This window comes from Harpia harpyja, chromosome Z (genome assembly GCF_026419915.1).
Source record: "Harpia harpyja isolate bHarHar1 chromosome Z, bHarHar1 primary haplotype, whole genome shotgun sequence".
Classification (NCBI taxonomy): Eukaryota; Metazoa; Chordata; class Aves; order Accipitriformes; family Accipitridae; genus Harpia; species Harpia harpyja.
The window spans coordinates 60,758,623-60,830,711 of NC_068969.1; the positions used below are offsets into that span (position 1 = coordinate 60,758,623).

Genomic DNA, 72,089 nt, shown 5'->3' on the forward strand with positions numbered 1-72,089 from the left:
TTCTCCCCTGGCTTCTGGAAGGGCAGAGTATGGCAGAGAGATGCCTTATATGCATAGAGTTGTGGCTTTTTTGCAAGACATGCTACAAGCCACACTGTTGAAGTGGCAGTGCAAGTAACAGCTTGGCGTCCCTGCTGCCATTACACACCATGTCCCTCTGAGTCACAGTAACACAGCTACTGCCTGACTCATGGACCCACAACCACCTTCCCACAACAGCTGAGGGAAAGAAGGAGGAGAGAGGGGCATATATTTCCTTCCATGCTGAAAACACACCCAGAGACACAGTGATGCTCCTGCTGCACGAGAAGAGAAGAGCTCCAGAAGTAAAGATGGCTGGTGTTGCGATAAGGCAGAGAGCCTCTTGGGGCCCTCCCAGGTACAGGGGAGCACACACAATAGGAAGATGAAGGCTTTCGACCCTGAAGCATTCACACGCAGGTTGCAGTGGCTGACATTTCCTTTAAATGTAAGAGAACTCCCAAGAGGTAGGTGCTGTGCAGGGAGTGGTGGGAAGGGAGCTGGATGCGGCTTTTGCAAACCAACCTCATTGCTCTTGGGGAGCTGGCTCCAACGCTCTTTGACTACACATTTACGGGTACACAGAGGGCAATAAATCCAGACAGAAAGCAGATTCAGTGACCCTGTCTCCCTCACAGAGCTGGTTTCTTCTGACCTACAGGCATCAAAGAGAAAGGAGAACAGTTTAAAGGTACTAAGCACCCCCAAACAAGAAAAGTTTCCTGATTAAAAAGTCCAGGATTATGGAAAGGCTAAGAAAAGGCAGGATGAGTTTTTGAGTCTTGCAGGTTATTTTAATGTAATTTTTATTACCTTCTGAACCTAATGAAATTTTATTACATTCTGACATTCCTGGGCTGACTTGTCTTGAGTTGTGAAAAGTCCTTTGCCACCCCAGAGGCACACAAACTGGCATGAACCAATGATCTTAGCTCTTAAGGGAACAGGTCAACAAGATAGACCTGCTGTAGCAATGGCAAGAGAGGGCAGCTCTCAGCAGAAATCAGCAGGCTGCCTGACACCAACAGTGACTGGAGCCAGTCTCCCCATGGTAAGTGTCCTGAGCTCACCTGGGAAACACGCTCAACCCCAGAAGACAGCTATTTTTAAATAGGCAGTCTTGTGCAGACCACCTTCATGGTTCTTATTCTCCAAGTCCAACCAACATATGCAGCTTGGCACCATCACTGAATGGCAATGAGGAGGCAAGGCAGTTTAATGGAGGGTACTGGAAGATGAGGCTTTGTATTTCAGATGAGCTGACTGAAACTCCCCCCACACCTGCACATCCAGAAAGGATGTGCAGTCATAAGGAGGGCTTGGTCAAGTGTCCTCTGAGGCTGTGTCCTTCCCTGTGGTGGGACAGGCCCATTTCTCCAAAAGGTAAACTCAGCTGACACTGATTTTCTGGCTTTAAAACAGATTCTCTTTGGATGGCTATGCTTTTACTGCAGTCAAAGGGCACACAGTGGACACAGCAGCCTAAAGTTTAGTTAAGATATTTTAGGACATAGAGTGGCATTACAGAAAGAAAAGTAAGAAGTGGCTAATCAAGGACCTTGCAATAGTCCCTCAACTTTTCAGACTTTGATAGACCTTTAACACCTGACTTGGAAAACCAGGCAATACAGGCAATGAAGAGATTCTTCTTCATCAAAAAGTATTTCTTGTTCCCAAACAAACTGTGATGGAGACATAAAAGTTTGCTTCAAAATAGAAAAATAAAAGTGTTCAGACAGTCTTTTATTGGAAAAGCCTATAAAAACTGATTTTAAAAAAAAGGTAAATGGAAGAGAGATGAAGAGACTTTCGGGTACCCATTTCTGTATTACAGCAGTGACTCCTAATAGAAGCTGGGCAAATTCTTTAAGTTTTAAGATAAACTCCTTCCAAGATAGTCCATCCCAATGAATCCTATACTTAAAGGATAATGGTTATTTAACTCAAAGAAAGAGCTCTTAAAAATAAAAAAAATCTATTATCATCTACTTGGAAAAAAATTGCAGCTAAAAAAAAAAGAAGAAATTCTGCAACCTCTGAAGTTTGGATTTACAACATAAGGTAGTTCTCTAAAATTGTTCCCTAAAATGCAAGTTTATAGCTTGAGGATCAGAAATACAAAAAAATCAGAGGTAAATCCTTTTTAGCCATGAAAAGGTCATTTTCAAAATCTTTAACCATATGTCAATGTGTGCATAAAATACCGGAGTATGAGTTAGTGTGTCCAAAAGAACTACCTAAGAATTAGCACTTTAAAAATTTGAGACAGTGGTCTCGGTAAGATTGCCAAGTAACTGACATAGGGGATTTTGAATTAAACCCCAAATTTCCAGTATATAACAGAATGATGTTAAATATATGGCCCAAATCCAGTCATTTTGGAAAAATAGCTGGATGCTGAAATGACAAGACACATTTCAGGGAGAGACCATTCAGATTCTGAGGTGTGAAGATTCACACTGATGCACTGAATTTTAAGTAACTTAGTTAAAAGTACTCTTGTTCAACTTGTACAGATTAGAGACACAATTCATGTTAGAATTGCCTGAGAAAAACAGAAGACAAACAGAAATGTATTTGAAAGAATCACGGGGTAATTAAATTAACCCAAATCACTAAGGACCACTTCTTTAGCTCTGCAAATAGGCAGAGCTACATGTGTTTCCAAAGCACATGATTATCCTGCAGAAGATTGGTGATAGCTTCGCTTTTCTTAAAGTCACTTTCTAGGGAGGATAAGGGATATGTTATGGGCACAGTAAGGAAAAGTTTATTCGAAGTGAAATCTCACACATAAAATTAGTTACAGTAAAAAAGTCACAAAAATAGAAGAAACGGGGAACTACCTGTCAATCAGTAAACACAGCAAAATTTTTCCTTTTTCATTGCTTTTGGGGTTCAGATTCAAAATTCCGGTGATTTCAGGAAGTAGAGATTAAAACTGACCTTTGTGCCTCCTTCCTACTACTGTGCCTAAGGTAGCTGCATATTTCATGAAAAGCCACCACACACAATCTCTCTCCATTGTTGCTCCAGCTCCCAGATGCCAATTGTTAGTCAGATTACTTGATTCTCAAAGGAAAAGAAAGATCCTTGTCCTTTTTCCAACACAAACCACAGTGGAAGTGGGCTGAACTCATAGACCCTTGAACTATATACATGGGTTATGCTGAATTGTATTCTGGAAATGAACTTCACAAAAATCACTCAAAAATTTCTTATCGTTTCTGTTCTGAACTATATTTTATATCAAACCCATTTTTTGTAAATATAAATCATTACCTTGTAAAGGTCCATTTGTAGATTGCATCTATAGTAGCAACATTTGGTACAGAAAAACAGTTCTTTTATGAAAATATCAATCTGCATAAGAACCTGAGCTTTCAGATCTGGTAAAAGAGGTAGTTCTTCAAGAAAATATTTCTTCGGAGGAGTGTTTTATGTCCCTTTTTCATCAGAAATGCATTAAAACAAAAACCCATAAAAGAAAAAAAAAAGTAACCTATTAGACAAGTAGAATGCAGCTCCAGAGCCAATTTGATTCAGTCTCCTTACAGTGCCTAGGAGTAAAAATTGCTTACAGTTTGCTTATGTTCACTCCATCCTCTACAGGGAATAAGGGAGACATTTCATTTCATCCCAGAGAAAACACACACTTCTTGATTACAGCAGCCATACTTTATAATAGTCTCTAGTTCTCAACACTATAATTTTTCCTCATAGAAAACAGCAACTAAAAAACCAAGAAAAATTCATCAATTCATCGAGGCATGCAAAATGTAAACATATCCTCAAGATAAATAAAAGTGGGACAATACATTGGGCATTAATAATTTATTTCTTTCTGAATATTTCTAGTTATTTTAGTCTATAGATAAAAACAAGAGCTAGAATATTTTTCTCTTCTAGAACACAAAATAATATTGCAGAGAGATGACAGAAGAGCAATGCCTAAACCACTTACATAAAACCTTACACACAAATATTCATTGCTGTTAAGGTGACATTGAAATACCAGCCCCATGTCAGTCCAAATAATATAGCAGGAAACGGCACTAAATACAGAAATCTGACTGGAACTCCACCATGGAAGACCAAGCTCCTTTCCATACCATGCAGGTATTACATACACAACAAGCACAAAACAAATAGGAAAGGTAAATCTTTAAATCTTTTTTGCATCCTTTGCACCAATTTAAATGACATCATGATGAGCAAAGCAGAGCAGAATAAGCTCTTATCCATGCATATAGACTAGTGGCTCTTTTGGGCTGATCAGCTGAGGACTTTTAAAAACCCAGGAAAGTATTTCAAAGCTTCTGTTTAGCAAACTCAGCACACGTCAATTTGTCAAGGCATATCATGCTACTGCACAAAATGCAACACTGCCTAGTAAGATCACATCTCTGAGTTTCTCCACTGTCAAATCATTTCCTAAAACATGTGTGCTCTTCTCAAATGGAATAATTTAGCTTGGTCATGTTTATTAACTTTGCATATTTTATTAAGCCCCTTAAAACTCACCTCTTCTGTAGTTTAGATAACAATAATGATCTTCCAAGGTTCATTTCAGGTGGCCGTGATCTTGTAGATAGAGCACATTGCAGACAGACAGCCTGTGTAACACAGTCATTTGGCCAGTAAAGTGTGCAAAACAGAGATTTTTAAAATTTGAAAACTCTGGCAATAGAGTTTTGCATTAATGGTATTCATTTCAACACCTAACTGGCATCAGAACTTCATTTGTTTTCAGAAATGTACTTACATGCTTTACAAATGTTCTCTGTAAGGTTTGAGCAAGTGCTTAATAAAACAGCGGAATCCCATTTCTTTTTTTTTGTGTGTGTGTGTGAAAGAGGAATTTTATACCTATAACAACTTTTCCTCCGCATTGACACCAGCAGCAATATAATCCTTAATCCTTTCTGTGAGCACCAAGAAGGCAGGATTGTAGAACATCCCTACGCTGCGGACTTTGCAGCTCATGCCGTAGTTAAGTAATGCAAGAACTGCAAAGGCAGAGTAAGGTTGGCCAGAACCCTCTGTAAAACATCAGAGAGAGGTGAGCTTTGGTGTGCAGGTAAAACCTGACTGCTGCCCTCAGTATCCCTGAGAAGAACTGTCCTCTTCTTTAATATTTTGCATAGACTGTTCTTCCCAGTTATTAGCCTTCAGTGGCTCACATGAATTCTGAATGCAGAACTGCTTACAGATCTCTTTTCTCCAGAGAACTCTTCCATGTAAACTTTGTCTTCCTGTCTACAAACTCTTGATCAACTTTAAGGAATACATTTAATTTATTTCTCAAAGTTTCTCTCATAAACTCCCCCTTTTCACTGATATCATAAGATTTCATAATATGCTGAGATCTCATATTTTTTCTGCTTATCCCTCCAGTGAATGGTTCACTTTGCAGTTGACAATGCAGTTATGAAGGCCCCGCTCAGTGACTCACTATTTACCCAACCAGCCAAATTATTTAGTTTAAATTATCATACTTTCTGGCCCAGGTGATTCTCATGATCTTCCAGGAGATCTCGTGAGCCACCATGAGCCCTGCTCCCCAAAGCAGCAATGATGTCCTCTGATGAATCATTTCACATGCTTCTGCCGAGCCACTGTGACCACAAACTGTGACTTCTTGAACACAGATATTTAAACAAACCTTCTGCCTTCCCATGACACTAAGAACAGACATACTAAAAAGTCCCAAGACTTTTCTGAGAGAGAGGGTATGTTGCAGGCTTTTTATCAATTGCAAGCTAATGAAGGCAGCAGGACCACTTTCAGATACTGACTTGAGCAAGTTCAAGAGACGTGACCGGAAAAGTCCACAGTTCACCCAAATAATTAAGCACAGTGATGCAAATGCAAGTGCTGTGTCATGGAGCTGCCAAGCTCCAGACAACCAGAAAGCTCCAGTGGTGCAGCATTGTTCAAGAGTCTGTGTGCATGCCGTTGCACAGTTGCCAGATACTATTTCTCTAACCACCCATTCCTGATGCCTGTTGGGGTCAAGATACCAAGTCAGAAAGACCCCAGATGGACTTATGTCCTTAAAAGTCAGCAGCTAAACAAAAATGATTCTGCCTTTCAGGATCTGTGACTACAATCCACAGAGCTGTAAGTCCTTCACATAACTGAATTTACAGCAGCTTCCAGTTAGCCAGCAGATTTTGAAACATCTTTGTGCGATGTGCCCCTTCTTCTGCCTCATTATAACACAACCTGTCCCTTAGCCTGTCTGGCACGACAGTTGCAGGTCATAACTGGGACATCTACGAGGCCTTCAGAGGAAGACTGGACAAGAAAAGCAGAAGCAACAGCCTTCTTTGCTTAGTATACTCAGACAGAAGATTAAAAGTTCCTCCTGAGGCTGGACCTGCAAGTTTCTTTGGCACATAAGGCTGCAGAAAAACTAACTGCCAAAAATAAGAGCAGACAGTGGTCAGCCTCCTGTAACCATAGGGCACCCAGTAAGCATACTGAAGACGCAACACTTGTCTCCAAAATGTGCGGGAGAAAATGTTGTCTGGAACAATAGATAATGGCTATTTTTGGAGGGATCCTTCTGCCTCTGGTGCTTGGAGGACATGGGCTATGCCACCAATACACACAGCACACCCTCAACAGGGAGCCTGTCTGTTTCTAAGTGAGACTACCAGTCCCCTGGAGTCCCATGCAGCTGGCACTGTCCCTGGAAGGTTTGCTTTTGCTAGACAATTCTTTGGAGGAACTTCACTCAAGGTTGCTTCTCCTCATCATTTTCCACATGAGGAGACCAGTGCCATGGACAAGGCAGTGGATGTTGTATACCTTGACTTTATACTGCCTTTGACACAATCTCCCATAGTCTCCTGTCCTGGGTTTGGTTGGGATAGAGTTAATTTTCGCAGGAAGCTGGGAGGGGGCACAGCCAGGACAGCTGACCTGAACTAGCCAAAAGGCTATTCCATACCATGTGACATCATGCTCAGTATATAACTGGGGAGCGGGCCGGGGGTGTGTTCTCTCTGTGGGGGGAGTGGCAGAGCATCAGGTTCTGGGTGGTGAGCAGTTGCACTGTGCATCACTCGTTTTGTATATTCTTTTATTAGTACTGTTGTTGTTGTAACTTCTCTCGTTGTGTTGTCCCAGTAAACTGTCCTTATCTCAACCCACGAGGTTCTATTTTTTTTTTTTCTTCTTTCTCCTTTCTGATTGTCCTCCCCATCCCACTGGATGGGTTGGGGAGGAGTGAGCGAGCAGCCTTGTGGTGCTTTATTGCCTGCTGGGCTTAAACCTCCACATCTCCTTACCACCAAACTGGTGAGATATGGACTGGATAAGTGGACAATGCAGTGGGTTGAAACTGGCTGGACAGCTGGTGATTGGTAACCAGTGGCATCCCTCAGGGATCAAGACTGGTACAAAGATGGTTTAATGTCTTCATCAATGACCAGGATGATAAGATGGTGTCTTCTCTCAGCAGATTTGTGGATGACACCAAATTGGGAGGAGTGGTCAGTTCATTGGAGGGAAAGGCTACTCTTCAGAGGGATCTGGAGAAATGGGCTACAGGAACCTGGTGAAGTGCAACAGGAGAAAATTCAGTCTTGCTTCTGGGATAGAATAACCCCATGCAACAATACAGGCTGGGGCTGACTGTCAGAGAAGCAGTTCTGCAGAAGAAGATCTCAAGGTCCTCGTGGACAGCAAGTCAAACATGAATCAGCAGTGTGTCCTTGCAGCAAAGAGGGCCAACTGCATCCAGGGCTGTATTGGTACATGCGTAGCTGGCACGTCCGGTAGAGTGATCCTTCCCCTCTATTCGGCACTTGCAAAACTGCATCTGGAGTACTGTGTCTAGTTCTGGTTCCCCAGTACAAAATGGACATTGACAGACTGGAGCAAGTCCACTGGAGGCCACCAGGATGGTCAGCAGTCAGAGCACATGATGTACAAAGAGAGGCTCTGGAAGAAGGAACAGTTCATCTTGGAGAAGAGAAGGGAAGTGGGACATCTTTTTGTTCACTACAAGTACCTGATCAGAGGATATAGAGAGGATAAAACCAGACCCTTCCCAGACATGCACAGTGACAGGACAAGAAACAATGAACACAAGTTAGAACGTGGGAAGTTCTGATTAAGTAGTAGGAAATATTTTTGCCATGAAGGTGGTTAAATACTGACGCAGGTTGCCCAGAGATGTTGTTAGATCATCCTTGGAGGTGGTCCAGACTTAACTGGGCATGGCCCTGAGCAATCTAATCCAATTAGACCTGCTTTGAGCCGGAGGCTGGACTAGAAGGTCTCTGGAGATCCCTTCCAACCTAAACTATTCTATGACATTGTAGCTCTAATAAAGGTGTTACAAAGTAAAAAAATACAGAAGGGGATGAAACTGCTGGATTTAGGCACAGAACTCAGTTTTTAATTGCAGTTTTTGAAAAAAAAAATCAGAACAGTCTGCTGCTCCAAATACATCTTCAATTCAGTTTACAGCTTGTACATTAGTCTGTCTAACAGAGGATACAAAGCAAAGCAAAGCAAATCTTTCACACCAGTTAGGCGTTCATATTAGAAGTATAAATGATCTCTCAGACTGTCAGGGGAACTCACATTAGACTGAAGGAGTGCAAATACATTTCTGGATAAAAAATTAAGGAGGTATTACTACCCACATGCAGTTTCTAATGCATTCAAAATGGTAAACTAAAGCATGTCCTAAAGAGCATGGCTCCTGGGTACGAAGTTGTCGTGGTTTAACCCCAGCCAGCAGCTAAGCACCACGCAGACGCTCACTCACTCCCCCCCCACCCAGTGGGATGCGGGAGAAAATTGGGAAAAAAAGTAAAACTTGTGGGTTGAGATAAGAACGGTTTAATAGAACAGAAAAGAAGAAACTAATAATGATAATGATAACACTCATAAAATGACAACAGCAATAATAAAAGGATTGGAATGTACAAATGATGCACAGTGCAATTGCTCACCACCCACCAATTAACACCCAGCTAGTCCCTGAGTGGCGATTCCCTGCCCCCCCTTCCCAGTTCCTGTACTAAATGGGACGTCCCATGGTATGGAATACCCCGTTGGCCACTTTGGGTCAGGTGCCCTGGCTGTGTCCTGTGCCAACTTCTTGTGCCCCTCCAGCTTTCTCTCTGGCTGGGCATCAGAAGCTGAAAAATCCTTGACTTTAGTCTAAACACTACTTAGCAACAACTGAAAACATCAGTGTTATCAACATTCTTCGCATACTGAACTCAAAACATAGCACTGTACCAGCTACTAGGAAGACAGTTAACTCTATCCCAGCTGAAACCAGGACAGTATCCACCCCTTATTCTATACCATTGACATCATGCTTACTTCCCATACCTTTAGTTACATCCTGGTCAATCATCATCACCTTTTCCATCCCTTTGAGACATATGAACAATGATATTATATATATATGTATACACACATAGAGATATCATTCCTTTAGTTTATGGGTTATGTTCATAAAATGTTCGTTGAGTTCATTTAGTTCCCGACTCTGGGCTCCATCTGTCATACCAGTCTTTCTGGGCAGGAGGGATGGAGCAAAGTCCTCTCAGTCGGTAGAGCAGAATTGGGCTTCAGTGCGGTGTGACAAGCAGGTGACATTTGACACAGCAGGAGGATGGTGTGCACCATTGGATTGTTGCATGCTGGAGTCAGTTCTGGTTCCATCACTACTGCGCTTCACTCAGTTTTATCATAGTTCATTCTAGCTTGATCTAAGTGATTCTTACTATAGTACTATGGATATAGCATATAGACTCATAGAATCATAGAATCATTTAGGTTGGAAAAGACCTTCCAGATCATTGAGTCCAACCATCATCCATGCCCACCAAACCATGTCCTGAAGTACCCCGTCTACTTGCTTTTTGAATACCTCCAGGGATGGTGACTCAACCACTTCCCTGGGCAGCCCATTCCAATGTCTGACAACCCTCTCAGTAAAAAAATTTTTCTAATATCTAACCTAAATCTCCCTTGCCTCAACTTGAGGCCATTTCCTCTCATCCTATCTCCAGCCACCTGACAGAAGAGACCAGGACCCACCTCACTACAACCTCCTTTCAGGTAGTTGTAGAGAGCTATAAGGTCTCCCCTCAGCCTCCTTTTCTCCAGACTAAACAACCCCAGTTCCCTCAGCCGCTCCTCATAAGACTTGTGCTCCAGGCCCCTCACCAACTTGGTTGCCCTTCTCTGAACACACTCCAGCAACTCATGTAACAGTTATATCAATGATAACATACAGTAGCAGGGTTATATAGCAACTAATATCATACAGTTTACTTCTGGCTATTCTCACCTAAAATCAAATCCCCTTGAGGCACACATCGGACTTCCCCATCTTTATATTTCAGCCATCACCCTCCATACCACAGGGGCTTTAACCACTTGGCTTGCTTAATTGCAGCACAGGTTTCACATTCATGGATAACCTGTGCGATAGTGTCCATGGTCAAGTCCACCCCTTGATCACGAGCCCATCTATATGTTGCATCTCTTCCCTGATGGCTTGAAGTATCATGGGCCCACTGAGCCATAAATAGCTCACCCTTATGTTGCCAGTCCACGTCCACTTGAGACACTTCAATCTTGGCAGCCTGATCCACCTGTTGGTTATTTTGATGTTCTTCAGTGGCCCGACTCTTGGGTATGTGAGCATCTACATGACGTACTTTTACCACCAGATTCTCTAGCCGGGACGCAATATCTTGCCACAGTGCGGCAGCCCAAATGGGTTTACCTCTGCGCTGCCACTTGCTCTGCTTCCATTGCTGTAACCACCCCCACAGGGCATTTGCCACCATCCACGAGTCAGTACAGAGATAAAGCACTGGCCGCTTTTTCAGCAATATCTGACGCTAACTGGATGGCTTTCACCTCTGTAAACTGACTCGATTCACCTTCTCCTTCAGCAGTTTCTGCGACTTGTTGTGTAGGACTCCATATAGCAGCCTTCCACCTCCGATGCTTTCCCACAATGCAACAGGATCCGTCAGTGAACAGGGCATATTGCCTCTCATTTTCTGGCAGTTTATTATACAGCAGGGCTTCTTCAGCACATGTCACCTCCTCCTCTGGCAGCATTCCAAAATCTTCACCTTCTGGCCAGTCCGTGATCACTTCCAAAATTCCTGGGTGGCTGGGGTTTCCTATGTGAGCCCATTGTGTGATCAGTGCAATCCACTTACTCCATGTGGCATCAGCTGCATGATGTGTAGAGGAGACCCTCCCTTTGAACATCCAGCCCAGCACTGGCAGATGGGGTGCTAAGAGGAACTGTGTTTCAGTACCAACCACTTCTGAGGCAGCTCGAACTCCTTCATATGCTGCCAATATCTCTTTTTCAGTTGGAGTATAGCAAGCCTCGGATCCTTGATATCCTCGACTCCTCGATATCCTCGACTCCAGAACCCCAGGGGTCAGTCTCGGGTCTCCCCAGGTGCTTTCTGCCAGAGGCTCCAGGTAGGGCCATTCTCCCCAGCTGCAGTGTAGAGCACATTTTTAACATCTTGTCCTGCCCAGACTGGTCCAAGGGCTACTGCATGAACAATCTCCCATTTAATTTGTTCAAAGGCTTGTTGTTGCTCAGGGCCCCATTTAAAATCATTATACTTCTGGGTCACTTGATAGAGAGGGCTTACAATCAGACTGTAATTTGGAATATACATTCTCCAAAAGCCCAAAACACCTAAGAAAGCCTGTGTTTCCTTTTTATTAGTCGGTGGGGACATAGCTGCTATTTTGTTGATCACATCCACAGGGATCTGACGATGTCCATCTTGCCATTTTATTCCTAAAAATTGGATCTCCTGTGCAGGTCCCTTGACCTTACTTTCTTTTATGGCAAAACTGGCTTTCAGAAGGATTTGGATTATTTTCTTCCCTTTCTCAAAGACTTCTTCTGCCGTGTTGCCCCATACAAAGATGTCATCAATGTATTGCAGGTGTTCCGGAGCTTCACCTTTTTCCAGTGCAGTCTGGATTAGTCCATGGCAAATGGTGGGGCTGTGTTTCCACCCCTGGGGCAATCGATTCCAAGTGTACTGGACAACCCTCCAAGTAAAGGCAAATTGTGGATGACACTCTGCTGCCAGAAGGATTGAGAAAAACGCATTAGCAATGTCAATTGTAGCATACCACTTGACTGCCTTTGACTCTAGTTTGTATTGAAGTTCTAGCATATCTGGAACGGCAGCACTCAGTGGTGGCGTAACTTCATTCAGGCCACAATAGTCAACTGTTAGTCTCCACTCTCCGTTAGACTTTCGCGCTGGCCACATGGGACTATTAAAGGGTGAGCGAGTTTTATTGATCACTCCTTGGCTCTCCAGTTGGCGAATCAACTTGTGGATGGGAATCAGAGAGTCTCGGTTGGTACGATATTGCCACCGGTGCACCATCGTGGTAGCAATTGGCACTTGTTGTTCTTCAACCCTCAGCAACCCCACAATCGAAGGGTCTTGAGAGAGACCAGGCAGGGTAGACAGCTGTTCAGTGCCCTCCGTCTCCAAGGCAGCTATACCAAAAGCCCATCAATACCCCTTTGGGTCCTTAAAATACCCTCTCCTGAGATAGTCTATGCCAAAGATACACGGAGCCTCTGGACCAGTCACAATGCGGTGTTTCTGCCATTCATTCCCAGTTAGGCTTACTTCAGCTTCCAATACAGTTAACTCTTGGGATCCCCCTGTCACACCAGAAATACAAATGGGTTCTGCCCCTTTATAACTTGATGGCATTAGAGTGCACTGTGTGCCGGTGTCTACTAGAGCCTTATACTCCTGTGGGTCTAATGTGCCAGGCCATCGAATCCACACAGTCCAATAGACCCGGTTATCCCTTTCCCCCACCTGGCTGGAGGCAGGGCCCCTCTAATTCTGGTCAGAGTATCCAGTATTCACTTCTTGTAAAATTGGCTCAGAAGTCCCTTCAAGAGGATCAGAAATAAGATCAGCCCTTCTACTCTGTTTGGAAACTGGAGCGGCATTTTCCCTGGTAGAATCCCCTTTCGTGGTGGTTTTTCCTCGCAGCTCACGTACCCGTGCATTTAGGACCGAGGTAGGTTTTCCATCCCATTCCCTCATGTCCTCTCCATGATCACATAGGTAAAACCACAGGGCACCTCACGGTGTGTACCTTCTATATTCTCTCTCTTGGGCACAGGAGCGCTCACTCCTAATAGCTGAGACATTGGTCCTTAGAGGTGGGGAAAAGGATATATCCTCTTTGAATTGCTGGAAATCCTCAGACAGCTTCTCCACAGCTGAAATGCAGGCTTGTAGGGAGGAGGAGAGATTTTCTTCGTATTGACGGAGTTGGCGAGCCACTTCATCCACTGTCGGTGCCTCTTCGTCTTTCCAGGTCATTATTGCCAGTGAGTTGGCAGAGGACAATGGTGCGCTCCGTACAAACTTTCACCACTTGGGTCGTGTGCATTGGACTTCATCTGGATCTTTGGGTAATTGTGGGTTGTCCGGGTCATAATGAATCGTCTCTAGCACAGCTAATTCCCTCAGATATTGGATACCTTTTTCCATGGTTGTCCACTTGCTTGATTGACATATAACATCTTCCTTAAAGGGGTACCTTTCCTTCACACTTGACAGGAGTCGCCTCCAGAGGCTGATGGCTTGTGTCCCTTTTCCAATTGCCTTGTCAATGCCACCTTCCCTGGCAAGCGATCCCAGCTGCTTGGCTTCCCTACCTTCTAATTCCAAGCTATTAGCCCCATTGTCCCAGCATCGGAGGAGCCAGGTGATAATATGCTCACCTATACGGCGGCCGAAACCTTTTCGCATATCCCGCAGCTCACTCAAGGATAGGGACCGGGTTATTACCTCTGGTTCTGCTTCTTCCTCCTGTTCCTGTGATGACTCTGGTTCACCTTCATCCTTCGCTAAGCGAACTGATTTTTTTCTATATTTCTTTTTCTGTATGGGGGCAACCGATACTGGTGCAGGTTGGTCCGCTGGTTCAGTTGCAGTATTGCTCGCTGGGTTTTGGATAACCGCAGCGTCTGTCGCCAAGATTTGGGTAGCAGCAGTGCTCATCACTGGTGCTGGAGGGACCGCAGTGCCTGTTGCCAAGGTTTGGGTAGCTGCTGTGCTCGTTGCTGCAGCTGGAGAGGCTGCAGTGCCTGTTGCTGACGTTTGGGTAGCCACAGTGCTCGTTGCCAGGGCTGGAGGTGTTGCGGTGCCCGTCACCAAGGTCTGGGTGGCCGCGATGCTTGTTGCCAGGGCTGGAGGGGCCACAGCGCCCATTGCCGAGGTTTGGGTGACCGCAGTGCTCATCGTTTTGTTGTTAGGTCCAGTGACCTTCTCTTCCCCTTGAGGGTACTGAGTGGTGTCGAACAGGGCTTGATAGGCATGGGCCAGGCCCCAGCACATTGCAGTGATTTGTATCTCTCTGGAGCTGCCAGGGAGACAGCATACCTTTTCCAAATATTTTACTAGTTCTTCCGGATTCTGCACTTGTTCAGGGGTGAATTTCCAAAACACTGGAGGTGCCCACTTTTCTAGGTACTTGCCCATACTACCCCACACACCCTGCCACTCATAATTATCTAGCCTCGGGGCAGATCTCTGGGTGATCTTCTTAAATAGTTGTTTAACCTTAAACAAGAGCTGAACCACATTCAGGAGCATGCTAATTCCTAGCAGTAGAGCTAAGACCATGCTGGTCTCAACATCCCAAGTGTATTCAAATTTTTCAAAATTCTCAAACACCATTGTAACTGGACTGAAGGAGAAAGGAGAGGGGAGGAGAGGTATCCCACCCATAGACTGGTTTTCCAAGGAGGAAAGGTAAATGCTGTAATTATTAATAGTTTCCCACAGATGGCTCCTGGAGTATAAACGTGACAATGTTGAGTGCAAATACTGGATTATCCCACAACCGATGACTTTATCATACCATAAACCAGTGTTATACAATACATCAAAGCGAAAACCTTAATCCACCTCCCACAGATGATAAGCAGCAGAAGAGGGACTACATACAGCAAGCGAGGTGATACATAACAGAACTTTAAAAACCAGAGCAACAACTCTAAGAACACATAAATCAACATAATGACCAGCGACTATTAGACCAATATAATGAATGCTTATAACAAATTTGTTTTAACAAGCTCTGGTCAGGTTTGTTGTTATCTCAACCCTTTATGCCCCACGTTGGGCACCAAAAAGGACTGTCGTGGTTTAACCCCAGCCAGCAGCTAAGCACCACACAGCCGCTCACTCACTCCCCCCCCACCCAGTGGGATGAGGGAGAAAATCGGGAAAAGAAAACTTGTGGGTTGAGATAAGAACGGTTTAACAGAACAGAAAAGAAGAAACTAATAATGATAATGATAACACTCATAAAATGACAACAGCAATAATAAAAGGATTGGAATGTACAAATGATGCGCAGGTCAGTTGCTCACCACCCGCCGATTGTCACCCAGCTAGTCCCCGAGCCGCGATTCCCCTGCCCCTACTCGCCAGTTCCTATACTAGATGTGACATCACATGGTATGGAATACCCCATTGGCCACTTTGGGTCAGGTGCCCTGGCTGTGTCCTGTGCCAACTTCTTGTGCCCCTCCAGCTTTCTCTCTGGCTGGGCATCAGAAGCTGAAAAATCCTTGACTTTAGACTAAACATTACTTAGCAACAACTGAAAACATCAGTGTTATCAACATTCTTCAGGTACTGAACTCAAAACATAGCACCGTACCAGCTACTAGGAAGACAGTTAACTCTATCCCAGCTGAAACCAGGACAGAAGTAAACACATACAAACACTACAGCACCATAGTAGTCCATCCACACAGACTGGGACTCATCTGTCTGCACCTGCCCTTACGCATTCATGGGAAACTCCTCCTAGATGAAGGAACAGGCTTTGATGAGAAAGTTATTAACAGAAAGCTTTTGACCTTCAGAATTAATCACTCAGGAGTCCTACCAAAGTCTTGCTCTCGCTCCACCAAGGTAAGGAACATGTGGAGTAGGTCTGCATACTAAGGCAGTCCTGGCCAAATGAAGTACCAGGGTGCTCCCACTTACTTCACTGAGTATCCCCTTTGTGCAGAACTCTGTGCACAGGCTCTGACATGAGATAACCAGTATTTGAAACTCCGTGCTACTTGGCAGTGCTTTTACCATGGAGCCTCAAAGAGGCAATCAGTTCTGGAGACTTTCTGCTGCCCTTGCAAAGGCCACCTTGCAGGTGACCAGGCAGCCCTGGTGCTCACTTAGATGATGCCACACTAACACCCCTCTCTCCACCCAGCTGTCTGAGAGAAGACATAGTTCAAGAGATGATCCCTACACTGTTTTCCCTGGGCTACAACCGTGAATCCATCGCTTTGTATGTCCAGGACTCAGCAGCTGCTGAGCCTTTCTGTGGCTCTGTGGAGGCACAGGTCTGATGCTATTTGTAACCATACAGAGTATGCTGCCTGTCAACCCTTCCCACCTAACATCCCCTTGATCATCTGAAGCATTCATGTTGTACTGGGCAACAGGTGTCAAACTTTATTGCCAGGTGTTCACTTCTGAGAGCAGTTCATCCACAGTTAAAAGCCAAGGTGCAATGCGTTGACCAGCCCTGCATTGACCGGCCTCTGCTGCCACCCGACACGGTTCTCCCATGAATCGCAATGGTAACAAAGTTTGACCAAGGAGGGAGCACTGAAACCTACAGCATTTGCCTGTCTGCCATGACCAGACCTGCTTGAATGAGCACAGGTTCATCCTGCACAGCGGTGCTCCTCTTTCTTTCTGTTGCTTGGCAAGAAAATTTAAAAGTCGTGAATTTTAGCAGTGGCACTGCCATAAACCTCTACTAAAAATCACAATATCTGCAAATAATATCTGCAGCCCTGGTTAATCTTAACCTAGGCCTCATTCATTAAAATGACATAATACAAATTTTTGTTCCTCCTGAATGGTCATTTAAGATTTATATGATTCTGTCTGCTTGTGTGCCCATCTTAATAAACAGGGAGGTCCTCCTCCTCCACTCATAAATTATCCATCAGATGTTTTAACTATTCAGTAACTCTAATACGTGAACGATAAAATAATAATGCTTTGAATAATAATGATAACCATGCATGCATAATAAAAATCTTTCCTGAAGATTTTGAGAGTATTCCCCGCCATAAATACAAACTTTTTCATATTGTGATTTTCAGTAACCAAACTTATGAATAAAATAATCTTTTATTTAGGTGTCAGAACACAGAGGTGGAAGGAGTGATGGAGGTGAAAGAGACTGATTCCATCAACCACATCCACTTTTGCCAGATTTGCTCTACTCTGTTTTGGAACTGAGGAAGAGCAATTGTACACACGTAATGCAGAAGAATTACACAGGATACACTTACTATTAATACAAAGCTACAGTCTATATCAATAGAAATTATACTCCTTAAACCTTGTATTTGGGGTCTAATTCAGCCCACAGCTACAGCTGTAACTTCAGTGAAGTTCTGGTGATGTGTCCTGAGGCAGAGATTGGCTCAAATCTTCCAGTTGTCTTTTATTTCCACTTCATGACTCAAGGATAAATGATAATGTTTTGTTTCATGTTATGACTTCCATTCATGTTAGAAATTATTTCAAGGTTATTGATTTTTTGTTTTCTTACAAGAAATAAAATTATATTTCACCTTTGTTTTTATATGCTAAAGATTTTGTGATTTGATTCCAATAATTTAGGGGTGGGGTTTGGATACACCTATATCAGTATATATAATGACATTTTTAATACTACGTCCATCTCTTTAAAGTACCTGACAGCCTTCTTTTTCCTTTTTGCAGAGCTCAGATTCAAAATTTCCCCATGTACTGTTCTTAAAACATTTTTATGCTTCAAGAGAATGCATCAGACAGGAAAGTTAAAAGAAAATCTGCAATGCATTTGTTATTTGCCCTCTTCTTAAAAATTCTTCACAGACTTCTGATTTTTGCCCTTGTTTCTTTTGTTCTCATATGGAATAATTTATTAACAGAGTTGTTGTCATTGTAACATATGCATACCTGCTCTGAAAAAAGATGTTACAGTTTCTGTTGAGAAAAATTAGGTGTCAGAAACCTTTCAGATTTTCATATTTATAGGCAACTATGTTCACATTATTTCCAAAGCTTTTTTGGAATCTTTTTAAGGAAGAAGAATCTGGGAGAAAATAATTCTTTTAGGGCTAATTCAATAGTGGCATAGCAGAACTGTCAATATGAGAAAGATGACACAATGTGGACCTTTGCATGAAATTTTTCTTTGCAATACAGGGGAAAATTTATTAATGGACAGAAAGTAGACAATTTGCAGTAGGTTCAAGCAGCATTACCTATTCTTGCAGTATTGTGCGAGGAGTCAGCAGCTTAGCCTTCTCTGGAAACAGTTTCAGACCCTTTCCAGTGCAGTGGCATTACTCTGATCTGTGATACAGTGACCCTCTGAGCAAAATCTCTGACTGCACTTGGCAGATAGTTCTTGCCATTCATCCATGGACAATCCTTACTGGATCCTGTTTCACAGAACACAGTCGTCTTTTACTGTTTTCTTCTGAGGGTTTGGCGGGGGGGGGGGGGGGGTGTCTCACCACTGTTAAGATTTTTAACCCATTTTTTCAGCACAGATATGTATGCATGACATTTCATTATTACCTGGGCGACATGCCTGATGCTATTCAGCACATCCACAAGCACATAAAGAGGGCAAGTCCTGCCAGGGTGCCCACACTAACATGGTTCAAAGCAAGGGCACACTCCTGCCCTGCAGGTGTGCTTTGGGATAGGAAGCTAGAGGATGCTTCATTGCCCCACTGCCAAGTAACAGTGGAGGAGGCAGTGCTCTTTGCAGGCATGGAGGCACAGACAGACAGGAACACATGTGTTACCAAATAAACACAGGCAGAGACATTGTCAAATGCCATGGAGCTGAGTGATGCCCCAGTCTTGCTCTCAGCCTGCCAGTGCCAGGGACAAACTCTAAATGTGACATCAGGTTGGACTAGCAAGAAGGCAAGTCTTCTAGGCAAATCAGGCAAATCCATGGAATAAAATCCAGCTTCTAACTTCAGGGATTCCCCAGGCTCAGGAAGACCCTGTGCTGGGAGCTGGGGACTATGGTAAGAAAGCTCACTGCATATTTGCCTTTCTCCTAGGTATTCACCAGTGGCCCACTGATAGGTTGGAGGCACTTTCAGTACCTTTCAGTGTTGTGTTCCTCTGAGTCTATGTTTTAGGTTTTAGACAGTAAAAACTCCCATTTCCATCCTAAGATGAGCAGTGTGGGACAGAGAACAAAATTTGGTTGCACTGGAGCAAGGAATCTGAAATCTGTTTCCATCCCAATGCACAGTGCAGTCCCAGAACACCAGCACCTGATTGCATGAAATGTTTTGGTTTTCGCTGAACTGGATGAACTGCAAATATGAGACACCTCTTTACTTGGATTCTTCCCAGAGCTTTTGATTCTTATCTTGCACCGGGTCCTCATGAAAGCTAGCCTGAGAGTTCCACAAGGGACAGAACCAGCTGGAGCAGTACAGAGCACAAAGGCACAAGACTTCCCTCTTAGGCTGCCCATGGAGCTCAAGAAGACCAATACCATCCCACTTGCTTGCATCTGGAGATGCTAAAGCAGCCAGAAAGAAATATTTTCTCAGTCAGGGAAAAGGGAAAAACAATGCAACCACTCATTTGTACATTCAGTACGAACATTATTTCTAACTGAAGAATAAACATATGGACCATAAGAGAGGTCCCGAGTACCCTTCCATGAGCTGTGACCGGAAGCATGTGAAGACAGCAAGCATAATATGATATTCTGCTAGCAGCTTCCCAAGTCAGAGATGGTGAGCTGTTGTATAATCTTCAGTGAACCTTTCTCCCATGACTTTAGCCAGCTGTTTTATGAGACTGTATAAAACTTGCAGTATGCACATCACCCTGTGACAAAGACTTCCCTGGGTGTGAGCTCCTTGGAGAGAGATATTTTCCAGTTTGATCTGAGCCACTACAAGTTAGTGTCTTTGCAAGCCCTCTAGTCCTTGGACCAGAAGAAAGAATGAGTTTCCTCTTCACTTTCCTGCATGCCATTTACCATTTCATAGACCTTTGGGTACTTTCCAGGTTTTCAACTCTGAAGAAGCCAGGATAGTAGAAACTATTCCTTATTTCATCCATACCACCACCTTCTGAACCTTTTCATCTTTGACCGTAACCCCTGTAACATTTGGGCAATCAACAATGGCATGAAATTTAACAAAAATAAATGCAGGATGCCGCACCTGGGACAGAGTAATGCTGGACACGAGTATAAAATGGGAGAGGAGTGACTGGAGAGCAGCCCTGCAGAAAGGGATCTGGGGGTGCTGGTTGGCAGCTGGCTCAGTATGAGTCAGCAGTGTGCCCTGGCAGCCAGGAGGGCAAACCGCATCCTGGGGTGCCTCATAGCATAGCCAGCCGGTCAAAAGTGGTGATTGTCCCACTGTATTTAGTGATGGTGTGGACTCACCTTGAGTCACTGTGTGCAGTTCTGGGCCCCACAATTTAAGAAGAATGTGAAGGCACCTGAATGTGTGCAGAGGAGGGTAACAAAAATGGTGGAAGGGCTGGAAGGCATGTCCTGTGAGGATCAGCTGAGGACTCTGGGTTTGTCTAACTTGGAAAAAAGGAGGCTGAGGGGTGACTTCATTGCTCTCTGCAGCTTCCTAAGGAGGGGAAGTGGAGAGGGAGGTGCTGATCTCTTCTCCCTGGGATCCAGTGACAGGATGCATGGGAACGGTTCAAAGACGTGTCAGAGATGGTTCAGACTTGACATTAGGAAACACTTCTTTACCGAGAGGGTGGTCAAACACTGGAACAGGCTTCCTAGAGAGGTGGTCAATGCCCCATGCCTGTCAGTGTTTAAGAGGCTTTTGGACAATGCCCTTAATAACATGCCTTAACTTTTGGGCAGCCTGGATGTGGTCAGGCATTTGGACCAGATGATCATTGTAGGTCTCAGAATCGTGTGCCCTTGTCCTTGTGGGGGACTTTAACTTTCCAGACATCTGCTGGAAATATACAACACAGCAGTGAGTAAACAATCTAGGAGGTTCCTGGAGTGTGTGGAAGATAAGATAACTTCTTGACACAGCTGGTGGGTGAGCCAACCAGGGGAGGAGCCTTGCTAGACCTGTTGTTTACGAACAGGGAAGGACTGGTGGGAGGTGTGATGGTTGGAGGCCGTCTTGGGCTTAGTGACCATGAAATGGTAGAATTTTCAATTCTTGGTGAGGCAAAGAAGGTGGTCAGCAAAACCACCACTATGGACTTCTGGAGGGCTAACTTTGGCCTCTTCAAGGCACTGGTTGAGAGAGTCCCTTGGGAGATGGTCCTGAAGGGCAAAGGGGTCCAGGAGGGATGGACATTCTTTAAAAAGGAAATCTTAATGGCTCAGGACCAGGCTATTCCCATGTGCCACAAGTCGAACCGCCGAGGAAAACGACCGGCCTGGCTGAATGGGGAGCTTTTGCTAGGACTTAAGAAAAAAAGGAGTTTATAATCTCTGGAGGAAAGGGCAGGCAACTTGGGAGGAGTACAGGGATCTTGTTAGATCATACAGAGAGAAAATTAGAAAGGCGAAAGCTCAGCTAGAACTAAATCTGGCCACTATCGTAAGGGACAACAAAAAATGTTTTTACAAATATGTTAACAGTAAAAAGAATCCCAAGGAGAATATCTATCCTTTAATGGATACAGAAGGGAACGTAGCTACCAGTGATGAGGAAAAGGCCGAGGTACTTAATGCCTTCTTTGCCTCAGTCTTTAATAGTGAGTCCAGTCATCCTCAGGGTACTCCACCTCATGAGCTGGAAGGTAAGGATGAAGAGCATAACATACCCCCCTTAATCCAGGAGGAATTAGTTAGGGACCTGTTACGCCATCTGGACACTCACAAATCTATGGGACCTGATGGGATCCATCCAAGAGTACTGAGGGAACTGGCAGAGGTCCTTGCCAAGCCACTCTCTATCATCTATCAGCGTTCCTGGTCAACAGGGGAGTCCCAGAGGACTGGAGGCTTGCCAATGTGACTCCCATTTATAAGAAGGGTCAGAGGGAGGATCCGGGGAACTACAGGCCTGTCAGCCTGACCTCGGTACCGGGAAAGATTATGGAACGGTTTGTCTTGAGAGCACTCGCACAGCAGCTCCAGGATAAGAGGGGGATCAGGCCCAGTCAGCATGGGTTTACGAAAGGCAGGTCCTGCTTGACCAACCTGATCTCCTTCTATGACCAGGTAACCCGCCTAGTGGATGAGGGAAAGGCTGTCGATGTTATTTTCCTAGACTTCAGCAAGGCCTTTGACACTGTCTCTCATGGCATACTCCTTGAGAAGCTGGCGTCTCGTGGCCTGGATAAGTGCACTATTCACTGGGTGAAAAACTGGCTGGATGGCCAAGCCCAGAGGGTAGTGGTGAATGGGGTGAAATCCAGTTGGCGGCGGGTCACGAGTGGTGTTCCCCAGGGCTCGGTGTTGGGCCCTGCTCTGTTTAATATCTTTATTGATGATTTGGATGAGGGGATTGAGTGCACCCTCAGCAAGTTTGCAGACGACACCAAGTTGGGAGGCAGGGTCGATCTGCTTGACGGTAGGCAAGCTCTACAAAGAGATCTGGACAGGCTGGATCGATGGGCTAGGGCCAATTGTATGAAGTTTAACACGGCCAAGTGCCGGGTCCTGCACTTCGGTCACGGCAACCCCATGCAGCGCTACAGGCTTGGGGAAGAGTGGCTGGAAAGCTGCCCGGCAGAGAAAGACCTGGGCGTGCTGGTTGACAGCCGGCTGAATATGAGCCAGCAGTGTGCCCAGGTGGCCAAGAAGGCTAATCGCATCCTAGCCTGTATCAGGAACAGTGTGGCCAGCAGGAACAGGGAGGTGGTTGTTCCCCTGTACTCGGCACTGGTGAGGCCGCACCTCGAGTACTGTGTTCAGTTTTGGGCCCCTCACTACAGGAAAGACGTTGAGCTGCTTGAGCGTGTCCAGAGAAGGGCAACCAAGTTGGTGAGGGGCCTGGAGCACAAGTCTTATGAGGAGCGGCTGAGGGATCTGGGGTTGTTCAGTCTAGAAAAGAGGAGGCTGAGGGGAGACCTTATCGCTCTCTACAACTACCTGAAAGGGGGTTGTAGTGAGGTGGGTCCTGGTCTCTTCTGTCAGGTGGCTGGAGATAGGACAAGAGGAAATGGCCTCAAGTTGAGGCAAGGGAGATTTAGGTTAGATATTAGGAAAAATTTTTTTACTGAGAGGGTTGTCAAACATTGGAATGGGCTGCCCAGGGAAGTGGTTGAGTCACCATCCCTGGAGGTATTCAAAAAGCGAGTGGACAGGGTACTCCAGGGCATGGTTTAGGGGGCATGGTTAATGGTTGGACTTGATGATCTTGAAGGTCTTTTCCAACCGAAATGATTCTATGATTCTATGATTCTATTCTGTCACCATTCAGGACTGTGCACGGTAGGGACGACCCGCAGAGCACCATGGAATTGTGCAGTGAAATAACAGTGTTCTTCATTTGGTTTCCTGCTCCCTTCCTAGTATTACCCAGTGCTATGTTGTTCTGTGCCCTTAATTGTTTGCTTACTGCTGCTGTGAATTGAGCTCACATTTCCATAGCTCCACTGTAACCCCAAGATCTCACACCTCTGTAGAAACAGTCAACTCAGAGCCCTTTATGTGTAAAGCTAGGATTGTCCTTCCCATGGGTATTCCTTTACATCCGCCTACACAGAATTTCAGCTGCCTGTTTATTCTGCAGTCAATCTCATGAGATCCTTCTTTGATACAGTCCTTATCTTTAAAACTCTGAATAAGGTTAGTATTATCTGCAAACTTTTCTGCTCACTATTCACTTCCTTTGCCATAACAGTTACAAATATGTTTAACAGCACAGGCCCTTGTCTGACTCCACTGGTGACCTCTTTCTACACTGAAATCCCCAAACCGACCATTTATTTTTCACCTCTATTACCCAGTGTAGTTGCTTACAGATCCATAGAGGACATTAGGAAAAAGTAAAAGTGCTACATTCTTATCACTTGTGCTGTAAAATTTACAACTTCCCCACTGACTCACATATCTGTTTTTGCTTCTACTACAAATTATATTAAAGCTAAGAGAGGCCCAGTTGTAGTCACTAGCTAAGACAGTGGTTGGGTTAGGATGTACTAACTCAGGTTAAAAACATGACCAACTTCACAACTTCAGCTCTGGCAGTTGAAGTAAATGTTGTCACGTTATGTTGTCCTCTGGAAAACATTCAGTATTACTAAAGGATTCTTAATGCCTGAGCTGGCAGAATTGCTGCAGTCACTTAAATGAACAACATGCATTTTTCTGTATAAAAATAACCTGGGTTTTTTTGCAAAATGAAACGCCAGAGTTGCATACAAATACCTAAATAAAAACGATCAGACTTCATCTCATGTGCCTCCCACTGTAAAGTAGAAAACTCATCTACATAAAATTGCAGAGGCCTGCTCAAGATAGCGGAGCAATCACATAAGTACATTTTAAAGTACAGTTCGAAAAATGATTCAGCCACCAAGAAGAATGACTCCATGACACTTAGTGACAATTCTGTCACTAGTATCTTGTGTGCATATATTCACATAGAGTAGCACTTGCCTGGCATGAACTTACACTCTTGTCTAGAACTAAGACTTCTAGCAAAGATAAACTCAGAAGAAAAAATAGCAAAAAAACCCCAACCCCCCAAAAAAGGCACAGAAGCCAAACAAAAACAAACAAAAAAAATTGCAGAAGAGAGCTGGAACAGTTTCTAGTTGTTACCAAGCAAGCCTGGAAAACATACACTAATATCTAGAGTGGCCCTGAAGAAAAGTCATGTGTCTGAAAGCTCGCATGATACCCAGCTATGTAATTTGCTTTATCCATTATACTGGCTGATTTAGTAAAACTTGGTATTCATGCCCAAAATCTTGCCTTGTGTCCTCAGACCATCACAGCTACAACAACGCTGGGAAGACAGAAACTGCCCATACAGTGTTTTTAGCCCAGTGAAGCAAGATGTCATGAGGCAGCCTCGCTTTCCTCAGAAGCAGGATCTGACAAGTCTGTGGCAAGTTCAAAGAATGAAAATAGCACTGCAGGAAACTAACTAGCTGAGAGCTTACTGCTTTAAACTCTTTGTTAAACCAACCAATCAGCTTGATTACCAGATAGGCAAATACAGTCTCCAGTAAGCAAAGGAAAATATCCCTTGTGTCACAAGCTGTGCTGAACTCTGGTCAGACTTGCTTTAACTAATGAGGCTTTTTAGAGCATTAATTTATTATCCAGTCAGCACACGTCTGTACCAACTCCCCTGATTACTGGCACCAAGAACATAGCACACCACCCAGTACTATTAAGAAAACTTCCAAAATGGAAGGAAGTGACTATTTCTGCTCATAGGACACCACAACACAGCCTCCACCAGGAACACCAGTTGTCACCAGTCTGCACCTGACCTCTTTCTGTGTCACCCTGTCTAGACAACCCCCATCAGGACACTAGCACTCTAGCAAAGACCTACACCACCCCCATAGTCTCCTGACACCAGTGACCTAGCTTTCCAGAACTGGGGTTGGGTCCTCAGCAGTTTCAGATAGAGGCACAACTTAATGAAAAACAGCAGAATTGCCAGAGGCTGGCACCTCTCCCAGATCCCATGTACCACCTGAGAAATCCTGCTGGCAAACATATTGCACAGTGACCCATCCCTTCTCCAGAGCATTTCCTGCCCTAATCTTCTCACACCAGTACAGACAATCTGGCACTTTCCATTGTGATTGCTTTCATTGTCAAGGGAGTACTTGGGCATTAAGACACCAGAGGGATGCCACCACAAAGCAGCACCCCTTCTTTCACACACTCTGTGTTCCAGTGAGCTTGTTAGCTGGTGAGTGATTTTCACACCAACACAGTCCTCAGGCATTAATGCAGTGTGGACATCAGCAGCCCACACATACAGTGACTACAGGCTGGAGTCCTGGCCTCCCATCTCCAGCCTGTGTTCCCTTGCATAGGGCAAGATTCCAGTCAGGGTGACCAGACTCAGAACAGTTATTCCCAAGCACTGCACTCAGCATCAAAACATGATCTTCACTTCATCATTACATCCCTTAACTTCATTGCAAATCTAGAAGTGGCAAGATTTTTCCCACATGTCTGCAGAAAACTGAGGTCTACAGGCTCAAAAACTACTATGCAGCACAAGGGAAAATGACTGATGTGATACAAGGTTTCATATATGGTTAAACCAAAACAAACAGGGTAAAAGGGCCTCACCTAGGAGAAATCTAATTGATTACACGGTGACTTAGTAATTTGAAGACCAGCACAGATTTATTCTCCTCCTGTCACTTATTTCCCATGGGTCTTTGGACAAATAACCTTTCTAGCTGTCACACTGGTGAAATGGATGGTATTTACAAGCTCAAGTACTCAGGTTGCTCTAGCATAGAAAGACAAGTTGCTGGTGGTGCTCCATAACGATGGCAGTGTTTAGAAACCGTGAAAACAAAGAGCGTGATATTACACTGTATTGAGTCTGGCTGAGATGGAGTTACTTTTCCCCACACCAGCCCTCATAGTGCTGTGCTCTGTACTGGTAGCTAGAAAGGTGTTGGTAGGACACCAGTGTTTTGGCTACTGCTGAGCAGTGCTTGCACAGCATCAAGTCTGTCTCTCCAACCAGTAGGCTGGGGCTGGGCAAGATCTTGGGAGGGGACACATCCAGGACAGCTGATCCAAACTGACCAAAGGGATATTCCATACCATATGACATCTGCTCAGCAATAAAAGCTAAGAGAAAGGGTGGGGTGGGGGGCATTCTTTATTACGACGTCTGTCTTTTGGAGGAACTGCTACATGTACTGAAGCCCTACTTCCCGGGAAGTGGCTGGACATCACCTGGTGATGGGAAGCTGAGAATAAATCTTTTGTTTTCCTTTGCTTCTGTGTGTGGCTTTTGCTTTTGCTTGATTAAACTGCCTTTATCTTGACCCACAAGTTTTTTTCCATCTTATTTTCTACCCACCCTGTCCTCAGGAGGATGGGAGTGATAGAGGTGGGCACCTGGCATCCTGCCAAGGTCAACCCACCACATACAGAAATGACCACAAACCACAGAGAAAGGGACCCCAGGTAGCAACAAACCAATGATCCTTGTCCCTTTCTTCCATTAAAATAAATGAATGAATAGAGAAAGCATAACCCCTCCCCATCATGACACTACAGGGAATTAGTCAGGGCGTGGATAGGGGGAAGTTACATAAATGCAGCCATAAATCTGCACAGAAGCTATCAAAGCACAGAAAGTACCAAAAAGCCAGACAGCTCTGTGCTCCTCACTACCTAGGAAGTTCATTCATCCCCCTCTTGAAATGTGACAAGAATTTCTCCCTCTCTTGTAGGTCTTGCCCAGAAGACGTGGCCCTGCAAGAAAAGTGGCTGGTGTTGGCCACTGCTCTTCCTGTGCCTGCTTCCCTCCACCCACCAGGACCACTGCAACCTTCAGGTGAACTTAGCCAAGTCTTTCCCCTCAGGCACCAAATTCCCCATGGGGCTCCATGCCCCAAAACTGAGCACTGTCCCATGAACCTCCCTTGAGATATTGCAAATAACTGTCTTTATCCCCAACTCTGAAAATGCATTTCATACATTTAAGACTGGTCTTAGGACTGTTGCTGGCTTCATCCTCAGGTCCCGTCTCTTCACGCACACACAGGCACACTCATGTTTTGCTCATCCCTGCCAGTTGCTTTAGGACAAGATCAGAAAAGCTTTTCCCAGTTTTTATAAATACAGGTGTCTGTGCACAACAATGAGTGAAAGTTGTTTGCTGGGATCATGGGAAGTTCCCAGCTTGACAGGAGAGACTATGGGGAGGGGAGAGGGAGGATTTCCCTAAAATCAGCCTCACAAAACAAAGATACCTAATACAACCTATCAAAGAGAATGTGAACATTACCCTGATGTGGAGGTGAAGCTCATCACTAAACAAATAAATCAAGTGGCCTGCTGCCACGCAGGAAAAATAAGTTGGGTTCATGATGATATGTCCTTATCAGAGTTTCTGAAATGGGTGGGCGAGATAGTCTATTCTCTTGCACCCACTGCCAAAGCCCTGCTGTCCAAAAGTACACATTTCTCTTAAGCCCTCAGCCTTTTCTGTTTGAGAGGTGTGTTTTCCCCTGCACCTTCATGATCTTGTCCCCCACAGGGAGACAAAAAACAATGCAACTGACCCTCCAGAGTAGCATGAACACACAACTGGGTGTTACCGGCTTAGAGGTTGTACTGCAAGCACAGGCTATGAACAGTGCTCTTCTACCCAAATTGAACAGGAAGACAGCAGGTTGGCACCCTGTTGAATTCCCAAAAGCTCATGTCCCCCTGCATTTCCTGCAAGAGTGACTCAGAGTGAAGCTGGTGAAGAACAAACCTGCCTACTCCCCCACTTCATCACCTTAACAGAGTAGGTGAAGAAAAACTGACTGGAGAGTGTGGACACAAAAATATACACCAGAGAAGCAATGCAGTAAACCAAGGTGGCAGCAAAAAGCATCATGAATAGATACACCAGCAGGGCTGCCAGTGAAATACATCCTGATTTCTTTCAGTAGCTCTGACAGTTGTGCTTCATAAAACCCCATGAAACCAAATCCTGCAGTCCCTGTTCAGCTTTTGTGGAAGCATACCTCCCATTGACGTCAAAGACCACGTTACCTCATAAAGGACTGCAGGGCTACTTGCAGAGACATCACTCATTATTCACTGCGACTGCATGCTTTCTGTAGGACTAACGCATCTTCATTCTCGCCTCACACTCTCCTGTGGAAATTAAGAACAGGCTCCAGTGGTGTAAGCCCAACTGCAAAATCAGTCCAGAGATCAGGCTGCTGCACACCACTACATTAGATTATACAGACATGTACAAATAAACACTGCTTACTCTGTGATGTAGGGAGAATACATTTAATTTCCAGTTACTGTGCTGGTTTCTCTTCTATATGCAATAAGATTTCCTGCAGATTCAGCAAACTATCCTAAAGTGGGCAGCAGGCTCTGCTCACATTACCAGTCCAGTTGGTGTGGGATGACTACAGTGGCTGCAGGTTTCTGTTCCCTTCCCTCTGCCAGCTGATAAGGGTGGCTGAATGGGTTCTGTACATGCTCTCCAGCTGCCAGTTTACAGCTAATATTAAGAAAGAAGTACTGACAGGGTCTCTGCAGGTGGCATGCCCTCCATGCAGCATCCTTCCACTGGGGTGAAAACTGCTGCCAGAGAAGGAAGGCAGAAAGCAAGGGGAAAAATAACCTTGGACCAGATGAAAACATGAAACTTAGTGGTAAAGAATTATTGCATGCCAGATTCAGTGAATTAGTTGTCAGCAGAGTACTGCAAGAGGCCACGCAGGGAAGAAATTTCAAGCACTAGATCAAGTGCTTGATCAAATAAACAAAGACTGTACAAATATGGTCTTATGTATCTAGTTTGACACGTCAGCAGGGCTAACACAATACTCAAGAATAAAGTACTGTGCATGCTAAAAATGGAGATAGGGCCAGAGTTAGGTATAAGCAAAACCAGGCTATAATTTTTCCATAGTATTTGGCCAGACCTTTATACAGTAATCTGTCTCTTAGCAAGGAAATGGATTTACATAAGCCAAAAAGTTATTACTGACTATAAGTAAGAATGACAGAATCTAGCTTGAAATTGTACTCGTCAGAGATAGGAAATGCATTTTACATCATAGTCCTGGTTTAATATTCCAGCATTTTTGTCACAGACCACTCAGCAGAAGTTACTAAGATAAATAGGTAAGGATTAATTGGATCCTTCATTTAGATTTACCACTTACAACTTGCTCTTGCTGCTGACTTTCTCTGTCTAGAATTTGCATTCATACAGCTGGAGTCAACCCAGTGTACCCAGAGGTGTTAGGTGTTACATCTTGGTTTGCCAATTCAGGCCAATTTGCCTTCAGAAGTTTTGCACCGTTATTTTACTGTATTGACCAGAGCATGAGAAGGAAGGAGGTACACACACAGCACCTTGGTGGACCCTGGAGTCCAGTGCCACAATCCAAGACCTTAATCCACTACCATTCCCCTACATGCTTTCACATTTCTGGGGAAAGTATAGGCCATATTGTTTGACTCATCTGCACTATACCACGGTGACATGCATAGTGTAAATCCATATAGAGTGACGAGGTGTAGCTACTGCATTCGTAAAACTGGGCTGAAGTACATATCACCACATTCTCTATGAAATCTTAGCCAATCACAAAAATAAAAGCAAAGCTGACTTCTCCTTCCCCATTTTAAAAGAGCCCTTCTGTAACTGCAGCAACTGTACCTTCTCCTGGAAAGGCAGGGGCTGAGATTTGGGGCTGTGCCAGGATCTGCATGAGGAAAGCATCCCTTCACACAGCAGCATATTTCAGCTCTTCCCTGCAAACTCTCTAGTGTGAAAGGTGCATCCACTGGCTATTTCACAACTGGCCCAGGTTGCCAGCTGTATTCTTGGTTACACTGCTGATCCCATGCCCCCTGAAATCCTTTCCTTCTGCTTCAAGAGAACTAAAACTTGGCAGGTTACAAGTTTCACTGAAGTATTTCAATGATTTTCCTTGCTGGCCCTCAAAATCCATTTTCTTTGAATAGCCTTTGCCAATGACTGAAAATAATTGGTCTAATTCTTTTATCTTTGCAGCAGCCTTTTATGTATTGGTGTCGTGGTTTAACCCCAGCCAGCAACTAAGCACCACGCAGCCGCTCACTCAGTCCCCCCCCACCCAGTGGGATGCGGGAGAAAATTGGGAAAAAAAGTAAAACTTGTGGGTTGAGATAAGAACGGTTTAATAGAACAGAAAAGAAGAAACTAATAATGATAATGATAACACTCATAAAATGACAACAGCAATAATAAAAGGATTGGAATGTACAAAATGATGCACAGTGCAATTGCTCACCGCCCACCAATTAACACCCAGCTAGTCCCTGAGTGGCGATTCCCTGCCCCCCCTTCCCAGTTCCTGTACTAAATGGGACGTCCCATGGTATGGAATACCCCGTTGGCCACTTTGGGTCAGGTGCCCTGGCTGTGTCCTGTGCCAACTTCTTGTGCCCCTCCAGCTTTCTCTCTGGCTGGGCATCAGAAGCTGAAAAATCCTTGACTTTAGTCTAAACACTACTTAGCAACAACTGAAAACATCAGTGTTATCAACATTCTTCGCATACTGAACTCAAAACATAGCACTGTACCAGCTACTAGGAAGACAGTTAACTCTATCCCAGCTGAAACCAGGACAATGGGTAAACAGGGTTGTCTTGTCTTTCTCCCCTGACTGCCCCAGCTCTTCTCTTATTTCAGAAACTCCTCTCATTTTCACAGCTCCCCTCTGCAGGACCTCCAGTTTGCTGCTTTCTACAAGGAAAGGTGACCTGAGAACTGCACATAGGTTTCCCTCTTGTTTCACGTTTGCTTGTTTCACTCTTCACTGTCCTCTCAGTGCACCCTCATTTTCCTTTTGCCTTCTGAGCAGTGATCTCATGGTGTTCCCTCCATTTCTCTTCTGCAGATGCACCCACTGGTGCAGATCCTTAACACAGCTTGCTTTTCCAACAAGCTCTTCAGCTGGTCTTTTCCCATTTCCTGGGCCTGATCTGGAATATACTGCTACCTGCCTTCCCCTCCTGCAAGACCTAGTCTGCTTTTGCACAAAACCCAAGGAATCATCAAACGCGGGACAGGAGGTCAGGGGGGATTTCCACTTTTTTCTAATAGTCTCCAAATTGAGGAAGACTGAATGCTATCTGCGGCTGGGAGTCCAGGACAGCCATCAAGGTGCTCTACCATTACTGACCCTGCAGCACCAGGTCCAGACCCGCTCCTCTCTCTGACCAGCACCAGCTCCTGAGTACCTTCATGAGCCTTGAAAAGCAGACCTAGCAAGCAGCTTATTCTGACTATAAATGGGCAGACAAGCACTGAGCCCAGGTACCTTCTCTTTCCACATGTAGAAAGCCAGTCTTCCAGCACCCTCTGTTCATCCCCAAATACTAAACCAGGTGCCTGTCACTCTCAGTGGCAACATTTCCTAGCTAAACTGCCTGCCGTTCCCCACCTCATTGCATCCCCAACTCCCTTCAGTACAGTTTTTTTCCTATTTTTATTACATCCCTTGTTCATTTCTTATTTCAGTTCCTAATCCCACTTGGATTCCCACTATGGAACAAAATCTGAGATGGAAAAGGTCATAGTACATCACTCATGCAGATGCCTTTGCCTGGCCAGTGCCCAGGATTGTAGCTCTAAGCTGTGCTGGACATGGCCCAGACCATGACACATGTGACACCGACATAGGGTCCAGCCAAAAGGGACCAACTGGATCATTGAAAAAATCCTAGTATTATTCCTCCATATTTGCACTGGCCTCCAAATGGACAGCATTCCCCCTGCAAGTTGAGCACACTCATCAATCAGAGGGTTGAACTCAGTGACTGCTATCACAGTGCCTGTGTGAATGAGTAAAATGAATAAAAAAAGAAGCAAGCTTCACAGGGCCACCAGTATATCCTTTTACTGAAAGGGAAACAAAACTGAAAATGTTCTTGGGGAATGCCTGCTCTGCTCCATAGAGTTGCTTGTCCAGTCCAGCTTTTGAGGAGAGGCAGTTCTGGAGATATCACCACTCTGCACATCATCGCTACTGCAGCAGGAAGGCTCTTGCAACACAGAGGGAGCAAGTGTGAGGCTTTGACATTTGTGTGACTGTGGGATTTCATCTAAAGGAAATAACAGCACATCTGTAGAGCCTGTCAATGCTAAATACTTACAAATGGGCACAGTGTGAGATAAACAACAGGGGAAAAGATGCTATCTCTTTTATAAGCTCCATCTCCACTGCTGGAGTTTGCTGGAGAGGAAACAGCGCATAGAACACCAGCTATTTAATAAAGCACCACAGAGATCTCCCCACCAGGGAACAGAGCAAGGGAAGATCTACACGCAACAGTTATTAGCCCTGTTCTTTGCTCGTGGCAAAGATCTGGTGCTGTGGTGATGGACACACTAACAGGACAGAAACGGACATCCTGCTGTGGGAACAAACACAGGTCTCAAGAGCTGCACCCAAGCAAAAGCATCAGCAGCCCAACAGCCACCCTATAACCTTTTTGACAGGTAAAAAGAAAATCCACAACCAGCCTCTATTTGCTCTGTGGAGCTCACATGCTCCCCCGCAGGAAAATGTGCACTTTCTTCACCCACACACAGATGCTGCACCTCCAGCTGTCTCTGAACTGCTGGTCTGCATTAGTGGGATGGGAACAAGACACCAACTAATGGGTGACTAGCATCCCAGCTAGTCATGATAGTTTTGCTGGCTCAGTTACTGTGCCACCTTCATCAGTGCTGCAGACCACTGGTGGCTATTGCCTTCTTGCCCCATTAATGCCATGACTTGTTTCCTTCATTCCACTTCTTGCTCCCCAAAATTACCCTGACAGACACACCCCATGTCTGCATCCCCCACAGCACCAACCTGGGAGGATGGTAGGTATTTGCCAGGTGCAGAACACCAACAGAGGAAGCTGTTGACTTCCCCACAGCCTCAATAGAGCTGGGAGCACACAGACCTTCAGTCTAGCAGTAGTGTCTGTTGTCATCCACAAGCACTTCACTGTTAGGAAACCCAGACTCAGAGTTTTACTGACACCAGAGCTCTGCTCAGCCCAGCTGGAGACATGGGGAACAAAGACCACCGCAGGGTCCTTCTTCTTCCAGCTGCCAAAGCTATGGGGACTTTCCTCCAGCATAAAGGTGCACACCTGTTTTGGGTTTGTGTGGTGGGGTTTTGGTAGCAGGGGAGAGGCTACAGGGGTGGCTCCTGTGAGAAACTGCTAGAAGCTTCCCTGGCTCCAAGTCGGAGCCGCCTCTGGCCCAGGCTGACCCAATCAGTGACGGTGGTAGCACCTCTGGGAGAACAGATTTAAGAAGGGGAACCTGCAGCAGGGAAGGAGATTGGAATGTGAGAGGAACCCCTCTGCAGACAGCAAGGTCAATGAAGAAACAGGGGGAGGAGGTGCTCTGGAGGAGGGGATACCGCTGCAGCCCATGGAGATGAGCGGGGGAGCAGTTGCCCCCAAAGATGGCTGTGACTCCATGGGAAAGCCCGTGCTGGAGCAGCCTGTGCCTGAAGGACTGCAGCCTGTGGAAAGGACCCACGCTGGAGCAGTTCATGAAGAACTGCAGCCCATGGGAAGGACCCATGTCGGAGAAGTTTGGGAAGGACTGTCTCCCATGGGAGAGACCCCATGCTGGAGCAGGGGAAGAGTGAGGAGTCCTCTCCCTGAGGAGGAAGGAGCAGCAGAGACAATGTGTGACGAACTGACCGCAACCCACATTCCCCATCCCCCTGCGCTGCTGGGGGAAGGAGGTAGAGAAAATCGGGAGTGGAGCTGAGCCAGGAAGAAAGGGTAGGGGGAAGGTGTTTTAAGATTTGGTTTTACTTCCCATTATCCTTGTTTTGATTTGATTAGTAGTAAATTAAATTGATTTTTTTTTCCCCAAGTTGAGTGTGGTTTTTGTCCATGACCAGAACTGGTGAGTGATCCCTTGCTGTCCTTGTCTCGAGCCACGAGATAACTTTTTGTTATATTTTTCCTCCTCATCCCACCAGTGGGGGGGAGAAGTGAGTGAGCAGCTTCGTTTGCTGGCTGGGCTAAACCCACGACAATATCCAAAAGACTGCTCTAAACTCTGCAACAAAGATTCCCAGAGTGAAGCCCGAGCTTAGGTCCCTTGTTGAACACACACCTCTCTGAAACCACGTATGCTTCAGCATTTAGGGAGTCCCACCTGGAAGCCCTTTAGTGCTGCTTTCACCTAACCTCATTCAGTGCCATGGTCTGGTTCAGGTACTCCTCATATGAAGGGGCTCTGTTAAATCCTTTTACTTTCTGCCTTATGCATGCAGCATGCAAGGACGTTCATACCTCATGCACCAATACCAAATGCCACCAAAGTAAATTAAAACAATAAACATGGTATGATAAAAGGGCTAGTTTCAAGACTTCTATTAGAGTCCATGATGTTAATCTTGAGTCCTCTTTTTTGAAACCTTTTTTCCTCTCCCCTACTTCAAGTGCATGGTGTCCCTGACACAGCCACAGGAGAAATTGACTTCTGCAGACTGCATTGCTAATGAGAAAATTGTTTGGCTTTATTACAGCTTGATGTATATAAATATTCACAGCAGGATAAAACTCTTGAAAAAAAGTCTCATTTTCAAAGTGTCCTGGGACACAGCAGGGAGCAACAAACAAATTAATTCATAAAAAACTTGACATTTGGAAAACATTTTTACAAGAAGGCATCTCTAGTAACAATTCCAGTGTAACAAAAAAAAAATTTAAAAACCAAAATCTTAGACCATGCAGGCATTCCCATTTTTCTTCTGAGGGAGTTAAAGCACAGAAAAAATACAAGCATGTGCGAAGCTCCTTCCCAACACAGAAGGATGGGTCCTGTAGTCAGAATGTTGCACTTCAAGAACAGAGATTAGTGAAGGGAAAGAAGAAAGAGGAAATGTTTTGAGCATCCAGCAGCCCTAATGAAGTAAGTATGTCCAGAGGCCTGGCAGGTGGGGTCAGTGAGCCTGAATCTGGTTTAGGAGTTTTCATGGCAAAAGACACAGAGGTGACCCTTCAAGGAACTGACAAAACAGACCCAGGAGTCAAAGCACAGCGAAATGGACAATGGCATGAAGTGGAGTAGAGGATAAACCAGAAAAGGCAGAGAGATGTACAGCTTTAGTTTGTATAATAGCAAAGATAATACTGAATACACTCACATCATGAGGGTTTTAATGACTGCAATCTGCAAGGATCTACCCTAGTCTATTTCAGTACATTCTAAATCTGAGCAGTAGCTCCTGAGTTAAGACTTTTTTCATGGTTTTGGTAACTTTTAGAAAGCGGGAATTATGCCATGCACAAATTAGCAGTTTTCCCCCTGAGATTTGGATGCACAAGCAATATGGCTGTGTTCACAGAGCACTCTGCACCACTGCAGTCCCTAAAAGCTTCAGAGGGATTTTGATACCCTCTCACTGGATGTAGCAAAAAGTGGTGGATTTGGCAAACAGTGTGTGCATGAAGCTTAGCTAGTCTAAAAATGTATGGCAATGCACTTCAAAAATAGTTCAAACTTTTACGTAAGCTGATGGATGCAAGTGAACTTTTATGTTCCACCAAGGGAAAGCCCTCTGAGTCACTACATGTAACTCAACACAGTCAGATGCCCTGAAGCAGGTGAAGCAGCTACAGTGTGCACATGTGCTACAAACCATGCCACCAAAATGATCCTAGGCAACTGGGTATTTTCTTCTATGTGTAACGAACAACAGTCTGGGGCCAATCCTTGGAGGCAGTCCCCCATACAGCTTCTCGCTTCATAGACCAAAGTGGAGCTTTGCCAGGAGAAGCTGGAGCAGCAATTAGGGGCTGTTTGTCCCAGCTTAGCTTTTCAGCTCTTCACATGGAGAGACAATGCACTGAAAATTGCAATAAGCTGCAGGCTCCGACATCACACTGCTCCAGATGCTGTTTCTTTCAGCCTGCCTTCAAAAGCAGAGCAGGGACTGGGGGAGGAAGGGATCACATTTTTTCCCTCTTTTTTGAAAGTCTACATACAATGGGAAAGGGGTGAAGCTGTGAAAACACAAAGAACCTTGTGGGAGCCCTTCTCTGACATCTAATAATTGCTCAGGTATAGACTTTCTGCTGCCTGCCACTGCCCTGTCCCCAAGGCTGAGTTATATGACAGATGAAATGAATGGGTAGGGAGGAATGAGGAGTCATATACTGGAGGCATGTCCATTCATGCATCAGGACAGCCTTTCAAGTGCAAAGCTATAAGGTGGGACTACTTCCAGCACAGGGAGCCATGGGAGAGACATCCTTTAGTAACAGCACAGCACAGACACCTCTCTTTCCTCCCCCATCCAGTACCAGGCACAACATACCACGTATTTCGTTGTCTGCAACATGGAGCTTCCCAAGGCAGGCCAAAGACTGAAGTATCGTGAATGATGGAGTTGCTGGTGAGCCAGAAAGGAAGCATGAAGCAGCAGTCAAACATCCAAGTCTTGTGCAGACCACGATGCACAACAGATCTGAGCAACATGTTCCAGAAACGCCAGCCCAGAGCCATTCCTGAGCTTGCCCGTGCGGTTGTGCCTTTAACATGCAGTTTAGCACTCTACCTGTGCAATCTGTCGTCTCTGTCCCTTCTGACAGCTGAAATGCTTTTAACACTGCCTCTATTTGTGTTGTTTTTAAACAAACAAGTTTTGCTGCCCTACAAGACTAACGGCATCTTTCAACTCAATGAACCCCTGCAATTTGCAAGGCACAAACATCCCTCCAATCTGTCTTCCTTGCTTGCTCCCCTCTTGCCACGTGGTGAATCTAAAGAAGATGCAGCCTGAACAATCCCCATTACCTCCAATTTAAATCTAGCAACTATTTCAAGAATTTCATTTTTTTTGCCTCTTTGCCTAAGGTATTAGTGACATTTGTAGCCACACATATGTCAGTAATTAGAGGGCTTTTAAACTTCACGTTTCAAGTGCTACACAAGAGGCAAGGTCTTGCGCCCTCCCTCCCAGTTTCCACAGGGTGCTATGTTAAGCACCATGTGAAGGTTCCCAGATGATAGGCCATCCCAGAGGCCTGAGGATGCCTGTGGTCAGCAGAATTCCTCTTTCATCTACACCAAGCCCACAGCAAAGCACGGACTTTTCATTCCTTGAAATATCAAACACCAGCTATAATCAAAAAGTACAGCAGTGTGCCAACCTCTCAGAAAATCAGGCTAAAGAGGCACCTCATCAGGACTAGCTCTACGTGAATGACCTATACAGGTACTTGCTCAATCTGTTATTGGACACTTCCAATAATGCCATTTCCATACCCTGTCAAGCTATGTGCTCCCCAGTTCAGTATCCAGACAGCTAGATAGTTTTGCCTTAAACCTGTGACTACTAATCTTGCCAGCAGATATGACAACAGGTTACTCATTTCTTCAATATGGCAGTCTTTGCCACTTACAGTACAAATCCCAGTGCCACTTTGGGCCATTTCTCTAAAACAGATGGAGATTTCAGCAGACTAATATCAACACATCTTATGGTAGTCAGCCTATCTTTCAGCCTGTGGGCTATGCCAAGGACAAAGTCAGCATGGAAACTGACTCCCCTCCCCACCATTGCATGGACTCCTTCAGGCCAGGCAAAGGCGTACCATCTGCTGTGATAAGAGCACTTCATTCCCCAAACTTTCCATGAGCTGTATATCAATGGCTCTAAATTATATTCCTTTAAAAGCCATGAAAACAATCCCCTACCTGCCCTCACACACACATACCCACACCCACACAGAGGCTAATTCAGCCTATTTGTTGTTTCAGCATTTTTGAAAAACAGTTGCAGGAGATAACACTGCTGCTTGCATCACAAAGTGACAGGATTTTTCTGACTTTCAGCATTGGCTCTTGCAGATATCAAGGTTTCACACAGTCCTGATTCCAGGAAGAATACAGCTTCAGGAAGAATAGGCCAATACCAAGGTTGTTTGAAAATGCCACAATACAAAATCATTATTTAACACATTGGATTTCCTAGTGAGTCTTCAGAGACAAGTGTCTGACATTTGAGTAGTCCTGGGTCAATATTAATTGCACATAACTTCTCATCTGCATTTACTGCCACGTTTCTGCAATTAAATTATAAAAACTAAATGAAATCTCTAAGCTTCATAGCTAAATCTGCATACTAAGTCAATTAACACTGTAATGGAAACCACATAAAAACTAAGGCCTGTCTGATCCAAGGCCCATTAAAATCAGTGACAGCTTGATAATAACCTGAAGCAAATTAATAACCATGCAGCCTTGAAAAACCGGGGAGTTATGAACTGTTTCATAGATTTCAAGAAACTGTTTTTTATGGAGCCCAACTGACAGACCCTTTTGTGCCAGTGTCAGCATTTCTGTGCACACATTTTCTGTTTTTCATGAACCGGACACGGGGTTGACCTTGCAATATACACTAGCAGTCTTGCTGTTTCCAGGTGTTCTTTAGGAGGCAATATGCTAAGAAATGTGTTAGCCAGCATCTAGAGGACCATGAGCCACCTTCAAATTCTAGGCTGAGCTGCAAAGGAACATGCCGATTTTCCTTCATCGGAGATGCAGGGTGCTGGGCACCAGAGGGTGCCACAATATGCCACAGCATGCTCCTCACACATAAACTGCGTTAGTATCTTTCTCTTATTGCCAAACTGCATTTGTCTTTCAATCACTTGTTTTATATAACTTCTTAATGCATGACACTTCAGAGCACTTTCCAACAAGAACAACAAAAGCAACAACAAAATTAATACTAAAAGGAAAAAGTAGGGAGAAGCAGACTTTAAAAAGAATAAAAGCCAAAATTCTGGCTCAGTGTTTAAATAAGAAAGGTGAAGTGTTATTCACCATATGTGGTACTTAGGCCTTTATCAAACATAGCATGTACTCATCTAACTAGCTTTGGCAAGCTAAGGAGTTTGTAAACCGGGCACTGAGATGCCGTCGTGATCAGCAGCTCCCCAGAAGTGTCATGTGAAGAGCACCAAAGATGCACAATGAGAATTCTGCTCTCAGAGGGAAGGAGTCCTCCAGGCTGCAAGTTAATTATGCAGACAACTGAAAAACAAATGATCGGATTCAAAGGCACAGTACTGAAATGAAAAAGGGAACACCCGGAATATGCATGAGTTTGTGTAACTTGAACCTGCAAACGTGGGTTTGTTAGTCATAAAACCTGTTAAAGCCAGCTTCAGAATATGGCAGAAGAAGTGTTGCAAAACTTAATATGGTTAATTGGAGTTAATTATACCCAATTATGTATGTGCCATATTGCAGAGAGTTATCTCAAAACAAGTATGTTTAATAGCTACAAACAGCACGTATAATATGGAGCACTACGATGATTTAAAGAAAAAACATATTAGATATGCACGAAAGCAAAAGCAGACAGTGCCAACTGCTGAACAGCAGCGACTGCTCACACCATCCCTTTGAGAGCACCTGCAAGGGGCTGCACGGGACTCCCTTCTCTCCCCACACTCACTTACTGAAAGACACCCACCACCTTCCTCCTTCCAGCTGTGTCCCACAGAGAGCACACGGGCCCAAACACCCGTCCCTCCCCCCACAAGCACAAACCCTCTTCACAGACAGGCACTCCAGGATCTGTAGTCCTTGCAGGCTAACAGAAAACGTCACTGCCAGTGAGATCAAGTGGGCAAAGAGTCTAAGAAACACTGCGCTGTCTCTGTCAGGAAGTCGGTCCTGCTTGAGGTCACCAAGGGAGATGTGACTGATGACCTGATGGTCAGGTCCAGATGCCTCACAAAACCACTGCCTGATGTGCTACATCAGGAAAACAATGTATTTGAGCACAGCCACCTGGCCTGGGACTGCCAAGAAAGCTGTGTCAGGCTCAGAGAAGGCAGTGGTTTTTAGGGAGGGTTTAAGAGAAGAGAAAAAGAAAAAATCAAACCCATCACCCAAAGACATTTTTTCTCAAAATGGTAATGGTGGGATACAGAATACGATTCTGATTAAATGAGAGCCTTATCAGGGGAAAGGGGAATCAGCCCACATCCCCAGAAAAGAGTCAGAGATAACCAAGTCTTTTCAGGATCTTCAGCCCACCTTGCTGTGCCTTGAGAACTTGCTTGAGACAAATCAGCTCAGCACCTCCCCAAGAAGCTGGTAAGGGCTGGGGGCTACTTCAGAGCCCCTTACAGCAATCTGTATCAATGTAGTTGTTCAACCACCTGTGACTCCAATAGGAAATGGGTTTCATGCTGGGTTTCGTGCACTTAAAACAATTCCTTCTCCTCCAAGGCACAGTCAGTGTACATGATGGATTCATATCAATCGGTCTTTCCCCGCTGTCAGCTCCAAGACTGCAGCTGGGTTTTCTCCTGCCCAAGAAAAAAGAATTATCTGTACAGCATTCCAGTTTTGAAACCTGCAACTTTGTCCAGGGTTACTGCCATCAAAGAAGACCACTGTCTACCAAATGACAGCAAGGATAGTTCACTTACAACACTGTCGTGGTTTAAACCCAGCCAGCAACTAAGCACCACACAGCCGCTCACTCACTCCCCCCCACCCAGTGGGATGCAGGAGAGAATTGGAAAAAAAAAAGTAAAACTCACGGGCTGAGATAAAGGCAGTTTAATAGGACAGAAAGGAAGAAAATAATAATGATAATAATATGACAATAAAAGAATTGGAAAACACAAGTGATGCACAATGCAATTGCTCACCACTCACTGACCAGTCCCCAGTTAGTCCCCAAGCAGCAATCCGCCCCTCCTGGCCAACTGCCCCCAGTTTATATACTGGGCATGATATCACATAGCATGGAATATTCCTTTGGTCACTTTGGGTCAGCTGCCCTGGTTGTGTCCCCTCCTAACTTCTTATGCCCCTCCAGCCTTCTTGCTGGCTGGGCATGAGAAGCTGAAAAATCCTTGACTTATATAAACACTACTTAGCAACAACTAAAAACATCAGTGTGTTATCAACATTCTTCTCATACTACATCCAAAACATAACACTATACCAGCTACTAGAAAGAAGATTAACTCTATCCCAGCCAAAACCAGGACAAACACAGACCTATCTTGAAAGGCAGTAGGATTAGATCTAGGGAAAGAACTTAAATTCAAACACACTGGGATATTGCCTAACCAGTTTCTGTTGATCTATATGAGCTTCTTTCCCCATTCTAGTTCAATGTTTAATATCACCATCTCAACAAGAATAGATATAAATAGTTTGAACATCCTCCAAATAACAGGAAATAGCAAATCCAAATCTTCTTTCTAAGGGTTGACAGCACATAGCTACAAAGCTTTTGCCATAAATGTTGTTATCCTGAGCTCTGGCACAAGACAGCCAGTAATAATAACCCAGCATTAACACACAAAAAAAGGCAAGACTTTCACTTGTTTTTCACACTCTTCTGTTCTCTAAGGCAATCCACAAAAGAGGTTCTAGGGCATGAGATACTTCTATGAGATAGCAACTGAAGCAAAAAAAAAATTAGCTTGACAACTGAGTGAGGAATTTAAATAGTCAATAGCCAGGAATGAAGGGATCCAGCAAACAGAAAATAGTAAGTGGTAAGTGCAGTGGGAAGTTCTTCCATGCTTTTGAAGATGAAGGCAAGAAAGAAAAATCTGAAATTATGACACTGATGGGAAGACCTGAAAAAATTGTAGACATCAACAGCAGATGAGAAGGATGAGGCATGCTGAGAATTCTTGACAGCTTTCTTGTGGGAAAAAAAAATCCCTGAGAAAAGCAACAGGAATACGCAGCCATAGCAGAAGAAAAGAAAGGAAAGAAGATGCATGAAGATATACAGAACAAGACAGATCTTTAGCTCTGGTCAATGCACGGGGCAAAAAAGATGCTGCAAAGAAAGACTCCCACTAGAGGAATGAGGTACTCCCACTAGAGTTGAGGTACTGTTCGCACCCAGAAAATGAGGAGGAGAATTATGCAGGAGAAGGAGATGGGATGGCGAGGAAGAAAGGAGCAGTGAGCCTAACAGGAGAAAGAAAGAGAAAGAGAGGCTGCATGAAGGAAAAAAACAATATAGAAAAGACAGAAGAATGATAAGGAAGAGAACCGGAAATCCACCTCTAAATCATGCAGGGGCAGATTTACATGACCAAGGACTCTGTTAAAAACAAACAAACAAACAAACAAAAACCCCAAAGATCTATCACCAGAGAAAAAAATCTTGAAGACAAGAGCACTGGCAGTCAGGCAGGAGCAAGCCATAATGCAGAGAAGAGGGTGAAATGAAGCACATGGAAGCAGAAGAGCAAGAATGGAAGAAAACCTCACCCACAAATATGGTCAAGAGTTGGAAAGCAAAGTGAGAATTACCAAGAGTCAAGCAGAGCTACACTGCTCGAAAGATTTAACAAGAAAAAGAGCTTGCCAGTTATGTAAATAGGAAGATAAGGAAAGAAGAAGGTAGGGGAAAAAAAAAAAAGAAAAAAAGTAGTTTGGAGCATCCTGCATGAATGCCCTGCCAAGTTTTCCATAAAGATGGTACCAAGTCTAAAGCAAAGGCAGGGCAGCCCATGGAAAAGAAAGCACTGAAGACAAGGAAGCTATCTCACTCAAAGCGGAGCCTAAACTCACAGTTTCACAGACTCAAACTGAGATGCATGGACAGCTCCAGCCTAGTGTTACAGGAGGACAAGCAGATGCAAACCTGGAGGGTGGGGATAATCATCATATAACAAAAATTGGGAATATGGTGGAGAAAAACAAATTTAAACATACATTTGCCCCTTCTGAAATACAGTAAGAAGAAGTCTGGGTGCATTATTTAGATCTATACCAGGCACCAGAACAAGTTGGGGGGGCAGGGAGGGTAATAAAAGACACATTTTAAAATAAGCAGAGATAAAACACAGCACAGGCCTCCCAGAGTTTGAACACTCCACTCTCCTTTGGTGGTATCCCTAACTGTCTCTCCCTCCAAACTTCAGTGAAGCACATGAAACAGCATTATGTGGGAAGCTAACTGTTAAGCTGGCGGAAATGGGTACAAGAGCTGAAAAGTGAGGAAGGAGCTTGCTAAGAGGGAGATGACAGAAGGCTGTACAGTGAACTGAGTGGAGGTAACAAATAAGGTTCTCTGAGGAGCAGAAGGCACAATGGTATTGTCAACAGAGAAGAGGTTCAAAATATCAGAAAGGCAAAAGCTGAATTACCTTGAGGACTGGAATAACAGAAATAGGGGGAAAAAGTCAGTCAAAGAAGGGGAAAGGTCATCAGTGCCACCAACTGGCAGCCCCACAGACAGGAACAACAGTGGAGGAGAAAGAATGAGGTGCACTAGGTACAGATATAGCCTCCTATGGGAAGGACCTGGGTAAAAAGCAATCACGAATTCTAGGATAATTGGTCAAGGACTTTCCACTAGAGATGAGGAAGATCTAATGCCATCATTCAGGGCCCTGGTAAGACCATAAAAGATGCAGCATACTGTCGTCATTATGTGTTTAAGGATGAACTCAAACTGCAGAGTATAAAGTTTTTAATACAAAAAAAAAAAAAAAAAGTAAAGATTTGGTCTGTTTAATCTAGCAAAATGAAAGCTCAGAGGGGGTATGTTTGCTGTCTATAAATACATCCAGAGAGTAAACATCAGAGAAGAAGAAGAGCCATTTAAGTTAAAGGACAATGTCGGCACAGAACAAATGCATGCAAGCTGGCCATAAAATACATTTAGCACTGAGACAGTCGGGAGGTTTCTAACTATCGGAGCCATCAGGGTCAGCACAGCCTCCAACATGCAGCCAAAGACTTCAAGAAAAAAGTGGGAGTTGCTCATGAGTGCCATGATAGGTACATGATGTGTGCAGGACCAGCAGCCTTCATGGGCTGACTTATGAAGTCACTTGTGTTCCATTATTTGCTAACAATTCCACCCATTTTTTAACCTTAAAATATTTCCAGTGGTGCTGCAGACTCTTATACAGTGAATTTAAGTCCCCTATCAAAAGGTTAGCTTTCACCAATCCCTTAAAAGCAGTCTACGAATGTCTCAGGGACTCAAGAAAAGCCCAGTGCTGCCCCATCATCACCCCACAATACTTCTAACACACAGACCAGGCAAGTCAGGATCTGAAACATGAGATGGCAGGCTGCAATACTGGCTCCTCAAGGGAGTAAGAATGCAGCTCTGGCAGGAGCTGAATTAAAGGCTACACCCAAAACAGCCCTGCGATGCACACGTGGAGGTGCAGGGCTGCTGGAGCCATGCTGGCTTGGCCAGCATACAGCACTCTGCAGGTGGCTCACCCTGAGGACCCTGGTAGCCAGGCAGGGAGCTGAGAAGGCAGCAATCTACTAGCCAACAAGAAACACCAAGGGCAGTGCTGTGTCATCAAGGAACTTGGCCCTCCTTGGAGAGTCAACTCCCCCCAGCAGCTGCTGCCACAGACACAAAGGACAGCACATCCCCTGCCCCACCAGCTGCTGCTTCTTCAGCTCTGCTGGCTTCATCGCTCACCACTCACTAACCTACACCTCTAAGTGATCTTGACTGACATGAAAAAGGATGCACTTTGATGGGGATCACTTGCAATAACAAGCTAGGGAAAGATCAGACAAGCAGCTGAGCTGAGGACAGAGACCTCTCAGAGGGACAAGGTGTGGCAGGCAGCTGGGACAGCAGTTTTGTTACCAAGCCAGAGCAGGAATCATGGCTCCCCACACCAAGCCCTCAGGCAGCAGGGAGGTACTTCCCAGACTGCAGATCTACATAGGAGAAATGTCCCACCATGAAGGCAGGCTCACCGTGGCCTTTGCTTTCAAGGACAATGCCAGATTATTCCTTGTCCCAACATGCAGCCAAAGGAAGAAGTCATGATGCAAGCGAGACCTTCCCACCACATCTTTTTTTGCCACAGGCCAGCACTGGGCAGGGGAATGATTCCCATATTATTGGGATTGGAGGGGATCCTAAGATACACTTTCCCAGTATCACAACTCTGGCTTGAGTGGTGACCTGCTCTCCCCTTCCACTCCTGCCTTGCAGTTTCTTTCTCTAGGAAATTCAAGGTTGTTTAGGCTAAAAAAGATGCACCCAAAAAGGGACGACAGTTCAGCAGGGCACTCGCTAGACTTCCAGTCCCTCCTTCAAGAGCAGGTTATGACCTTGACATGAAACAGTCATTGGATAAAAAATGATTTAGGTGCATGGAAAACTTTAAAATTCAGAAGTAAGACATATTCTGAGGATAGACTCCTCTAAGACAAAGCAGCATCAACATCGGCAGTTTTCAAGATCCCCGTGTCAAGCCCAGTACCTAAATTTGGATCTGGGCACGAGACTGACAAGACACCTCATTCAATAACTGAACAAGAAAGATTACATCTGATCCATCTCAACTCACCTGGGGCACCATGCTTCCTCCCTTCAGATGCAAAAAGGTTCTTTGTCCCAACTCACTGGAAGGTACAATGTCAAACAACAGGACACACAGCTAAGCAATCCTCTGTCTCCCACACAAGGAAGTTAGCTCCCCTTCCCCTGAACCTGGAACAGGGCCTGCTGACCTGTCGAAGTTCTTGGTATCTTTCCACAGCATGTTCATCTTTCAGCAGAAGGCAAAGCAGAGGTGTATGATTGCTCAGGTGCTGTGCTGAAGGCCTCACTAGAAGCTAAGAGATGCATCAGCCTTAAGCCTTTGCACAGCCCTGATTTCAAGGATAAGGTAGTACATCAAATATTCAGACTAAATTGAAACACACTTCAAAATAATCTGAAAGCCCAAAGAGAAGGATTTTGAGAGTCCTTTTGGCCGGCAAAGTGTTCAGCAATCTTCTACCATTAAGCTAGCAATTTCCTAGAACCTACACAATAAAATACCATCCAGGTCCCCCCATTAGGACAGCAGTTAGGAAAGCATCAGGTACATTTTCTGCAAATTGGTCATAATTGAACAATTCTGTGAAATAAGCAAAGGAAAGATGTCCTTGTTTAAGTAATTTATCAAATAACCGATTTTACAAATGCCACAGCAAGCATCTGACCTCTCCTCAAAATACCTTGTGCCCTATTCTATAGCCCTGTAAACAAAGAATGTTCCTCACATAATTACCACTTGACTGAAAAGATTAAATGCTACTGCACAGAGAAACCACTCTTTTTCATTCATATCCTGGTGCATTTTAAACTAAAATGGTCATAAAGACTCTTCACAGGGCCCTGAAAATGTCTTCTCAGATGCCCCAGCATCACCTGAAGCCAGGACAAGGGAACAGAGCCAAGAAACAAACAAGTTCTGAAAAACTTGTTGAAGTGCTCAGATTAAACAAACACTGGCAAATGCTGCTGATACAGGATACATGGACTGAACAAAGCCCTGGGCAGCTCAGTCTGACCCCAGAGATGTCCCTCCTTTGAGCAGGTCAGACTAGACACCTCCCAAGGTCCCTTCCAACCTAAACTATCCCATGATCATTTAGTGCAAATGACGTTGTTGTCTCAACTCCCCTAATTTCCCTTAATCCAAACCTCCTAGGGCTAACAGCTGCCAAGACACATCCAGCTTCTAGCATAGGGTTTGCTTTCTCTATCTTAACTTCTTACATTTTCTTCCCAACCTCTCTGCTTCCTATTTTAAATGTCACTCATTGAAGCAGCATCTCTAGACATTGATTTTTCATCACTGTCCAGCCACCAGTCCAGCTCCAAACTTGTAGCCTGGTGTAGGGCCTTTCCCAACGTGTGTTCCCTTAAAGTATTTTCCATACATTCCCTGTAGAGATGAGTCTTCCACATAAAATACTGTGAAAGTAAGAGAAAGAACAGCAGGCCTCAAGCACACAGACACATCCTGGTGGACCTTGCAAATGGAAGAGAAGAAGGACCAGAAAGAAACATGATAGGCTGCATCTTCAGAGTTTCAATTTTCTAATTTCTAACGTATTCTTAGTAACCATATGTAAAGCAATTTTTGTAAAAAGATTTTATAGTCCATAATGTCCCCTATAGAAACAGAAAAAAACCATAGTAGGCAACAGAATAAGTTATGGGAGGTTACACAGCCATCATGACTGAATAGTTAAAGCTATGACAACCATTTATCAAACTGGCATTGAAATAACACATATATCTTACCATAAATGCAGTGTGGGAGGAGAGGCAGCCAATAAAATAATGCATTGCTTTGCACTTTGGTGGCATAAGCTGAAGATGTCCATCTATTGTACAAACACAGTTTAGCTTCCAGCCTGGAAAGAGTTAATTAATAGCTCTGTCATCCTTTGTGCCACTAAGTCACCACAAAAAGTTAAGAGGCTGACCTGCACCTTGCTGCAAACGTCCAGCTCTGTGCACGCTGAGCAAAGCAAGCCTGCATTGCCAGTCATGACAGTGCCCACTCCCAACTGGCACCCAGCAAGCACAGCCCCTCAGCTCCCTTTTGAGTTAGAACCTTGGACCAAAGCTCCCTACTCCTCTTTGGAGGCAGGATCTGGCCATAAATGACTTCCCCTGTAACACACAGAAAGTTCGCTCTGCGGTCATGAGAGAGTGTTGGGAACACATGTCCCAGGTCTGTGTTATCCCACAAAACCTTACACACCTGTTCTGAAATCCGCCAGAACAACACTTGAAAACAACTGTGATAAATTTTGATTTGGGCAATTAAAAAGGAAAATCTGACTAACAAAGCTTGAAGATAAAACTAACACCCAGAGATTCAAAACATGTGGCACCTACCATACTTTATAGTCAGCAGCTGTAGTACAGTCCCATCAGGTTCTGACTTGGCTATTCACTGAGGCTGACAGACCAACTTGCTTGCAGTGACTGATTTAGGTGATGGACTAATGTGGCCAAGTGGCTTGCAGTTCTATCATCTTCTGTTGAACATGGATACTCTTTTTTCAGCAGGCGGACCTGGCTGATCAATTAGACACACATATATCAGCCATGAACATGCAGATGGGCATCCTAACATTGATCTGTAGGGACTACCAGCTAGGACTGAGATGATCAGCAGTACCCTTTGGGATCCAGAGAACTCTCTAGTGACCTTTATTTAGGCTGGTAGGTCAGTCATTTTTTACAGTAATTCCAATTCAATCATCAACAAATTATTCAATGTAAGATATAGATGTGATAGAGTATTTATTTATAGAGTCTTATGTCTATTATTATTAATATAACATCATTACTGTGTTTTCAGACATTTTATCCAAAGATAGTTGAACTTCAACATGCAAGATATGCACGTTACTCTGTGTGTATGTGTGTGTGTTTATAAAGTATCCTCTTACTGAAAATGTGCCACAGTGCAAAGCTGTAAATAACCATATGAAAAACTGTGCTAACTCAGAGTGACACTGAAACACAGGAGGTTTATGAATAATAAATAACACGTGGGGAAGCATGTTAGTAGTGAAACTTCTAGCCTTGCATATTGAACATGATGCTCAGAAGCCGGAGAGTCATTCTGGGGAGGAACAGGTAAGATTTGGAAAAGGTTAATGGTAGCAAGTTGCTCCACAGGAGGAATAAAAAGGTGTAGCAGAATTACTATTTATATTATTAAACCTGTGCGTCAGCCTGGCCTCTCACAATGCACAGCTTTTAGGGGTGCTATCCAAGATCAGTCTCCTGTCACAAACACAGGGAACGAAAAGTCCTTTCCTTAGAAGATAACATTCAAGATGAGGAAGACTGAACAGCTGAGACAGCTGTAAGAACATGTGAAGGACCACGCTGGAGAAGCCTTGCTGCCCACTTCTGGCAGCTGCCAAAAGAGGAAGCAGGAAAGGAACATCAAGAAACTCTGCACAATAAAGGAACAATCTGCCCCCAGTGGAAGGTTTGCTTTTCCTACCCTAACCATTGCGAGTTAAAGGCTGATTAATAATTTGATGCATAAAGGCTGAGATGTCTTTTTAATTTTGTATTTATTTAGTGTTAAGTGAATGTTCTCACTATTCATAATAAATAATCCTTTTCTGAATGCCATTAAGCTCTTGACATTAACAATGAAATTATACAAATCACACATTTCCCTCACATGTAAGTCAGTCTATGGTGTGTGTCAGGGAGTAAGGCACTTTGCCCTTTCTACATATAATTTGTTCATTAAGTGTCTACTTCCCACTAGCTACAGCTCCTTTCCCTCCACACCCATGCACACAGTGTGTCTCCTGCGGTCCTGTAGATTGGCAGCTGGATTGAGAGTTTACATCTGCTTTCCAAGGCAATGTTTAGAGTTCAACATAGACTTCAGGAGATGGGTGCTGTATTTTGCAAAATGCTGTGCACCCTCTACGCATTTATTTTTTAGGAGTCATAAGGACTCGGGGCCAGTTCTTTTAAAGACATCTGAAGATCTTCCCCCGTGGTCCAGGCACTCACCACAAGCAGAGCCAAAGTCCCAGATCCTACAGCAAAATCTTCACATGGCCACAGATCAGCAGACCCATGTGCCCCAATCCTCAGGAGCCAGGGACAGCCTGGGAAGGGTAAGAGCTGAAGATGACTCTGGGTGGCATGCCCAGCCACCTACTCCTGGAGGGACACAAGAAGGTTGGTCCTACCCCCACAGCCAAGGCTACAACCCAGCAAGGGGATCAGGTAGCTGCAGGTCAGCCAGCCCTGGACTACCAGGATTGCCGTGTTCCCTCACACAGTGCTTCAAAAGCCCCTTGTGAACAAGAGGGAGGGGGCAAAATTCCCTTGTCTGTGTGGCCCCCAGCGGCAGCATGACACGTCCCGTTGGAGCCCCTGATACTTTTGGACGGTGCCACTGGGGAGGGCTGGACTCACCAAGGGCCCTTGCGAGGCCACTGCCCCATGCAAGGCCCAGAAGCCTCTCTCAGGGAGGAGCAGCTCCTGCAGCGGTGTCCCATGCCGCAGGGAGCTGGCCCTGCTCTGGGAGGTGCTGACAGGGCCTGCCCTGATGGAACAGAGGGAGCAGGATCGCATCCCTGGAGAAGGCTAAACACCAGATCACACCCCACGCACCACCTCCCACCACCGACAGGTGCATTGGCCCTGTTGGAAAGGGAAGAGAAAACGGCTTGGAAAACGGCTTTCTCTCCCTCGCTTGCTCCCCTGAATGCTAATCACAGCGGCACCAGCTAAAAATACCCAGCAAGGCTGGCGTGCGCACAGCAGAAGGGGAAAATGGGGGAGGTGGAGGCTCCAGCTTCCGGGAAGGAAAAGGGACAGGTGAGGAAGAGCCTTCCCCAAACCCCCCCTCGCCGTCCAGCGCCCCACTGCCGGCAGAGGCACGGTCCCCCTCCTCCCCCCGCTCCGAGCCTGAGGTTCCCACCTCTCCTTCGGGAGGCCGCCCCGGGTGCTCCCCGCAGAGCGGCCAAGCCGCCGGGACCGGGGCCGGAACCGGTGGCGGCGGCCCCCCAACAGCGGCTTCCACCCTCCTGTGCTGCAAGCGGTCCCGGACGGGGCGTCCCGGGGACGCCGCTGCGGGCACTCGGCCCCCAAGCCCTGCTGGCCACGGAGCAGGGTGCGTGGCCCAGCGGGGAGCAATCCCACCGGGGTTCGCCGGCAGAGCACGGAACAAAGAGGGGTGCTGGGGACCGCCGCCTCCGCGGGCGCGGAGGGCTGGCGCGCGTCAGCGCGGCTCGAAGGTCTCGGTCCGCTGCATCAGAGCCGCCGACGCACCGCAACGCAGTCACAGGGCTGCACGGCGGCCCGCCGGCCTCCTGCAAGAGCAAGCGCTAAAAAATAAAAATTAAGAGAGGACGCGAGCACGGAGTCAAGCGGCAGCCCTCAGCATCGGAATCGGCGGGGGGGGGGAGGGTGCAAGCCCCCGCCGCCCCCGTGCCCTAGCTGCGGCGTCCCTCGCCATTCTCCCCAGCCGGGAGCCGACCGGAGGGCGGGCTGCGGCCCCCTCGCGCCCCTCGTGCCACGCAGGGGGTGGAGGGCGGGGAGGCCGGCCTCGCTGCCCCCGGGCCGAGCCGGGGGTCGCACTCTCCCCCCCCCCCCCCCCCCCGCCGCCACCCGCGGCGGGGCCGGCGGGCCGCCCCCCGTCCCCCCGCCCGCCGCGGCTCCCATCCATAATTAATCGCCTCCCCGCAGCCGCCGCGATAAGAGAGGGCGGGCGGGGACGAGGAGGCGGCGGCGGCCGGGAGGCGGGGGGGGGGAGCGTGTGCGCTCGCCGCGCCCGGCTCACTGCGGCCGGCGGCTGCCTGCCGTGCGGAGCGGAGCGGAGCCCAGCCGCCCCCGTCGGGGAGCGCCGCGCTCGCATGGCCGCGCCGCGCCGCGCCGCCGCCGCCGCCGCGGGGCCGGGGGGGGCCGCGGGAGGAGGATGAGGCGGGCGGCGGGGCGGCGGCGGCGGCGGCGGCGCGGAGGATGAAGTGGAGCGTGCGGGGAGCCTGCGCCGCGCTCTCCAGCTGCCTCCTGCTCGCCTGCGCCCTCAGCGCCGCCGCCGTGGGCCTCAAGTGCTTCTCGCTGGGCTCCGAGCTCAAGGGCGAGCCCTTCCGCCTGGGCACCGCCGCCGGCGCCTTCTACTCGGGACTGCTACTGGCCGCCGGCCTCTCGCTGCTCGCCGCCGCGCTGCTCTGCTGCCGCCCGCCCGACGAGGCGCCTGCGGGGCCGGCGGCGGCCTCGGACCCGACCCCGGCCTCGGCCCTGGGCCCGGCCGGGGACCCGGACCCGACGGGTGGCGGCCCCGGCGGGGGGGAGGCGGCGGCCGCGCCGTCGGGGCCGGTGGAGAAGGCGGCGCCCGGGGGGCGGCAGAACTTCCTGCTGCTGGGGGTGCTGGTGTTCATGCTGGGCGTGCTGAGCGCCTTCGCCGGCGCCGTCATCGACGGCGACACCGTGTCGCTGGTGGAGAGGAAGTACTCGCACTACTGCTTGCTGCAGCCCGGCGGCGCGGCCCGCCCGCGGAGCGGCCCCCGCCGCCCCCGACGGCTCCGCCGCGGGCGCTCCGCTGCCAGAAGCTGCGGGACTATCAGCAAGGCTTGGTGCTCTCCACCGTCTTCAACGCGCTGGAGTGCCTCCTGGGCCTGCTCAACCTGCTCCTCGTCAAGAACTACAAGGCCTCGCAGCAGCGCGGGCGGCGGCGGCGGCGGCGGAGAGCGGCCCCGGCGGCGGCGGCGGCAGCTGGCGGGCGGCGGCGGCGGCGGCGCGGAGGCGGCGGCGGCGGCGGCGGCGGCGGTGGGCGGCGGGCGCCGCGCCACAGCCAGGGCTCCCTCTTCTCCGGCGGCGAGCCCGAGCTCAGCCCTGGGGATTGCCCATTCCAGGCCGTCTCCTACATCAACGTGGGCGTCTTCCACGTCTTCGACGAGGCCGGCGTGGAGGTGCACTGCGGCGGGCATCCCTCCGTCGAGCTGCCCGGCTACTCGCCCATGGACCCCGAGCTGAACGCCTCCTACCCCTACTGCTACCCGCTGCCCAGCGAGCAGCCCCCCGCCTACGAGGAGATCTACCCCGGGGAGCCCTGCGCTCACAGCACCTAGCGCCGACCGCCCGGCGGGACGCCCGGCTCCCTGCCCGGCCCCCAGCCCGCCGTGACAGCCGGGAGCGGGACCAGGCGCCGGAGCGGGACGGGGACCGGAACCGCCAGCGCCTCGCAGCCGCGGGGCTCGGGGGCAGCCCTCGGACCACCGACGGGATGGCCCCGCCGCCGCGGGCGCAGCGGGCCGCGGGCGGGGCGCCGCCGTGCCTCTGGCTCTGCGGAAGCTTCTCCTCCCTCCCTCCCTGCTGTCCCCTTCCTTTCCCCCCTTCCTTCCCTCCCTCCCACCGACCCTCCGTCCGTCCGTCTGTCCCTCCGCCGGCGGCAGAATTTTACAAAGGCTGCGCAAGAAACGCCTGAGGGTTGGTTCCTCCCGCCGCCTCTCCTCCGTAGCCAAGTTTAGTTCCTTCAAGTGATTCATCAGTCTCCAGCTTTAGCAGTCCAGAGTTACCCATTTATGATAACCAGCCAGTGTAAGGAAAAGGTGTCATGAAGCTTCTTTACCTCTCAAAAGAGCTAAATTTCTAAACAACGCAGAGACATTTGTGTCACGTTTACTAGAGGTGTATTGGGGATCTTTAACGTTTACACTACTCCTTGGGAGAATTGAGTTCTGTTTTAAGATTTAGTGAGTCAAAACATTCGTTGGTCTTGTAAGATGCACATTGAGAAAAACCTGCACTTTGAAAAAGAAACAGGAAAAAAAAAATCAACGTTTTTGTACACTAACGTGCCTGCTTTTGTTGATAACTTCTTACTGTAAAAGCTTTCAGAAGTCTATAGTGAAAATGTTTGGTAAATTCACTGCAGTTTAAAATTGATGCTTAGTTCCTTTACTAAAACAACTGAGATGTTGCTAGGATATGGCAGTTAAAAGGAAGTCCAAATGTCATACACATTCCTTTTTGTAAACAGGTTCTGTGTTTTTAATGCAAGGCAGGATTTCTTTTTGTTTTACACAGGTGAAGGGTTTAATTCTATTTTGTACAACTACATGGTTTACCTTGTAAAGAGTTCCATTTTACCTGTTACAGTTCATCAATCTGGTAAGCTTGAATATTAAAAGTTTTATTTGAAATATATATATTGTAAAACAGCCTTAACTGGTGCAGTGGTCACAGTTTTAAAGGGGAAAAAAAAAGAGATAAACCATCTTGGAAGACATCTTCCAAATGTGTTTTCAAAACAGTATTTATACTCCTATTACAAAGCAAGAATTTTCTTTTGTGTTTAAAAAAAAAAAAGAGGCCACTAATTCCTGAAAGGGGGGGGGGGGGGGGGGAGACAATAAGGGGATTGTATGCTGTTAACTCTTTCTGAACTTAGAGGTATTAAAAAGGCTTTCTGCAAAGAGAAAAACTGCTAAATCCTCCTTTTGGATTCTGTTGTGGAATGCCAGTACCAGATAGTTTAAGAAAGTGCTGATTAAAGAGAAGCAGGTATGGCATATTTTAGTACATCATTCAAGAACAGGTAAAGGCTTAATTTCATGTGGCACAAAGAATCAAAAAGCAACTCTTCAGATTGCATTTGGTTCAGTATCCCCTCCCCCAGTTATGGCATACTGAAATGAAATGTTACAAAATAACCTTTCTGTTAATCCTGTGTTTGGAGCCTGCTGCATAATGCCAGTCTATCAGCTACCCAGAGAGAGAGAGAGAGTTAAGGGAATGCAAAGTTACAGTGTATTTCTGTGGTTGATGGAAAATTATTTTTAAATTTCTAGCTGCAGAGGGACTGCCGTAATTTACAGCCTTAGAATTGGAGGGAGAAGATTTTAGCCTAAAAATATTGAAATCTCTCTGCACTGTTTTGTTTTCTAAAGTGTTTTGACTTGCACATTTTGTATAATCTAAAATGCAGAATGCCTGAGAAGTCTTAAAATTGCAAACCGATGTCTGTGAAGCTCACAATTAAAGCTCTAATCTAGAGAAGACAGTTAAAAGCAGCAGTTGCCAATTTGCCAAGTAGTTCCAAATAGCAGAAATTTAAAATACAGCTCTTTTTGGCCAGCAGATTTCCTTGTGCGGAGTGCCAGCCTAAAACATATGCCCTAGCTAAGTCCCCTTTTAGTACGGAAGATTGGTTTTATGCTAGCTCTCTGCAGATGCACCTCCTTAACCCCTTAGGGGAAGTGATTGGGAAGTCCTGTAGTCTTTACCTATAATACTAATTTAGGCACAAAACCAATCCCATAACATACTGTATTGCTCATACAGCCAAGATTTTGCAAAATGAGTAACTAAAGCAAGGAGGCTAAATCTTTATGTAGGTCTCCAATTAGATGAGTTTATGAGACAGCATAGTACCCTGTACTGGATTAAATGGGAACTGCTAGGCTGCAGGGTGATTTTGAGAAACAGACCAGCTAGGTGCCTAAATACAGATGCAGAAGTGTAGTAATTGTTGTTGGCTTTAAAAAAATTGGCTATATACATTGTAGTTCATGGACGTTGTATCTTAGTTTTACTTAAGGAATTGATTTTTGACATAAAAAGACAGTATTTTACTTGAGACAACTATTTTAGGAATTATGAACTAGACAATTCTGAAACTCCAGATGTTCCAAAGATCAGTGCTCAGGGAAATAAATGGAAAGTCAAGAAAGCTACCTATTATACTCAATTGTTTAAATGTAAGAAATTTTAAACTATGAATTTTTAAGATTGTTAAATTCATAACTTTTCTTTGTGTGTGTGTACATACACGCATGTGTAAGTATGTTTGTGTTTTATTTAAGTCTGTTCAGAATACCATTGAATTAGGATATTTATTTGTGGCTCAGTTTTAGTTCCCGAATTCCTACTTTTCTTCATTTGGGCTTTTATCCCCTGTAATAGTTTAATTTAGTGGTGGACAGATTGCCAGAATAACGTCCAAGCTGGACTCCCACAGAAGCCAGTAGGCGTCATTTCATTGACTTCATTGGGTCTGGGCACAAATGATATGTAACACCTACTCTAAATAATCTTTAAAGTAATATTGATCTTCTGGCATGACAGGATGCAGCAGTGGCATATTATTTCTCAGTTATTTATTATTTGTATGGACAGCAGTATTAAGGGAGGTCACCTATGGTATTACACATGGTTTTCAAAAAACAGGAAAAAAAAAAATTGGCAGCCAAATTGACCAAACAAGCCATGTTTTCTTAAAGATGGTATACAAGTGTTTCAGGTATCTGGTGACTAACTTTTCTGATAAAACACCACATGTATTTATTTCTCAGTGAGAAGAAACTTATAAATACAGGATACAAGATGAAGCTTCACAAGCATGATTGCAGTGTTGTGAAGCCATTTTTAGTAAACCTGAATCATCACTCTATCTTCTGAGCAATAATGTTAGAGTGTATAAACTGTACTGTGCCAAAATTGAAAATAGGCTGGTGTGGGAAGCATCAGAGCGTACATTAATTACCTGAGAGGACTCATACTGTCCCTTTATTTTCCATTCCCTGTCACGTGATTGTTGAGGTGAATGCAAGCCTGATCGATTCATGTCACTGGAGGACGTTAACTGCAAGGCTTTTGCCTTAAGTAGCAAAACCAGGGGGAATGGAAGAGAATCGTGTATGTGCTGTCAAATCTCCATTTTGCTTAGCTGAAGTAACGACAAGACTGCTTTTTGTCCCATGGCTTTTTTAAATTTGCTTACAGCTTTACTCACATCTGTTCCAAGGGAGAGAAGAATAGACACAATACTGCTGTTTTGGTCACAGTGAAGGAAGTACTGACTTGGTAGCAGACTGCTCCCAGCTTTCCTGTCCCTTTTGCAGGTAATAGCGGCTAGTCAAGGGATGAAACAGTGGAAAATCAAGTCTGCTGTCTTTGATGCGACAAGATTTGCCTTCATGTGGAAAAAATGTATTCCCACCAGCCTATTAGCAATTCACATGAATTATTTTCACACTCCAACATCCTTGCTTAAATCTGTTACTTATACTTTGCATTGTAATGGACAGACAGAATATATGTGAATCTAAAAACAGGAAAAAATGATGTTAGAGGGAAATTGTATGAAAGTAGTACAGATTTTACTCAAAAGTTTGATTTCACTGTAGGACTTATTTGGTTCACCAAAAAGCGCTATGGTGGCTGGTATAACTTAGATATATTTCAGACATACTGTTTAATCATCAGAAAAGGTTTCTGAATGTTCACATGAGAATGGCAATCTGTTTCTGCTTTTGGACATAGTACATATGAAAACCTTTTCTTCATTTTGCCATTTAATCCAAGATTGATCCTCAAGAAAATGTCAGTAATTGATCTTGTAATTTTAGGATCAATAAAATACGTTTTAAAGCACAGCATATCCTATAAGAAAAGCCTAATGTTCTTCATTTCGTATTCTTCATTGTCTTAGATGGATGTTTAACAGTACAACTGAAACTAGGGATTTAATTACCACTTTCATTACAAAAACGTGTTTTTCAGGGACTTACAACTTGTACAAGTGGAACCCTGACATAAAATTCCAGGTTTTACCATGAAGTCAAGTCTGTTTCTGTAAGTTAGATATTTCTTGGTTACAGGATGTTCCAGTACTTTAGATAAATTCCACTGGTAAAAATCTAGATCTGTTAATTTCATATGGTAGCATTCTTCAAGTATGCTAAAGTCACCTCTCCTTAATACAGGCTCATATTTCCAATTAAAATGTGTGGGGGTAAGATTGAATTCCTTATGGTCACTGTCCAGTTTTTAAATTTCTTGATTATCTCTCAGTACTTAATGGCATGTGACCAGTGCTTAGTATACGTTCCAGAGTCGGTAATAGATGATCTAGTAACAGTTTAGCAGATAAAAGATGGTCCCCAGGAAGCCCACAGGCTAATGTAGTGCTGGGGGAAAATCTTCAAATACATATTGCAACAATTTGGTGTACGGTATGTCCTGCCCAAAAGGAGGCACTGCCCAAACAAAGCAACCAGAAGAAATCTGAGAGTTTAAGTTGGGTATAGGGGGTTTGTGTGTTCTTTCTATTACAATATCGGTTCTGAAACTCCTCCCCTGCCTATTTCTAAGGCTGAAATCCACAAATTGGTGTTCTCAAAATTTGATTCAAATAACTGCCTCACTTTCAGCTGCCCAGCTGTGCTATGTGGTTTCCACCCAATGTTCAGGCACCTGGTGAAGTTCTGCTGAAGTTTATGGCTATGTCACCCTGATGTCACCCTAGATAATCTGAGGCTGAAGATCAAGTTATTTAAGAAGCCATAAGACTCTCTTAAGAAGAGCATATTTCCTTTACAAAGGAAAAATATCCCGATGTCCTCTTTCATTCCTTCTTCAGACCCATCTGCCTTAACCTTCAGTGAGTTTACCCTGAGGTAGGAGTGGAGATGACATTGCAGACTGCTACTCGTTCACTCATTGAGTTTTAGATCTCTGGAAGACCTCCATAAGCTTTATGGAAGGAAACACTTCTAGTGAAAAACACATACAAAATGGCTCTAACAACTCATGAGCAGATCACAGAAAATTCAATGTCCTAAGTGAAACTGTCCAGTAGATGTATCCCAGTAGCAATAAAACCCAGCAGAAGTTCCCAGTGTTTCATTTCTGATTTCTGCTCCTGGCATGGTCCTGTCTAATGGGGATGTTTGGAAGTTCATTTCACGGTCTTTGAAAATGAATTGTTTGTTTCACTACAGCACGTAGGGATTAAACACCTACTAAATATCACAGGCATCCTCACCAGCTGGTCTCCTCTGTGGCCATAGTTAGCAGAGGATAAAGCGAAGTGTGGGAGGAGAAAAAGCTTTTCATGATCCTCTTAATGGGTTCAGAGGACTAAACATTCCAAAGCATTCATTGGTTTTATGTTAGGACACTGGATTTGGGGATGGAAGAATACCTATAATATCTGAAAGGATTATTTTCCAGGGATATAGTTTTGGAAACCTAATACTTGGGTTTAGAGAAGGTTCTTTCAGAGTCTGCTTTTTCTCCCAGGTTCTACATTTTAAATGAAAGCTTATCTCACAAAAATACTCAGTGAAATCTCCAGGCATTTAAATTATTAAATTTAGGGAGATTGAGTACAGCTGTCCTACAAATTACTGAGTGCCACCAATTCCTGTAGAGGTCAGATAAGGAATTTGGCACATGGTGCAGATGAGGCCTTGTATGCAAACATGAAAATTCTGGCATTTCCTCACAAATGAAGGAGGCAACAGCACAAAGTTGTGCTAAAGAAAGGAAAGCTCCAGATGATATTATCCAGTCCCATGCAACCAGGCAGTCATGGATTTTGGATGAGCTATGTGCAGTCTCAAGGTGTATATAATTACCACGCATTCGTGATTAAAACGAATGCCCTCACAAAGATATTCACAAGGGATTGTCAGTGGTGGATCTGAGTAGAGGCTCATCTTGCTAGCTCTAGGCCAAACAGCTCCTAGAAACATGGAAAAGAGCTACCAAAAGAAGCTCATGCTTGCGCGGGAAAGGAGAAAGCCACTGAGAAATTTCTATTTTGTTCCATTTTGGAATATCTGCCTCTTGCTGAATGACCCAGAAGCTACCAGCATATGCAGATCATCTAAATTAGACTCCTGGGAAAATGGAGGAAAGGGAAATGCAAGTGTCGAAAACTACTTAATCTGTCCAAATTTTTTTTATGTACAATCAAGAGCTGTGTTAAATCCAGGAGCAGTACCTCCTGACCTGAGAAGTCAAAATTACTAGTAACTAAAAAAATTACTACCACCAAATAAGACTGGGAGACTGAGAAAATCATATACTGCTTTCTGACCCCTCCCTTACTCTAAATCAAAAGGAAAGAAATTCAGATACAGCTCTTTGTGAAACTGTTGCTAAGAAATATGGTTTGTTATGCTGAATGGAACAGAAGTGTGCTTCTCTCAACAAATTGGGAGCAGAGAGCTGCACAGAAATGCATTTGGCTGGCAGAGAGACTTCCTCTTCAGTAAAGTCCTTGGAGAGCTACCAGAAAATACTGAAAGGCACCACCATCATCCAGGCTTATCTGGACCATTGTTTAGTGCGTTGAGCTTCATGTTCCCATATGCAGTGGACCACACGCTGTCTTGTGTTGCCAGTGGGAACAAGCAGCTGCCTCTTGTGAAGCCGCTAAGCCAGCACCTGCTGGATATGTGCTGGGAGCTTCCGAACCCCTGAAAATGTGTGTGCTGTGGCACTGTTCTGTGCATGTGTTGAGAGGAGGTAAGGCAGGACATGCTGCAGCCCAGGTGAAACTGTCCTGTGTTACAGGATGGGGAAGGCAGGTTGCTGTCATGATGCCAAGGCTCCAGACTTGCTACACAGTGGTCTTGGGTGTGGAGGGGCCTAGGCTGCATGTGGGGAACTGCTCCTGGGTCACTCTCGCAAAAGCAAAATGCCCAAGTTAAGTGGAATGGGGAGAGGAGGACTGTCTTTATTCACCCCTGAACAAAATGCAAGTGATCAAATTGCAGACCTTCATGACAGAGGTGTGAAGTTCTGTCTTGGGTTCAATTTTCATCCTCTGCTCCCCCTAGCAACTTCTCCAGAGGCACAGCGTGCACACAGGCTTGGGGTGGCAAAATGCATTCTCCCTACTTCCTCTGTGCTTAGGGGGAGAGTCTGCCAATGGAGTACCGAATTACTTGATCAGCTGGTGAGGCAATAAATAGAAATGAGCAACAAGACATGAAAAACCTTTGCCTGTGTCCTATGTTGGGCACACTTCAAGAGCTGTATGATGCTCTGGGCTGTCCTTCACTGAAGGCTGTGGCAGTTCTTATCTGCTTAAGGTCTGCATGATCCAGAGCTCTAAGAATGAGGATTCCTGTTGGAAGTTTTCCTGGACCAATTTACCTCAAAAGTCAAAAAGCAACCCTGGCCCTGTTTCAGTAAATGCATCTCGGCATCCAAGCATGAGAAGAAAAAAACATAAATAGGGCAGAACTGTTCATTCACTCATAGTTCATTAATTTTTCATCAAGGGCAGCAAAAAGACAAACATTAGCATTAACATCTCAGATCCAGAGAATTGCTTCGTTGTAAGAGGTTTTGAAGCTGTGTAATAAGGAAGCAGCAGAAGGTATTTACACCAAAGGAAAATGGATATTTCACAATTCTGCTGTCACACTGTTCCTAATGCGCGGCAAAAGCTAACAATAACAGGAATTTCAACTTGCCTTACACATGCAGCTGGAAATGCTTCAAATCTCCAGATGACTATTCAAAAACTATTTCATACATGACTAGACTAAACTTGCAGTCCAGTACCTACTGTGTTCATAGCTACATATTGGGAGTTTTTAGTCTTGTGAGTGCACCGCTAAAATGTGTATGCTGGCTGTGGACAGATGGCCATCTTCATTAGCCGGGTCACTGCCACTGGTGAGGCAAGCTCACCCATTCTGTTTGCACTGCAGCAGAGCAGGAGAGAACCCCCACTCAGCCACTAAACCCTAGCAGAAATGCAGGCACTTCCAGCATCATGGAGCCACACCTGACTCTTCCCTAGTCACACTCCGGGGGAGGGGGGGTAGTGAAGCCTGCAGGTGTGTGGACAGGAATGTACGACCACACTTTTGCACAAGTCTCACAAGGAAAAGAGGCAAGAGGGGGACGTTGAGATCTTCAGCTGCTCAAGGACAGTGAGATATGCAGCAGCACAGGGCCTCAGCACACCATGGAGCACAGCACACCAGGAGGTCAGGTGCCACAAGAAATGCCTTTCTTCCCTGAAGGAGTCATCTGTGTCACAAAACCACACGGAAGACAGACTAAAGCACTGACATCTCTAACTTACAGAGCTGCATAGTTTGAGACAGAGAGGGTCATGGTGCTGTGCTGTGATCCCCAGCCCCTACAGCTCATCAGCTGATGCACACTCATACATGGGGGAGTGAAGTGACAATCGTGCATTTAACCAGTTAAATTAAGTACTGATGGACCGGCCGAGGGGCAGAGATGGAGTTAAAACACACAGAGGCAACCTTATCCTCAGCCTGCCTTGGGTACCTAGCTGGAGAGCTTTGATAGGTAGGAACTTTGTGGGGAGAAGTTTTAATTGCATCAAATGGAAAGAAAACCCCCCTCTATAGTGGAATTGTTTGGGTATTCCCAGAAAAATGGTCATCTTGATGCAGCAAATGGAAACCCACAAGAAATTCCTAAAAAAAGGTAGTTCAAGTGGACAAATCCAACTAAAACCCACACAGAGTAGAAGCTGATCTCTTAAAATTTCACACCTCTTCTTTCTTTTGGAACAGTCACATCAATTTGTTCTTTACATTTTAATCTCTAGCTCTCCAGCAAGATAGAAGCTGGTAGGAGGCAGACACTGATAAAGGCTCTACTGGCAAAGTGTCAGGTAAAGGGAAACCATTTTTACATTTCTGCTCTGACAAGAGAGGACAATATATTCTAGCCTGGAACCTTAGATGGCAGAAGCAGCAGTGATTAATTGCTCTAATTAGGGCTCCAAATAGGAAAGAGCAAGTTTCCTGAGCTATTGCATGCTAAATTTCCTCACTTCTATGAATAACTGTATTGCTTAGAGGAGATGGGTATCAAAGTGCATCTCCAGAACAAACATTTACCCACTTTAAGTTAGAAATACCACTAGAACCTCAACACAGATAACTAATGCAAAGAGACAACAGGCTATTTCAGCACCTGGGAGGCAGTATAATAGCCCTGTTCAGCTGCTTCCCTAAGGAGCTCGATAAATGCTTGCATGAGCAACTGCACTGAAAATGGGTGTGTTGCTGGTCTACCACACCACTACTTGCTGGTTTCAGTGAACCACCGATTTCTGCTGGCCACTTTGGCACTAACAGGAGACTTCTCAGCAACAGGGTTGGTACCTTGATCCTTTTATGTTCTTCCCTGAGGCTTGTTCCCTTCCACCTCCACCTGCCTTTCAACTAGCACTGACCTCTGTGCCACCAATCTATAAATGTCACATTCTGATTCCAACCTCTCTGATGAGGACAAATGGAAATAAAACCAATGCAGTCAATAGAATTACACCAAAACCTGCCTCTTTTCACCAGAAGGAGACCAGAGCATGTAAAGTGCTGACTGTCAGCTTTGCCAAATGCCTTATGGGAAATGCTGAATGCATTTCTTCAAAAAAAAGCTGGAAGACATTTAGCAAAAAATAAAATTAAAAAAAAAAATTTAGTTGGAATATATCCTATACAGTCCAGGAGTCAGCCAACTTTAGCAACACTCTTCTGTCATATGCAGAAAAAGCTTTTGCTTCAGCTGAGTCAAGCTGCCTCTTATTGACAATCAGATGTACTGGCACAGAGCATCTAATCTGGATTGTGTCCATCTACAAGAAGCTAGAAGCACACAAATAACAAGGGTTCATCACTGCACACACACTGATTTATGTGAGGAGGGTAGTGAGATGCGTATGTCCATTATTTTTCTTTCAGTATTTGAACTTCTCACTTGCCTTACTAATAAAAAGCACTAATAGAGGCCACCAGGAGAGGAGGTGCTTAGCATAGGTGCATGCCAGCAGCACTTCACATTCAGTAAGTACAAGACTCCTTTCACTGTCTGTGCATGTCAGAGGAGTCTCTACAGTGCTACATCGCCAGAGAGCAGGCCATCAGGACTGCAAAGGATTGCAAGCTGGTCTTAGAAATGTTTCTACTGGTGAAGCGAAGTAGAGCAGAAATACGCAAAACAGGCTCCACTGCTGATTGTACCCTCTAATTTGTATGCTCAACACTCTTCCAGTAATGAATCATCAGCCCAAGTTCTGCTCAGCTCATCATGGCTGCAAATGCTGCAATAGCACTAAATTGGGGGGCACACGGATTCATCTCCAAATGATCAAGCACAGGGGATGCTGGATGCTCATGAAGCTGGCAAAATTTTACCCTGATGATGTGGAAAGTGGCATAGTGCACAGATATCCATGGCAGAGTTGAATAAAGGAGAGATACTTACACCATGACAACGTGTCTGCAGTGCAATGTGCATCAGTGGTAAAGCCAATTTTATTCCCCTTTAGTCAGAGTGCTCTAGAGAACAGGAGAATTACCCAACTATGGCTATGCCTCCTTTAGTCAGGAAAACTCTTCATGTCAAGACAGGGAAAGGCAATGCATCCCATGGGTGAAGGGAGTGCTCCATCCCTTTCCAATCATTAGAACAATCTAGGGAAAAACCACAATATTTTGAACAAAATGCCTCATGCATTCCCCAAGCAGAAAGGCAAACTCTGCTCTGGGTGTCTGCAGCTCTTAACTGAACAAGATGCCTGGAAGTTACAACCCGGTGAGCAACAGAAAGAAGTTACCAGTCCCACAGACACCTGGGACTACCTATGAACTCTTTTCCAGCAGTCCCATCTCTGGAAGAAGACACACCTGTGCCTGTCAAGACCAGAGCTTACATGTGGATATAACAGTGCAATATGGTGTTTTTTCAAGACTTTATGAGGAAAGAGTGAGGGGGATTTTGTTAACAGTTCAGTTTTGGTTACAGACATTTATGTGCCAGTCCAGCCAAGTGAAACAAAGCACAGTGCTAGAAGAACTGGAGGGACACAACAAACTCTCAGATAGTGCCTTCATCTGAAGTTGAACACGTTCAAAGTGCACCTGGTCATGGTACCTTTCAGGGGAACTGTATCAGGTGAACAAATCCCAGATGTAGAGGAAATTAAAGATGCACTATGGCCTATATAATAAAGGGGGGACGTACCTAAGCACAGTTTCAAAATTAAAAATCTAAAATCAAACACGTAAGGTGACATTTACACATCAAGCCATTTGTCTCCAGTGTCAGTGGTCTTTCAGTTCCTAAAGGACCTTACTACCTGCGTGTTGCAGAAGGCTGCATTTTGTCTTTGAAAGCTTTGCCATCAATGACATTTGGATTCTTTATAAAGCCAATCCTGAGGGAACAGAGATGATACAGTTTCCCATTTTCTCAGAATGATCCACTTTTAGCAGAGCAGTAGCAGAAACAATGGCAAGATCAGGTATGCCATCTTCAGAAACAAGAAAACATTAGATTTGGATGAAGGGATGATTAAATGGAGAGAAGGAACTTGAAAAGGCAGAATTTTACAGGAGCAGGGGGAACGGGAGGGTGACAACAGCTTTACTCTGTAAGATATACAGAGTGGCCGTGCATCTCAGCTAATGACTGGAGAAGAAATTCCTCATGGAGCAACCACATGGTCCCTTAGACCATGAGTGCTTTTCTACCTCTTTCTCAGTTCCAGAAATTACAGCCTTTGCCATTTTTGCTTCCTGGCACTACTGTGGAAGGAGGTAGCATCTCTCCATTCCATTACGACCAGGACAGATAGCGCGCATGGGCCAATAGCCCTGCACAAATACGCTTGCTCCAGGAATTAAGACACTTCCTTTTCCTGCTGCATTGTTGCTAGGGAGCTCCTGAGGTTCCCCTGGATACTGTGCAAGGGATAATAAAATGCTCTCATCTGCCTGAACTGAACAGTAACTGCTATCAGCAGTTCCTCTTGCCTGCTTTCCTTTTGGCTTTGTTTGCTTTACCCTGATTTGTTCCAAAAACAAGGCTATTGCCTAGGGTTGGCATAGGCAAGACAGCATTAAACCCATGCACATTAAGCCTTGTTGAACTGAAGCTGTTGTGCATGTCAGCAGCTTAGTCTGAGCCTGCTGGCAGAGGCAGGGATGTGTTCAAGGCTGTGATCAAATGCTTACATTAAGCCCAGGTTCTTCATGCTTACATAACATAGCAGCGTTTCCAGGGTGCATCCACAGCACATCCTTGCCTCTTAGCCTCTCTCCTTGCTTGCCTGAGGTATCTGCTGCCATGCACCTCAAAATATGCATAGTGAATTAGTGTTTGAGATGAACCCAAAGAGCTAAACATCTTCTCATGAACCACCGTGACCCATATGGTGCCTGTGAGGACTCAGGCTGAAATAGGCTCTGGGGAACAGCAGGCCTGAAGCAGAAGAAGAAAGGCCAAATTGGCTCAAATTATGAAGTAATGCCAGAAAAGGGAATGTGCTCCACATATATCTGTGATTCCTCTGCCAGCAAAATTTGAAGAAGATGGTTTCATCTGTTGGATTTCCAAATGAGCCAAGACTCAAAGCACGCAGCATCACTGAAGTCTTGTTTGTGTACCTTTCAGCTTCCTGGAAATCTCAGTGGTTTTCTGTACCCCCAATACCTCATGTTCAAATCACACCACAGATCTTATCTTCGGAAACTGCACAATGAAAAAATCTGCAAGACCAGAACAGCAGGTACAGACAACCACTGTATCAGATATAGCTGAGATCAGGTACCAACAGCCATTCATCATGTCACTTTAAACGATAATAAAAAGATGTCTGCCCAAGGCTTTCAGTGCCCTAACACATCACAGGTATACTAAAATCTCAGCAATATTAAAATAATTGTACCAGCCAGGTCCAAAAACTCTTTGGTACTCTTCCATTGCTCCTGGAGCCACCCACAGCCCTTTCTTGAAGGCAGATAAGCACATCTCCAGCCATTCAATGGGAGGCATACTGCTTACTCTCAAAGTCTGGCATCCCTGGTGAAAATTAATTTCCTGGCTCCCTTCCAGGAGAAGTGAACTTCCCTGGAGTCCCCAAAATCAGCCTGAGGGTGGATGGGGACCAAGCCAGGACAGAGATGCTGATTGACTGATACTTGAGCACCTGTTTTCCCTTTGGTGAAAACCTGTGATAGGAGTGCCTGTGGTTCTCCTTTTGCCGCAACTCACCCTGCAGAAGAATGACACCAGCCCCCACCTTGGGACTGCACTGGAGCACAGACCCCAGACCTTAGAGCAGAGGTGGGATCCAGCAGTATGCTGTGCGCCCAGCTTCTGCCTATTTACTAACTGTTGGCCATAACATTCACTGAGCTCCTGCTGGCACTCCAGATGGAGCAGGCTGGTTTGCCTCCGTGCAGAAGGAAAGGGAGTGCCAGGTCACAGCTCCCAGCAGGTCCTGAGCTGTGAGATACCACCTGAAACCTAGTGGTGTCACTCAGCATAAAAGGCAGCTGCTACAGCAAGATCATGTTTCAGTTGAGCTCAGCAGGGAGCATGGGGTGCTACCCTTCCTCCTTTGGGGCCAGCAGGCAGTCAGCAGCTCTGAGCTCAGCAGGAGCCATCTGTCCACTGCACTCAGCTCTGTTTCAGGTTCTGGCAGTGCATTCACCAGCTGAAAGACCCAGAGCAGCAACTGGGCTAAATTGCCCAAATCCAACTCAACAGAATTATTCAAAACCCAAACCTGCCTCAGCTGGCTTTTCCTGCAGCCCCTGTAAAGACTGGGTATATGCACAGAAAGGCCATTTCTTTGCTTCCAAGCTTTCCTCCTTTCCTAACAACCTTTTCATCCAGATCAGCAGCCAGGGCAGTAACAGCAGCGTGAAGTGAGGCATGACTCCAAGGTCCATGCCAAAACGAGTTGGGAGTAACATACCAAGTGCCCAGAAAACATCCCAGAAATTGCCCAGGTGTGACTCTACTCATTGCATCTTGCCCGCCTGACTTCTGACCTCTCTCTCTGCTCAAACAACCCATAGCCCTGCCCAGAGCAAACTCAGAGAGAGGTGTGCAGCCATTTTGCATGGGAGAAGGTACTGCCAGCAGCATCCCACCTTGCTGGTATCTGCTGCAGAAGCTGGGGAAAAGCACGTGGTCCTCACACATGCTCTGTCCTGGGACAAGGACACAAGGAGCTGAGGGAAACCGCAGGATGAAACTGCGTATGGAGCTTAATATATGCTGGTGACAAAATTCATCAGGCACCCCAGGCCAAGGTAATTAAAGGTGGAAAAGCACTGGTGCCGTCAATACCTTGCTTCTGCAAGACACCCGAGGCAGGAAAGGATTCACCAGACCTATGCCACAGTTAGCCAGACACATCATACATATTGCTGCCTCATCATCAGAGAGAAACTAGCACTGAGTGCTCCCACTGTCCCCAGTTCCTCAACAATGCTGATCTGAGACACTTAGACAAACTAATGACCCAAAGACACTGGCACACATTACCTTTGAAGTGCCTAAACCAATTTCAGAACAGACACAGACTTAACACTAATCTTTGCCAGAGCTTCTCACTTCCGCACAGAAGTGGAAAGGAAGAAAGTTGCCCAGAGGATGGCTGCTGCTGCCTGTAACTCAGAGCCAGCTCATCCTCCTTCCCTCCAGCCAGCTTCTTCCCAGAGAGTTTGTTCTTCTCACCATAAGCCACACATAGCCACAAATGTACACTAAGCAAGGGCAGCAGATACAGTAGGACTAGATGGCTTATTTTGTGGCCATGGATGCCCTGTGATGCTGACAGGGCCCTTTTTTATTAGGCTCTGTCCCTTTTGGTTATGGCCACCACATTCACACCACTCTTAATCTGTAGGGGATGAATCAGCTCTGCCTCTTCCTAGGGTACCACCACCAATGGTGCAACAAGCCATGCTGTTGCCTGCATTTGGCAAACCACACAGCCCCAGCAAAGCCCATCTTTTCACCAGCCACAAGCTGAGTTGCAAGGGATGTCTCAATGGACAGACACAAGAATCCCATTCTTTGTGGTGCCCTTGCACGCACCCTTTGTGGATAATAACTCAAAATCACAAAACCAAAACCTAAACCTGATGGCCATGTTTTGCATAAGAGATATGAGCCTGGCAGTGGTGAATTACCTGCTACGTTTCATCTCCTCTTCTCTTCACAGACCCCTGGAGGACAAAAAGATTATGTCAGTTCATCCATTTCTTCAAACACCACCTTCAGGGTTGTGATGGCAGAAAAAAAGGTTATAGTAAAAATAAAAATGTTAATTAAAAAAAAAATTGCACAATGAACTGATTTTTTATACTTCCCCACAGACCACCACTGTTGAAAATAGCTCCTGAGGATACATCACCAAGAATTCCCTGTAGAGAAGGAAACCCAGGCAGGTCTTTGTAAGTGTAATTAACACTCATGTCAGCATGGTCCTGATCCTCTATCTTCCTTTATCACCCTCAGCCTTACACATCATCTCCCATCCTATCTGCTCAGCTAGGCATACCCTTGATCTGTATTTCTGAGACAATGCCTTCCCACAAAGCCAGGAATATGTGGTGTTAATTCCTGGACATGGACCAGGGGAAATCATTAGTATATATACACCATCACCTAACTTAAGCATGTGAGCTGGAATCGTGTACTCTGTAGTCATTAGACAGAGATAAAGGCTCTTTCAAAGCACGAAGCGAGGCAGGAATCTAATTTAGCTGCACTGAATTGCCCTCTGGAAAAGTACAAGGTGCTTGCTGATAAATTAGGAAGATAATCTCCCTAGATAGCTGAGGATTTACCAAAGATGCCCAAAATGATGTGGCGTGCAAGCTCACAGGCACAGGGAATGCACCAAGTGCTGAAATGGACACTGAATGCTCCACACAAGGTTGGTGGGGAGCTGGCCTGCAGGATGGGACACATCTCTGCCCAGGTACAGCCGTGGTCTCCCAGCAGTCAAGAGGGGAGAACCACTGCAGCCTTCAGTGCCCCAGGTCCCTTGGGATCGCCAGGAGTACGCATGTGCCCATCTATGGCTGGGCCCCTTAGCCTTTTCATTTTCCTGAACTTCAGCTTAGGGGAGGTCTGCGCCGCAGCATGTGCCATCACGCAGTGCTCGGAAATCAGCTGTACCTGCAGGCAAAGCACAGCCCTGCTCCTGCTCTGCAGCTGCTCAGAGGGTGGCTTCCATTACTGCTTGACCCCTGCGGGCAGGGAAGTGGAGCAATTCAGCTGCTTGGCTAAAAATAGGAGGACAGACTTCCCTTTCTCCCTTTGGCCTGTTCAATAAAGCTCTCCACACTGATTCAAGCCACTTGAACAGCAGTCTGTCTCTTTTCTTCCCCAGCCTTTCCCAGCTCTGCCCTGCCATTCTCTGTCCCTACATTTCATACCCAGCCTACCCAGCTCTTCTCTGCCATGCTACTTCAGCCTTTGCTGTCTTCCCTTGCTTCCACAGCTACATCCTACCCCTGCAAGTTCCCTTTCCCCATCAGGATTCATACTAGCATGTTTCGGGCATCACAGATGCAGGTAGAGGGTATAGGAAACCATCATTTTGAGTACATTGCTCATTGCTACCATGCCTTCTAGTGGCAACAGCTGGCAGGAACCTAGGTCTGGTGTAGGCATCAAGGCCGGTCGTTCCCAACCTCTGCAGAGCCACAGAGCAAACAAAGCACCAAGGAGCATGAGTCTGCACAGAGCAACCATCTCCCTGTGGCCAGCACAACATCGGGCTAGCATCCTGCCTGAGCATTGGAGAGGAAGGCTGAGGGGGATGGACTGAGGTGTATGGCAGCTTGCAGGAAACTCAGGCTCAGCTTACAGTAGCTGTACATGAACTAATTTTACTTAAATTCTTGGATTTGCTCCACATTAAAATTAATCCAAATGAGATCAGAATCTGGCCCTATTTTCAGGTTTTGCCCCATGTGCTATTACATCACCCCTTCCAAAAATCTTTAATTGCATTTGTAAACACAGCATCTGTGATACTAGAAAACTCCAGTGGTGTATCCAGCTAAAATCCTTTTGCCAAAATTGACTGCTCCATGGAAAGACATGAAAGTCTTAGGCATTGGATTATTACCAAGGAACCTGCTTGTAGGTTGTTTCTTCCCAACCTCCATTGAGGCTGAAGGTTGATGTGTGCCTGAAAGCATATATACAGCACTGGATGTGCTGATTACTTTCTTAGAATTCCTTTTTGTAATTTAAGGTGAATACCTATTTTGGTCCCATTTACAAAAGTTGTGGGCTAAATGCTAAGGAACACTTGGGAATGCAGTCATCAGCTCAGTATGTGCCCTGCTCACCAGCTCTGTGCCAGAGTGGCACAAAGGAGTCACCATGGCATTTCACTGTTATTAGAGTTCCTAATGTTAAAATTCGTAGGTAGAAAGACACCTTCAGGGGCCATTTGTATTCTGGTCCCAAAGCTGCCACATCATGCTTATATAAGAAGCGGAGTGCTGACCACTTTTACGGAAATTAATCCACTCTTCTAATGTTTTTCAAAACACAATACTGTGAGAACTGTGCTATACAGAAAAAAAAAATAATGACAAGTTTATTATAATAACATCGGCATAATGGAATTATTCTACTGAAAATATGAATCACTGCATATTTATTCTAGACAAACATAGCAGAATCTGTCCCACTCCTCTGCAAAAATTGCAGTGAAAAGCAGAATTTACACTAGCTGAAGCAAAGCATCCCTGGTGTAGGAGATACATAATTACATTGAAAATGTATCTCCCAAAGGGAAACAATATCCTACAACTTCTCATTAGGTAATTGCAGATACTGTCATGAGACATGTGTTATCGACCCAGTGACTAAATGGCATTCATCCCTCCTGGAGGTGTGAGGGTAGAGCTGCATCTTAGAGTAGCTTAGTAGGTTACCACCTCTCAGGAGAAAATAAAAGGCTACTCCTGTGTAGGCTGCATGGTACTGACTCATTAAGGCAATTTTCTGGAGTCTCCCATACAAACTCTCCCTCATGCACAGCCTAATGGCCATACACAGGCTGGTGCCTGCACTCATGCTAAACGTGTAACTATGCAACAAGTTTTTACTGATTTTTGGAAGGAAGGGGGTTTTCTGAGTGAGGGAGGAGCTGTCGGCTAGCTTGCTTTTAGTTCTTCTGAGAATGAAGGTAAATGAAAGTAGGAATTAAAAATTTGGTATCCAAATGCTTCGTATTGTTGCAGAAAAAGTACTGTGCTGACAGCAACGAATGCTGGTGTGGCACTCTCACCGGGATAGTGGTAGTCACAGTCCATCTCCAGGCCCTATTTTGTCCTTGTTACTCTAATACACAGCCTCGTCTGCATCAGGTGGGACAGC

The 72,089-nt window shown here is 45.5% G+C and overlaps 1 protein-coding gene and 1 long non-coding RNA gene across 2 annotated transcripts; one reads left to right on the plus strand and one right to left on the minus strand.

Moving 5' to 3' along the window:
* Positions 1 to 7,030: 7,030 nt before the first annotated feature.
* LOC128137544 (uncharacterized) lies at positions 7,031 to 51,128 on the minus strand. The gene is made up of 4 exons (XR_008233725.1): positions 50,565 to 51,128; positions 50,154 to 50,251; positions 48,498 to 48,681; positions 7,031 to 7,974 (listed from the first exon to the last, which is right to left on the minus strand). It is a non-coding gene; the product is annotated as an uncharacterized LOC128137544 (long non-coding RNA).
* Positions 51,129 to 52,036: 908 nt separating this feature from the next.
* Positions 52,037 to 57,532, plus strand: TMEM271 (transmembrane protein 271). Its single transcript, XM_052778315.1, is given in 3 exon segments — positions 52,037 to 52,618; positions 52,620 to 52,691; positions 52,693 to 57,532. Coding segments are annotated over 3 exon segments (1,107 nt in total). The 5' UTR covers positions 52,037 to 52,112; the 3' UTR covers positions 53,222 to 57,532.
* The last annotated feature ends 14,557 nt before the right edge of the window (positions 57,533 to 72,089 follow it).